The following is a 72,089-nucleotide window of genomic DNA, read 5'->3' as shown; positions in this document are numbered from 1 at the left end:
TTAGCAAAGGATATAAAGAGCTGGGCAAACTTTCTGAATCACTTTGAAACAACCAAGAAAAATATCAACTGCCTATGTACATATACAGAGTATGAGCCTCTTCCATCTTGATCTGTTAATCTAAATAAAAGTGATTTAAACAAGCTATCTGCGTGCTACAACAAAACAGAAAAAATCACCACAAACTCCTCCTAGAACTGCCAAACACTTTAGCCCTAAACTAACTTATTCTAGCTCACCAAATACTGTACCATCCCAACAGAACTCCAGGCTTACAGGAATGATCACCCACTACTCCAATTATTGAGAACTAAGATCCACTAACAAGGCTCTAACTGCAACTTCCAAAAGTCATCACAGCTTTGGGGACTCCCTTTATTCTAGTACCATTGCCAATCCATGGGTAAAACCTATTAAGGTGAAAGCGCTAACCAGTTTTATACCATTAAAGTACTTTTGTTTAATTGGATTATATCGCAGTGGAATTTTTTTCTCTTGTGGATTATTTCTGTTGAGGTGAATACCGACCTGGAGAACGGAACGCATTGTCGTACATTCAATGGGCAGTGACTTTATAACCCAGCATTTGGTCTACTGATTTCGAAGAGGTGAATTAACTTTAAAGTCTGTTATACTATTTGGGCGGCCTCCGAATAGTTTTTGCCAACTGCTCTCTTGCAGTTAATTGGAGACTTTCAGCCGTATGTTTTATGAAGTGTGGTTTCTTAAACCTGCATCTAACTAACTCATAGTGATAAAGTGAAAGTGACTCAGAGTTTGTTGCACTGCCAGGGCGTTCTCCGACATATTGTTGCCATTTATTTTTTATCATTACCGGAGATGTCACACATAGCAGCTATTTTCTTTTTAATTTTACACTTGAATAAGGTTGAGGAGACTTGCATTGTGAAGAGTAGTGGAAAGGAAAGGAACAATTATAGAAACAGACCTGCAAAGTGTATCAAAAAGACATTTGTTGCCCAAGGTTTTCTTGTTGTCATCCTGATTCAATATTTTCTCAGTTATCTGTCATAAAATAGTATATTTCTAGCACACCCCACTTGTGAACAGGACCCAAGAACACTTTGCTTTTTAGCATTCATCAATCCATTGGGGTCCAGTGTTGATCTGCTTAAGCTGCCTGCCAGACTGCGGCTCACTGAGAGGATGTCTTGAGTCCTAGGTGTCAGCTCTACCTCCTGTGCTAATTCCCGTACCTGCATGGCTTGTCTGCTCAAGAGACAGAAGTGAGTCTCTCTTTGTTTATTGACCACATCACTCTGATAGTGCCTGTTTGACAAGCAGAGGTTCCTGTTGTTTAATGTGCTTGAATGATTTGATGGCTAGAATGACTGCCATCATCTCCTTTATGTTTGTGTCTTTTCCCTGAAACTCTTGCCCCAAGTCATTTGCACTCTCAGATTTCCCACATAGGCTCCCCAAGCAAAATCCAAGAAGCCTTTGTGAGAGTCTGGGATTCTGGTTCCATAATGAAGGGTACCCCCTGGTTCAGAGAAATTTGCCAAGTCCACAAAGCCAGTTTTTTCTTGACAAAAGACAGAAGGGGATGTTGTTCTGTAGGGAGTGCACAGGCTGTTACCATCTCTTTTTGAGATATCACTGCAGTTTTCTTACGTTACCCTAAACTAGCTCATTCTCACAGCTACAACTATTAACTGCTGAAGGCTTTCTTGATTCTATACTCAGTTTCAGTTAGCAATGTATACACATATACTGCTTTGTCTTTAACTGTTATGTAGACTGCATTTCTCTATCTTGCAATTACTGTATCACACTGTTCTCACTGTTAACACATGCAGACAGTTTTTATCACTAACTGTGCCATTTTTTTAACTTTGTTAATTTATTTGTTAATTATTTGCTAATTATTATTATATAACTAACTTCTTTATTGACTTGCTTTGTACATTGTTGATTAATACGTGTTCAATTTGATTGTTTAATACTGTCTATTTCTATGTATGGAGCTTTTCTCCCCAGGCCTCTGCTCAAAATGGGCCTTATGCCCAGTCGGACATTACCCGATAAACAAACAAAATAAATAAATGTATAACCTTACTCCCAGGAAGGTGACGTGTCTGGATTGCTTTAACTGAAACCTTTGGAGTTTCAGAGAAAATCGTATGTTCTAGAGGCAGGTCATGGTAGTCTTTAAAACTCTTTCTGTCTCCTACATGGAAGTTGCCTGGATGAGACAATTATCCAGGTACAGATAATTTCCTTTGTCCTGAAAAAGGTGATGACTGGAGCCAGGCACTTGTCCAGAAAGCAAGCAAATTGGTAATGTGAGCCTCCTGCCTTAAACCTTAGGACCTGCCTGTCTGTCATTGCTATAATGGTGTGTAAATAGGTATTCTTCAGATCTAATATCACCATAAGGGGTTGTGGGTGGATCATGGACAGGAGATTTTGTAGGCACATCATCTTAATTTTCAGACTAACAGGAGCATGTTTAATCATAAAAGGTGCAGTTTAGGTCTCCAGACCCTTCTTTTCCTGAGATTTGGAAATGTCTTGAGTAGAATTCTATTTATTTTTCCTGACACCTTCTCTGTGACACCCTGTGCCACTATTAGATGCTGTTAGTCTTTTGGAAGAGGTGAAATGCCCATTACATTTGATTTTCTTTGCAATTATAGGCTGCACTCTTTCTTAATAATCTGGAATATGCATTTACCCTGGGTAATGGTTTTCTCTTTGGTCTGTAAAGAAGGCCAGTCTTCTTTTGCAGATGATGAGGAGTTTAGGGAGGGGTTTGGATATTTTGAGAGGAGGAAAGGGAGATGCTTGAGAGTCACTGATGCTCCCTTTGGTTATCATGGTTTTAAAAGCCTCTGAGTCTGCATATGTTACCAGTTTACATCTTTTTTTTAAATGTTCCTTTCTTCCCTTGTTGTCTCCTATCTTGTCCTGCTTGGGAGGAAAGGTCTGCTTTTGTACTACTTAGAAGGAAAGGGCTATGTTTTACTTTGGGTAATTTCTAATATGCTTACGGGTGGGGTGGTTGAAATAGATCTTTGATGGACGGCATAGTTTTCCCCTTCTCCTCCAGTGTTTTGAACATTCTATCTGCAAGGGTTTAAAGAGGAGCTCCTTATACAAAGAAATACCCAGGAACTCTGACTTTACATTCCCCGGAAGGGGTTAAGACCTCAAACCAGCACACCTCTTAACCACTAACCCTACAAGCAGCTATGACATTATGATGTATCCATTGTACTGTAGCCACAATGCATGGAGTGTCTGGCAACCTGAGAGATAAAGTTATATAGGTCAATCATATTTCTAATACCTTTAGCCTCTGTTCCCTGTCTTCTATCTTTACTGATCATGGATGAGTTCCTTGAACTTTAACAAATGAGAGTGGCAGTTAAGGGCCGTAACGGCTGGGGTAACTGAAGTGTAGATTGTCTTTCCAAACCTGCCAAGTATCCTACTCTTCTTGACATTTGTAATTGGGTTCCTGACTGCAGTCACAGCAAATTTCTTCCTGAAATCTATGGATGCCACTTCTAGATTTGTATAAAGGTGTTTGTGGAGTTATCAATAAGGTTTCTTAGGAACAGGGGGCTGGCAAGGATGCGAAGGCAAGGTTATCACTAAGGACTGCTAATATTCAAGGTATGGTCAACATCTTCTTTCTGGCAAGCCAAGAAACTGCATGTACCTCATCTAGGCTTAGGAGACCTCCTTAACCTTCCATTTAGAGATTTACCTTACTCTGTGAAGGACATCTCCAAAAAATTATTAGGTAGTGAGGATGAGAAAATGATGTCTTCACTGTCAGATTCCCTGAAAGAGGCTGGGGAGATCTAGATCACACAGACCAGCTTCTCAACCACATAATCTGATGTATCTAAATCCCTATGACCAGTAGGCCACTTTTTCCTTTTCACAGAAGCTTGGTCAGAGATTGGCTACATAGATTTTCATGAGTTCTATGAAAGCCTGTGTCAACCTGAAAAAAATAAACATGCAAAGAAACTCCAAATAAGGAATCACCAGACTGAAAAATAGTTCAGACCTTCTGTCTCTGTTTAATGAAAAGACTTCTTCAGATAGTCTTATTAAAAATGGTTTGAAAAAGCATACACGCAAATCAAAAGTTCTAAAACTAAACAATTACATTCAAACTTTCATAGTTTTGCTGCCTTAATTATCAAAATACATTTAATATTTATATTGTCACTGAGGCCAAGAAACAGAATTCTAAATTGCCAACATACTTTGATTTTCAGCAAGTTATTTACATCTCCTTGCAAAGTTATATCATCCATTTGATCTACTACAAAAAGTATATACTTTTTAGAATGCTAGCATAGTGCATTTTTAGATAATTCTTTCTTATGGCTATCACATGTTCAAATATTCTCGGTGATATTTTTTTATTGTTTACAAGACAGGCAAGATATACAACTCTATTGCTATTGTTAAGCATAGTGATATTTATCCCCAGTTGATTTGTCATAGCTTTTTATAGCAGAGTGAAAAGTTGGAGGCTATGTTTTTGGGGTCTATATTATAACGTCAAACTTACAGGAGTTCAAACGTTGTAATATCGAACTCAAAAGTCCGAAATATGAAAATAGTAAAGCCACAGTACACCAATTTTTTTCCCCAGGGAAAAAAATCTGTGGACTGTTTTTGGGGCTTTGCTATTTCCTCCAGTGTGGTGCGATCTTGGAGTTGGTATATTTAAGTAGGGGGCGTGTGGGGGTGAAGCCCCCCACTTTAGTTTAAGTTTAAAGTGTAAGTTGTTTTGTTTTTTTTTGTCACGGAACAGCAATTTTTTTTCTCTGAGAAAAAAATCGCTGTTCTGTGTTTTTGTTATTATTGGGTTTCGAACTGTACTGTTCAATATTACAAAGTTCGAACTCCTGTGAGTTCGACATTGTAATATAGACCCATGTTTTTGAATAGGGTTATACCAAGAAGTTGATTAGTAAAATCAGTAGGAAGATTTTTGAAAGTATGAAAACCAACCTTAAGGCCCTTTTGGGATTAGGATTAAAACAAGTTATGATAGAGGTGACTGATGGAAACACAAGTATGTGTATAACAGCAAAAAGTTTGAAAGAGCATTGGTGGTGCAATATAATTCTAATAGTAACAAGTTGAAAGATATCATCAAGAGTAACTGGACTATTTTCAAGGCAAACAATATGATTTTAAAACAGGAAGTGAAAATCCTTGTTTGGTACATAAAACAGCTTGTGTGTGTGTAACAAGTGAAACATGTTAGAAAAGAGAAAATTGCACAAGACAGTTAATGAAGGAAAATGAATGACACATGCAAGTGTGGTGTCTGCAACCAATGACCTAACATCTTTTTTTCAGAGAGAAAATGGTTTTAGACAATCTAGTTGGTAGTATTACTACACCACAGACTGGTAACTGTGGTAGTATATAGCAATAATTCATAAATTGCCCAAGTTTCTAAACTGATAAGACAGAGAGAACACAACATAAACAGATTTACAAGCACTGTTATGACATTTTGAAAAAGAAAACAAAATAATTCTTTATACAGTCAGTGGTTTGTAACAATTTAAAACAATTTTTGCCCCAGATCACAGGGGCGGGATGTGAGATAATAAATCTAAATACAATAATTATTATGGCACAGAGATTGAATGCCACCAGCCCTCCAGGATTAAATGAGCATGTTTTCATTATCCTTATTCTTATGGAACATGCAGCTAAATTATAATATGATGTGTTAAAGCATTTTTTTTATTTTTAAACATGTAGTCTCTCTCTCTCTCTCTCTCTCTATATATATATATATATGTATGTAAGATAATTTTAGTTTAATGTGGGAACAGGTATACTGTATAAGGTTCTTAATGGTATGTCATATTTGAACATTGATTTAAATCATTTTTGCAATATTTTTAGTATTTTAGTAGATATTACAAATAAGGTTGTATATATTTTTTTATTTTTAGAATGCGCTTTCCAACATATTTATTGGTTTTAATTGGAGTATAAATGTATGATATATAGATTTTTAAGGGCAGCATACTAGTTGAGTAGAAGTTATTTAAGAAAGTTATGAAAGAGCTTTATTAGTTCTGATGAAATCCTTATTATTGTACACAGTATGAAAGTGCTTAGCTAACTATTTTTATTGCTTTTTAATAAACTTAAGTTTTAAGATTGGACATGCTACCTTTCTCTTTGTAAAGTCTCACCTTTACATGCAGTTTCTTTTTGTTATTCTATGTTGTTGTGCATGTCTGCCACAGTTTTTGGTTCATGGAAATAAGAACATAAGGAAAGCTGGTGGCAGAAGTTATCAAACAAAAGGAGTAGTGCAAGAAAAAGTGGGACATAGAAAAGACGGACCAGGAAAAGATGGAATACTGGTTGTATAACAAAGATGATAACAGAGCAGTTGCAATAACAAAAAACAAGGCATCAGAGGCACTCTACCAGTTTCTGGAAAGTGACTCGGTAGATGAAACAATGAAACTATCAGGTAGACGGAAAGATAAAGAAGTCATCTATTTACAAAAGACACATTTCATAAGGTGTGCCAAAATAACTTGCTCACCACTTCACAGGACATCAAAAGCAAAAGGAAGGAGTACTCCCAGCAGCTTCAGAATGAAGAAAACCCGACAGAAACCGCATTGTCCTAGACCCAGCCTATGATGAAAGAAGAAGAGAAGCCAACCACAGAATAAGTAAGAATAGTATTAAGGAAAATGAAGTAAGGGAAAGCAGCAGCCTCAGGTGAGGTCAAGGCAGACATGATGAAGATATTGGGTGAGTTAGGAGAGAAATGGCTTCTGATGGTACTCATAGCAGTATGGTAACAGAGAGGTATCCCAGGTGACTGGAGAATAAGCATGCTATTGCCAGTGTACAAAAACAAAGGGGACATAGACAATTGTGGACAGTGCAGAGATATCAAACTCCTGTCACACTGCATGAAAGTTCTGGAGATGGTGATTGATAAATGAAAATGCAGAGTAGTAAAAATTAAGATGGGAGATGAGCACTTTGGATCCAGATCAGGCTGTAACACAACCAACCAGATGTTTGCAATAAGACAGATAGTTGAGAAGAAGCTAGATATGAGAAAATAATCCAACTGGGCACTCCTAGACTTGGAGAAAGCTTATGACAAGGTCCCAAGAATTTGGTTACTCCTGTGTTGGTTCAAAGTCCCAGAAACATTGATAGAATTAGTGTGGGCTATGTACATGAATTGAATGACAAATGTATGAATGGTGTTCAGACTCACAGATGGGCTCCCAGTGTGAGTGGGTGTGCATCAAGGTTCATCTCTGAGCCCATTGCTGCTCATACTGGTGATGGACTACGTTAGCAAACAGGTAAGAGGGGACAGCTCAACAAAGTTGTTGTATGCACACAATTTGGCATTACAGTCAGACTCTGATCAAGAACTTCAGCAAAGACTAGGGGATTGGAATGCAAAAATGAAGGCAAATGGGATGAAGCTGAGTACAGATAAGCCACACTGTAATGACAACAAATGACTGAAATTAGAAGAAGCTGAGAAATGAAACTGAAGGGGAATTAGTGGAGCAGGTTAACAGCTTCAGGTACTTGGGAGGGGTGGTTGAGGAGATGGGAAGTTTGAATGAAGAAATCAAAGTTAGAATCAGAAGGGCTGCAGTCAACTGGCTCAGAGGGTCAGGGTAGTATATGAAAAAGAATGTCAAAGAAGCTGAAAAGTAAGATATACAAAAAAGTGGTACAATCAGTACTACAGTACTAAATAGAAACCTGGGCAGTGTAGGCAGAGCAGCTGAGGAAGCTACATGTGATGGAGATGAAGTGCCTGAGACAGGTGGTAGGATGGACACTGTGGTACAAATGAAGAAATGAGGGCATCAGAACAGATGCCCGAGTAGCTCCCATTACAGAGAATGTCAAAGAGAAAAGATTAATGTGATCTGGGCACATGTGTACAAAAGCAGAAGACAATTTGATGAAGAAGATTTTTAGTTTATTGTTTTAATTTTTATTTTGTCCTTTGTTGACCACGTTTGTCCCATAAGGCTAGTAGCCTCTTTTCAGGGGAGACCCGAGGTGGTATTTATACTAGTAGGGGAAATTTGGACAGGGCATAGGGGAACTTCACCTACTCTTTTTGATAGGTGCTGTTGTGTCTTTTATATTCAGTTGAGCTACCACCACCTCAAGCAGTTGAGGCCTCGGTTTAACATTTCATCCAAAGAATGATACAGTCAGGAGTTCACTCCCTTATGCTTTAATGCAGTGTCAGCAACTAATCTACCTGGTGCCAAGAAAAGAACCCACAGCTTTCTGCTCCAAAGGCAGGTGTGCTACCTGTTGCTCCAGTGACACTACCTTTAGGACAGATAGGGAGAAGGCAAGAGGAAACAAAGGCATCCAGCAAAGAGATGGATTAATTGTGTGAGAGATGAACTGAGACAGTCAGGCATAACTGTTGAAGAAGGTATGAGAGTGGTACTGAATCAAGAGAAAGAGATGGCAACAACTGATGCAACACCCCGACCATATGTAAAAAAACAGGAAAAAATGGGGTTGATGATGATGATGATGATTAACAAATATCTGACAAATTTGATCCATTCCTTAGGGACCTCCAGCTAGACTACTGCAAATGTAATCTAGCTTGGGCTGCCTGAGAATGATCTGCTCTGTTTGTATATAGTATAGAATAACATAATTTTAATGGGAGGCCCACAAAATATCAGCTCACTGTTGATCTTAACAGTTTATATTAGATTGCTAGTAGATCGTACATTATCTTCAAAGTATGTTCCCATATGGCCATGGTCCAGATCATTTACAAGATCTGTTGTATCCCTGCGTACCCACAAAATGGTTCAGCTCCTCCCATGGGAGGCTATTATATACTACTACAGTTAGATTAGAAACAATTTGCCACATTTTTACAATACTGGTATTCACTTATGGAATTTTTGGATCTCAGCAGCTTTGTAACACACAATTATGTTTAAAGTCCAATTTCAGTAATTTAAACAACTTTTAACAAACAATTTCCTGTCATGATCAAGTATTTATTGACGTATACATATTTTGAGGGTTTTATTATTGTAATAACTCTACTTATATTTTCATGTTACAGAGCACAAAGATGGCATCTTAGGAAAGGCATACACAAATAAAAACCTGATTGATTTTTTGATATGATATGGATGGATTTCTACCTCCAAGTTTAGCTTGATACAGGTATAAATCACCATATTGTACCATTTGATGAAACAATCAATACAGTCCTGAGACAAATCAAGTTCACTGCTAAAAGATACTGTAATTGCAATAACAATAAATACAACCACAAAGTGAAGCATAATCAAGGCTTTTATTAACTGATGCTTAGTGCATTGATCTCCAATGAAAAAGACTTCTTCAGGCAACATAATCTAGGGAAAATCTCTTTAAAATACTAAAACTGCTATCAGTGCACACTGCACAGACAAATAAAACATTTGGAGCCCTTAATATTTTAAAATACACCTCTTTAAAACAGTCTTAAAATTTACATATCGATTCAAGTGTTGAACAGGACAAGAATCTAAGAAAACCTGACAAGTACATTCTTTATAATTTAATTCAATACAACAGTCAGCACCTCTGCTGTCTTCTTTCAGATGATCTGGCACAAAATTACAGAACTTTTAAAACTGACACGATTTAAAGTATGTTTATGTAAAGCATTTGTCTTGTTTTCTTGAGATATAGCATAATTGTCCTCCCAGATTATGATGTTGAGGGGGTATAGAAGAATGACCTGTTTAAAAAGCATTGCATCTGGTGCAACCAGCAGCATAAGCCACATTATTGAAATAAGAATCATATCTTCCCATATTCTTTTGCTGTCCATATCTACATATGGTACAGTATAAGATAACTTTAAAACAGATTTGTTATAAATTTTCTTGTTAATAAAAAACTGGTTTCTATCTCCTCAATCTTTATGTTAGCAATAACCATTATGATTATCTAATTATGACTATTAATATTCTTGGTAGTAGAAGACTCTAAGTTGAAAGCTAACATAAATCTCTTGACAATATCATAGAGTTAGGTACTGATTATTTCATTTAAATTACTATTTTTGAGAAGGCAAGATTTGTAACCTGAGTCACAACCTGTCTTTTACTTTATCTTTCATCTTATTTACTAACTGCAGTGGACAGCCTCAATCAAAAGTGTTCAATTTTTCTATTAAAGTGTATGATTCTGTATGCAACACTTCATCAGCAGTGAATTTGCCATTCCTAATCATTTGTCCTTTAAAAAAAGGTTTTCTTAACATGAAAGAGATGCATGTTTTTAAAACATAATCAAGCACTGAAGATGTTTTAGAGTCTTCCTGACCCTCAACCTAACTGATCTGATATCAACATCTAAAAACATTATGCTGTCCATTCAGAATCCAGTGTTAAAAATGTAGTCTGTTTTCAACAAATCCATACAATTTCTGAGATCAGAGACTCTTTGTAACAACACCATACACACACACACACACACACACACACACACACACACACACACACACACACACACACACATTATATTGAATGTTTTTTAGCCATCAGAAGTGATTGAAACTCATTTGATCACTTTTGCTGGCATTAAGTTTGTACAAGATTGTGAACAGTGGGAATCATGCGATTTACCCATTCACCACTCTAGAGTGATCTCACAGTCGGTATATATAATTAGCAGGGGGGATGGGGGTTTATGGCTTCCACATCAGGGTGTAAGGGGCTTGTCCGCCTAATACATAAGTTTTGTTTTTTGCATTTTGTCTTTTGATCTTTATGGAGCAATATATATTTTTTTATTTGATGTCTTTGTTCATAGGTTCACAGGTAAGTACTAGGAAATTAGTCTCAGACCATTTCAAGCCTAGCCCCAAAAAAATATTAAAAGTTTCCTTCTAGCCTCAAGAAAGGAAAAACAATACAGACTGTGAAAGAATTTGAGGCTGCCCATCCAGTTTTCTAGGTTTACCTTGAAGGTGGCAATAGTGCTACTCTGCTTGACATGTAGTGGAAGTTTGCTCCATAGGTTAGGGATATGTTGGAGTATGAATCTATTACACCATGTCTTATTAATCTGCTGATGAAGGTTTAGTTCCTTTAACCAAGTATTTAATGCATCATTAGTTCTGTGAAGGAATAGGAGACAAAACAGGGCTGGATCTTTCATAGCATGAAAGGCTAGACAAAGATCTCAATAACAGACTGAGTACAGAGAAAGGGCTGCCAGTCTTTTCTCATAACTATGATTTCTGAGTTCTCTGTCCTTTTTAGTTATGAATCTCTGAGGTCTCTCAAGTTGTATGATATATTTAGATAAGTACATGCCAAAAAGTGCATTATATTCAATAATGGGTCTGATAAGATATGAGTAAAGGGGAATTAAGACTTCTTTGGAGCTAGTGGAGATGCCTTTAGAAATTAGATGGGGCAGATGAAAGACTTTCTGAACTACTGTGGAGATATGATGGTCAAATGTACTTATTTAATGACATTTTATTGGCATGTTATTACTGGGAAAGTCTGACTGGGTTGGAACCCATTTTCATCTAAGGCCTGTGGAGAAAAGTTCCAAGGTATTAACAAAACATTTTAAGAATGATTTTAGTCTTTAAAAATAGTACAAAAAACAAGTACAGTTAAATAAGTATACCAAATTAGACATAATATAAAAACGTTGGTTAAGAATGGATACAAGTTATATGACAATGATGTAATAGAGAAATTTTAGCCAGTTTATAAAGAAATGAAAGGTATGTTAGTATAATACAAATTGGAATTACAAATACAAAGTGAGAGATAATGATAAGGAATTATCAACAAGGGTACCCAGATCTCTTATAATAGTGTCTAACTAAAGGGGGTGCATCTCCTGTAAGGCAAGTGAAAATGTTCTGTTTACCAAACTGAACTGTACTATTTTTTTTTTTACATTTGATTTGAGACCATTATCCTTGTACCAATTGTTAACATGGTCTAACCTGTGTTGGAGCAATTGTGAGTCAGTTGAACACTGAATAATAACACCCCATTTACAGTCATCTGCAATCTTAGTTAACTATAGGCCAGAAGTGCTGGCCTGAAAGTCTGAGAAATATATGCCAAATAGAAGAGGGCTCAGAAGTGAGCCTTGTGTTACACTACTTGTAACTGTTTTGCTTTCAGAAGTGGCACCTGCTATTCTAACCACATGGGTTTAGTAAGACAACCATTAGCTATCTTTCACACCACATAAGGATTTATATTTAGATTTACAAGTCTATCAATAATGTTTGCATGGGGAATAGTCTCAAAGGCCTTGACCAGGTCTAGATGGTACTGGGTTGAGAGATTTTTAATGTCCAGATTAATGAAGTCTGAGATAATGCACTCCATAACTTTACATAAGAGGCTAGAGAGACCAATGGGTCTATAATTACCAGAGTCTGCTGCTGGGCCACCCTTGTGTAATGGCAATACAATAGCTTTTTTTTTTCCAGGTTTCAGGAATGTAACCAGTGGAGAGGCTTAGATTAAAGAGTTTAAGTAGAGGTTCAGAAAGGCCATATTTGCACTGATAATCACTGAATATGGTATGTTGTCAGGGCTCATGGATGAAGTATTCTTAGTTTCTCAAAGGGCTGACAGAACTTGTTCTATAGTAATTAAAGGAGGATGGATGGGATTGTGGAACCTGCAGGATAGCTATAACTGTGGGGGGAGTATAAGTTGCACTAAATTTGTTAGCTAGGATTTTAGCTATTTCCTTTGGGTCAGAGAGTGTAGTATTATTGTAGCCTAGCAGCGAACACTGTTAGGTATTAGTTCTTAAATTCATGAAATAAAGAATGATTTGCAGTTATTTTTGGTTTTAGTGTCTATTTTAAGTTCATACTCAACTTTGAGGTTCCTAATGGTACCCTTAAGCTCTTCGTTACTTTACTTAAGTGTGCTGTTAAGATAGGTAGAATGAGACCTCTTATAACAATTAAACAGTTCATTTCCCTTGTTATATAATTTAATTATATGTATATTCCACCACAGGGGTTGATTTTACACTTATCATTATATTTGCTGTGGATAGGAATTGCTTTATCAATACAACTATTTAAATGGGCGTGGAAGTCAGAGGTATAGGTAGCAGCTTTAGCGATATGATCCTTCAGAGTAAGATTACAGCAGAATTTATTTAAGTCATCAAGTAACTGAAGAAGGTTTGCTTCAGAGAAGTCTCTAAACACAGAGCTATTTACATGGGAAGTGCCACCAGTTTTAAAGGGAAGGGTCACTAAATTATGGTCTGATTTAACAAGACATGATGATATATGGAGCTGTACAAGAAATGGCCATATTTTATTAAAACCTATTATCTTGTTTTTGACTCTCTGCATCAATCTGGGTGATGGCAAAATACCACTCAAGACCAGTGTCTTTCCTGCCTTAGACACATTCACAGCAAGCTCAATCACATCCTTCTGCATGTCCAGCTAGGCAGAGTGTCTAAGCCCCCCCCATGTGGATCACTATTAGGTCACAATCATATTTGTCAGGATGGAGGGCTCTAAGAGCCCTTGTTACATCCCAGATCCTGAATCCAGAAAGACAGCTATCACCCAATTCTCATACAGCCTGGTGAGCATGGTATCCGTGTGCCTTACAACAGAGTCACCTATTACTAAAACATTACCATGGTTTGATGTTGTCTCAATGGGCCATGTGGGCTTGGAGTCTACACCTTTGTGACTCTTATATGTATATGTCTTAGGTGTGGGTGTGAAGGCTGAAAGTAGGTATGTTGCTGTGTATAATGTCTGTGAGGTTTCTTAGTCTTTAGCCTGGGAGGCTTAGGCAGTGTTCTCTTAACAACATCACCATAAGCTGGTTTACTGTTAGTGCTCTGTGCAGTATGTGTGTTTGCGCCGGGCTTACTGAACATGTTCTGAGGTGAGAAGGCAGCCTCCAAGTTAAGTAAATACTTATACCTCTCATGTACTGAATCATTGTGATGTAACAATAACTACATTGCCACAAAATACCTAATGCTATCAGGCTGGCTACAGAAGGGGAAACAGCTGACTCAGATTCCACAGTGTTCAGTACAGATGAAGGGGTATAGGATAGGATAACTGACTGGGCTAGAAAAAGGGGATAAACTAGGATAATGCTAAAAGATAAAAGAATGAGCACTACTGTAGTAGTTGCAATGTTCAAAAAAGGACTGTAAAAGTGACAAAACTATGTAGGGTCAATAAGGAAATCAGTAACAGTGGCAAATTCAACTAAATAGCTTCACCCAATAGGGTAATGTGATTTCAACCTAGCCAGTAAAAGCAATGAACAATGGGTAGTCGAACTCAATGGATCTGGATGCAGTAACTGTAATAGCTACATATAACATAAATGAGTAAATTGAAGGGGAGGAATAGTATAGCAGTCAGCCAAGTAATAAAGGTAACGGTAACCTTGTACTGTGCACCGTGGTGCGCTACAGCAGTAGCTTTAAATACTGTAACACTACAGCAGTTAGAACACTCAGAACCTCAACACTACCAGTGATCAAAAAGTTCAGTCAGCTACTGAGAGACAAGTACATTTATTTTATATACCATGTATGAACAAAAGACAATACTGCCATAGTACCTTAAATAATGCTATTAATAGCAATACCGAAGCAACAAGGAACAAGTGTACAGTATTATTTAAGCATAATAACACTACAGTCAACAAATCAAAAGTGAACAATGGCACAATACCAACAAAGAGTAAAAGTGTAATGTTATTAAACTCAACAACACAACTGCAGAACAAAAGTGCTAATTTCAGCAATGTGTTCACAAGAAGTGCAGTTAGTAAGAGCAAATGATTTCCCAGTATAAAAATCAGATTGTTGTGAAAAATAAGGCAATGAACTTTTAATCATATAGAACAAAGATGAGATGTTCCCTTACATGTTATAGACTAGACTCTGTTGTCTGATACCTAATAAGATGAAGGCTGGAAGTGTAGGAGCTCATTGAAGTGAGCAAGACTGCTGGTATTGAAAGCCTGTAAGGTTTCACCCCTGCAAAAGCTGGCCAATCAAACTGCTGCACTGCCAGTGCCCCTACAGGAACTGGCCAATCAAAATCAAGTACTCCAATCCATCATTAGAACTCAAGCTCAGGTAGCTGACATGTGGAAGCCTCTGGTCTTACCAAAGGCTGCACTTTGATATTTCAAAGTACATATAGATAGATAGATAGATAGATAGATAGATAGATAGATAGATAGATAGATAGATAGTTATATCCATTGATATAGATATACACCATAAATAACACAATATAAACTTTTCATATACATATATTTTGATGTAAACATAAATCTCTTTCCCTTATGCTATGAGTAAATCTTCAGCAGGGCTATGATAGCCCCATTGCCACCACTTCTATTTAATGATAAAAGTTTTTCCTAAAAAGGAGAAAAACTGTTATGCAAAATATACTTCAAACACTTAAACATTTGAAAATTTAAATTAAACTGCAGTAATTTATTCACCGATTAATTCTAGAGCTTCCACTGAGTGATCTCCCAAATCTCTTGTATCAGAGGTACATGGGATATATATAAATGATCCTTATGAACATAAGGTGTTTTAGCTAATTGGCGAGTCTGAATGCCCATGACTTGTTTCATCATTTTAATGGACAATTTCAGGCTAATAAAGCCAAACCCCACTAGCTGTGGATATGCATATTTTGGCCTTGTTATTACATCATCAGCACATCACAATAAGAGTGTACTTAACTTCAAAAACATGCTGGAGGGACAGATTCATAACCAAGAGGCTCCTTTCAATCTGGAATAAAATCCCAGTCCAGGTTAGGGAGAGTCCCTCATTGACTCTCTTCAAGAGGAATCTTGATGAGTGGATGGGAGATCGTAGGTTTACCCTGGGTATCACTTCTGTGTCACTGTTAGACAGAGGCACAGTATACTAACCTCGAAAAAGGGCATAGCAAAATTAATTTAAAATGGGTGGCTAAAGCCAAACACACTCTGGCTAGGCTTATAAATGCCCTAGGGCAGATAGCCTAGTATGAACCTAAAACAAAGTTCTTCCCTGTCAGTATTCAAGTGTAACCCCCAAATGGGGTAGGTTATTTCGGGCACAAAAAGAGAAATTGGCTAGGCTTAAAATGGCCCACAAGAACAGCTAGCATAGTAATTATTTATGAACTTATAAAAATTGTAACAATTTGGCTATTTTTTTCTTGTTTTCTACATTTCAACACCTAGTATAAGTGAATAAATGCTATATGCACAAAAGGATGCATTAATCCTAACCCTCTTTTTTTTCTTCCAGGTACAGAACCCCCTTTTTACTGGGTTCATTCTTGATCCCCATATGATGCTAAACATCAACTGCATTATTTCTGTTTCTTTTTCACTTGGGCATATCAGTACACTTCCTGTATAAGCTAGCCTACCTAAAATGATGGAATTAATCAAATGCAATTTCTTTTTTTTTTTAACAATAACGTAAATGTTTTCCAGAAAGCACTTATTCATTATATTTTTTTCTATGACTGCCTCCCACTATTTTTTTTCTTCCACTTTACTAACATGATTCCAAGTAATTCAAAATTTTAATCAGAAAGTTACATGATCCAAACCCTTACTTTTCTCTTTATACAACTGTAATCCCACTTTCTTTAAAGTATCATTCACCTTTTTTATCCAACTCTCATTTCCCGCAGTGACTATGTCAACATCAATGTATGATAAAAATATTAAGAATATCAACACAGTTATTTACTCTATATGCCTCACTACCCAATATACCACCACTCATTTTTTTATTTTTATTTATCCTTTGTTGACTAGATTAGTGTCACTAGGCTATTAGCCTCTTATCATGGGAGAGCCAAGGTGGTATTTATACTACCAGGGGAAATTTGGCCAGGGCATCAGGGAACTTCCCCTACTCTTCAGCATAGGGAGAGTGTTAGTGTGTGGTGTGTCTCTCTTCCTGTTTCCAGTCCAGGCATGAAGGTGTCCATGAGAAACAGGGGGAAACATGGAACCCAGTGAGAAAATACTAACTGGAAAGAAAAATAAGTGTTTGATGGTGATATAGTTAAAACGAGAGTAAGTGACATGATAATGGAGAATTCAGCAGTACCGGAGGAGAAGGAGGAAGTGAGGTGACAAAATGAAATGGAAAATAGTCAGAAGGAAGATATGGAGGTGAATTTTCAAAGCAGATTGTTTGCTGGAGATTGAGAGAGTCAACAGGAGTATACTATTACACCCCTCCAGTCCGGAGGGTTGTGGGATGATTATCTTAAAGACTTGATCAATCAGAGTGAACCTAAGAGTGAGACAGCGGCATCTTGGGGAGAAATAATGGAAAAGATACAAGAAGAGGAGACGATGGAAGGAACAGCAGGGAAAGAATCTTATGCACAGAAGGTGAAGGAAGGAGGGAAGAAAACCAAAGAACAGAAGAAAAAGTATACAGTGAGAATAAGTATCAAGAAAGAGAAAGAAATGGAAAGGTATGAAATGTGAGACTCTGTGATTGCTCCCTTGGATGTTTCACCTACAGAGGTAAGAGCATTTATTCTTATAAATAAAGAAACATTCTGTTGACATAACTTTTGAAACTGGACAATTTGGAAAATTATTTAGCTAAATATGAAAACAGAAAGGATAGTCCCTGGTCAAATTATGTAATACAGATATTTCACAGAGAAATGAAAAAGAGAATATTAATACAATTCAGAACTGAAGTTGAATCAAAAGACTTGGAAGAACAGTTACTGACAATATGTAAAAATTTTATATACAACAAAAATATATGATAAAACAGGTTTGTGGACTGGTGGACGGGAATGTGGGGTTATATTAAATATGAAGAAAGATAATATTATACACATTCTCAGTATAATGAATGTATGTGGCAATAGAGGTTATATAACATATAGAGATCAGCCCAAAACTTATTTCTGTGGCAAAGGCAATCATTTAATAAGTTAATGTGAAAAAAGAAAATGTTTCATATGTGGTAAATCAGGACATGATGCAAAGAACTGTGACAGGAAGTGCAAAAAATGTGGCAAAACAGGGCATGTTTGGTTAAAATGTGATGAAGACATATGGTTTGTAGAAACAGAAGAAACACATGAGTCAGTACAACTTGCAGATAATAATGATAATGATATTTTTTGATATACAAGGAAACAAAGATATTACAATACATACAAAAGAGAAAGAAAAAAGTTGAATCAAATGATACAAGGGAGGAGGATGATACGAATTTGAAGATAGCAAGAGGAAAAAATGTGTTAGCAAAAAGGGTGAGAGAAAGGAAAAGAAAGTTTGAGTCTATTAATGAAAGAGAAAAAAGGCAATTGATGAAAATGTTAATACTAATCCATTCAAAAGCTGAAAATCTTAGCTTTGAATGTAAACAGCATGGAAAATATTAAACGAACGTTGGGTATTTTAGAATGGTGTGCAACATTAGATGTACATATTATTACATTAGAGGACATACTACTACTGACCAAAGAAGAAAGGCTACAAAGAGAAAAAATTATAGGATGGACCAATTGTATGGACCACGGGGAAAGATGTATGTTCAGGTATATGTATATTATGTCAAGAAAATATTAAAATAGCAGATGTTACTATAGTGGAATTAGGATGGATAACAATATTAGATATAAGATGGAATGCAAATATATATAGGGTGATCACTATATATGCTTATGTGACAAAAAAGCAGAGAGAGAGAGAGACAATGTTTAAAAAAAATCCTAGATTATGTCAGTGTGAATATGGATATTATAATGGTAGCAGACTTTAACAGTAATTTAAGAACAAGCAAAAAGAGTAATAGTGACATTAAAATTATATATGAAATAATGAGATAATGTGAAGAGGTAAGATATATATATATATATATATATATATATATATATATATATATATATATATATATATGGGACAACACGCATTGGACTTATAAAAATAAATGAGATTAAGACTGAAATTGATTACTTTCCTATATCTGAAAACTTAAAAATTATATGGAAAGAGACAAAGAAATCAGGATTTTCTGACCATATAGCTATACAGTTGAAAATATATGAGAAAAAAGAATACATAAAAATAGGTAAAGGAATTTAAAGATTAAATGAAAGAGATGTAAAACAAGATGATAGGAAATAAATAAATAAATTACGGAAAGACCATATAGATGTGAGAGGCTTCTATGAAAATTGGGCAAGTTGGTGGATAGACTTTAAAGAAAGGTATAAGAAATATTTCTTGGAAGATTTAATGATTAAAAGGAATAAAGAAATAAATTGATTATAATGTATTAATTCAAACTATATTTAGAGAACTATTATGAGATAAAGTAAGTTTGTATGAAAAAGAAAAAGAACTATATGACATAAATAAAGAAAAGATACATGATTTGTTATACAAACAAATATATTGTTTACAAGGAAAAGAGAAGTAGCACCATATTTCAATAAACTAATGAAAGAAGACAAGAAAATAAAAAGGGACTTGAGAAATGAAGAAGGAAACAAAGTAACAACACAAGAAGGAATATTTAAGATAATGAAAGATTATATATTACAATCTTTTGTTAAAAAAGAAATAGGAAAAAAATCAAAAATATGAACTTAAATTGAATGAAACTGACAAGGAAGCACCAGAACAAATTATAATGATGAAAGAGTTAAATGAAATACTAAAAGAAATTGATGTGAATACAGCTACAGGGTTAGATGGTATTGGATATCATGTGTATAAAAATATGGAGAAATTTCAGAAACATATATTTATAGGGATTTTAAATGAATGGTGAGAATTAGGAATGACAGAGAAGGAAATATGCATGGGTACTATAATATTCATATGGAAAAAGGGAGAAAAAGATGCTATAAAGAATTGGAGACCAATAATACTAAACAATGTGGATTATAAGATATTTCTTAGTATTATAACAAAGAGATTAACAAATACAACAGATAAACTACTTGAACAAACAGTATTTGGCAGAAAGGGAAAGGGAAGTCAAGACCTATTATGGTTAATAAAAGAGATAGATGATATTACAAATAAGAAAACAGAGGCAAAGATTATGACAGGAGAGTTAAGCAAGGCTTTTGACAAAATACAATATGAACCATCATGGGACATTCTAGAGGTGTATAATATAAGTACAAAATAGTACAAGTAATCAAGTCAGTGTATGAAAGAAATAATGTTAAATTAAACATGAATGGATGGATAAGTGAAGAAATCAAAATAGAATGTGAAATAAGAGAGTGATGTCCAATTAGTAGCATTATATTTGTGTTAATTGTAAATATGGTACTGACAAAGATCAATCATATGACTCGTAAGGCAGGTTATATGATAGTAAATGAAACACAACTACCTACAATGCATATGTATGCAGACAGATGACACTGTGATGATAACAAGAAACAAAAAATGGCTGGAGAACATAAGTAAAAAATAAATTGTTGAAATAGTTGGGTTTATGTATAAATGATGAGAAAAGTAAGGGTTTTGGATACAAAGAAAACATAAGAAACAAAATTTAATGAGGAGTCTATAGATATACAAGGAACTGTCTTTGGATCAAGTGTTGATAAAAGAAAACAATGGGAAAAATTAATACAAGATTTTTTTTTGTGGAAAAGAAGGATATTTGATAAGCAACTATGACAAAAATAAATATTATATTTGTGGGGAAATGGGACATGATGCAAAAAAAGTGAATTGAAATGTTGTAAATAAAAGTAGTAAAAAAACACAAAGGAAGCAATCCCAGTAAAAAAATCCAAAAAATGTAACAAAACAGGTGCTTCAAGGGACCAAAAGTCTTATTCACAAAACATTTATTGGTGTGCAACTTAAAAACAAACTTCCAATATTATAAAAATGTTAAACTCAATTAGGTTTAGTGCTTTCATCTTATTTATACCAAGACCACACTCCTCATTTGTACAAATCATGAAACTACAGCCTAAATTTAAAGAGACATATCAACTTTAAAAACTTCAAAAAAATGTATGCAGAATTTGTACATAAAATACATACTTGCAAAAATACAAAAATACCAAGATAGACAAGATATCTTAGGTCTGTTGTAGCAACTTATATTTTTATTGATCTTTCCTTTAAGTCACTGGCAATTGAGACAGTTTCGTTCAAGCCTGGCAGAACTGTTGCATTAACTCTCATTTACCAAAACATCTCTTTACATAATAACCTGTTTTTCCAGTCCCCACAATATGCTGCCAAACCAACTTGTTCCACAGCAAAAAACTTACATTTATCAAACCCCACAATGGTTACTGAGTGTCTGGCTAATGCACTCTTCTTGTCATTTTGCTGGATGCTGTAAATACGCTGGTAAATATGCTTATTAAAAGTATTATTGGTTTTGCAAATATAAAATGCTTGGCATTGTGTGCACACAGCTATATAAATCACTCTCTTCATGAGACAATTGAACCTACCTCCCTTAGCATAATCCCTAATTTTATCATGCAACCACCCTTTATAATGGCATTCAATGTATCCACATTGGTTGCATCTTCCACACCTACAATTTTTGGGGAAATTATCTACACTACATATGGGTTTCATTTTCAAAATAATGTTAAAATTACTCCTTTAAAGGTGAAGGTAGGTCTAACGTCATTAAATGTCTTTGTAGCTTCATTACTGCTTACAATAAACCACATTTTTAAATAATCTTTTGTATTTCTTTTCCATCCAATGAATAATGAAAAAACATATTAGTGTTTAAATTAAGGGACTGGTTATTACTGGGAGCAGCATTGCATAAATTATTGTAACTATTTTTAACGATGGAGCCATAAATGCCATGTCGTTCACTCCACACCTGCCCTGCCACCTCATCCACCAGTGAGCAAGGGTAATTACATTCCAAAAACATCCTTTTCAGGACATTGAGTTCTTCTTGACACATTATTATCTGATGTCAACCTAGCTATCCTAATAAATTGACATTTTACTATACCCTTTTTATGGTGGTATGGGTGGCAACTGGAATAAAATAAAAAGAATTACAATAAGTGAGCTTTCTAAATTCTCTGTTTCCAGAGTACCATTTGGTGAACGTACAATTTTAATATGCAAGTAACTAGTTTCGTTGGCATTTGTGTGGTGTGTAAACTCCAAAAATTTGGTGCTGCCATGCACCTGCCCCAGTAGCTCATTCAACTGGTCCAAACTGCCTTGCCACAAAATTAACACATCATCTAAATATGAAGCTTGAACAGTGGAAACTGAAAAAATGACCTTAATTCCTACTTTAACAAAACACTGTTTGAAAATACAGGACCACAAATGGCCCCCATTGCTACACCAGAGCACTGCTTATAATATTCAATGCCAAAAGCTAAAAAATTTTTAGACAAAATCATTTCCATGAAGCCATGTATCAAAATTTCATCATTCTCATTTAATCCCCATATAGTTTAACTATCTCATCAAACCATAACAACCCTTGTTCCTGTGGAATAACAGAGAACAAACTTTTAATGTCATAGGTTTTAAAATAGTAAAAGTCATGGTCCACCTGTCTAATTTTATCTAATAAGTCCCACCAATCATGAATAATATGCTTAAATGATTTAAACAGATTTTTAAGTTTAATGTCTACATATTTGGCCAATGGCTCTGCAACTGATCCTGCTGAGGCCACAATTGGCCATAAGGGTAGGTCACAGATGTTTGAGTGTAACTTTGGGATACCAAAGATTCTTGGAACAGGATCCCATACCATTAAAAACTTGTATAAATCTTGTGACAACTGCTCAAACAGAAAAAGTGCATCCAATGTTATTCTAACAGTTCTGTATGCAATATTTATCTCATTTATAGAAACAACATTGTAAACTGCACTGTCACATAGCAAACTAAGCATTCTCCACTGATTTCTGATGATGTCATTATCTGTAAAATGAAAACGCTAAACCTAATTGATTTTAACATATTTATAATATTGGAAGCTTGTTTTTAAGTTGTACACCAATAAATGTTTTGTGAATAAGAGTTCTGGTCCCTTGGAGCAGCTGGTTTGTTACACTTTATGAACTGAAATGTTATAAATGTAACATAATTTGGATATTTATGGATGGATTGTAAAAATGAAAATAAGAGTAAGGAAAAAGAAAAAATAAAGAAAAGAAAATTAAAAAAAGAAATTTTAGAAGTAGTAGAAATATAAGAAGGTTCTGAAATAAGTGATGAAGAAGACATAAATTTGAAGATAGTAAATGAAAAAATAATTATATTAGTAAAACGGTAAAGGACAGAAAAAGAAAATTTAAAGAGATAAGTAAAAAAGAAAAAAGAAAGAAAACAGATAAAAAAGAATATATACAGCTAATGATTGGGGCTTCTTATAATGGTTAAGGTGTTTGGCTCACAGACACGAAATACTGTGTCTGATTCTCACCTTTCGGAGGGAAATTGGCTAGGCTTAAAATGCCCTATTAATAAAACTAGCCTCATAATTAGCAATGAACTTATGAAACCATGAATCTAAGGTAAAGGGAAAATGAAAATTTTAGAGCCCTTTCTGTAAATGTAAACAGTATTAAGAATATAGTCAAAAGAATAGGGATTTGTGGAGCGGTGTAATATATGTGATATAAATGTCATTATACTAAAAGACACAAGGTTTTTAACAATTGAAGAAAAATTGCATAAAAACTAGGGGGAGGAAAGATAATCTGGAATTTGGGAAATGAGAGATGTTCTGCAATAGTCATATTCTTTAAAAATACAGTAAATATATTGCATGTAACTTTAGCAAAAATAGGAAGATTAACCATTGTAGATTTAAAATGGAAAGAACAAATATATAGAATTACAACATTATACATTATATGCTTATACTAACTGTAAAGAAGGGACATCTTATTTCATCAGATTTTGGACTATGTGGTGATAACTATGAATATTATAATAACACAAAACTTTAATTGTGATTTAAGAGGCAAGGACAAAAAGAAAGGAAATGATATAAGAAAAATGTTAGAAGTTATATAAGATGTGGCAAGTTAAAACTCTGCGACAAAAATTCATGGACTTACAAAAGGGGCATGTATAGAACTGAAATAGATTATTTTATAGTATTAGAAGGTTAACTTATAGGAGAGGGGGTGGTAGATGAAACAGAATTTTCTGATCATTTTGCAAAATGGCTAGAGATAAAGGCAAACAAGGAATATATAAAAATAGGCAAATGAAAAAAGGATAAATGAGAAACTATGGAATGAAGAAGGAAAGAGATTAGTAATACAGTTATGGAAGGATCATATTGCTATGAGAACATTTTATAACAATTGGTAAGAATGGTGGAGGAGATTTAAGGAACCTAAAATGTTTTTACAGTGGCAAAATGATGTGAGAAAAGTAGAGAAAGAAAATATAAAAGAACATAAAATGAGGCATTGGAAGATTTAGAACATAATGATAGAAAGTAATTTGACAAAGAAAAAGAATTATATGAAAGAAATCAAGAAATGTACAATACTTGTTATATAAGCAAAGATGTTTTAGTACAAAAAAGTATTATCAAGTTACTTAAGCAGATTAATAAAGATGGTAGTATAATGAGAGCAATAAAAAATGTAAAAGGAAAATAGGAAGATCTCAGAAAAATATTAAGAATACTGTAGTACAATATATACAAGAAATGTTTAAAAAAAAAGGTAATGAAAAAAAAACATGGAAAGCAAAAAGCCAACAGAAAAAGAAAATAAAGAATTGGAAAAGGAGATTTCTTTAAACTAGCTAGATAAAGTATTAGGACAAGTAAAAATATATTCAGCTGTATGACCAGATGGAATAGGGTATGAAATGTATAAAAATTTAAGAGACTGGCAAAAAATATATTTTAAAGATTTTGAATAAATGTTTAAATGAATATTTTATGTATAAAGAATTATGTAATGAAATACTCAATTTCATATGGAAAAAGGAAGATAGAAGGCAATAAAAAATGGATAGCGATAGTATTGAATAGTATTGATTACAAGAGTTATTTATTTATTTATTTATTTACCAGAGAAAGTCCAACTAGGACAGAGCCTATTTTCAGCAGCAGCCCGAGGAGAAATGCTCCAGACGTATGTCTTTGGAACCTTTGAAAGATATTTATGAAAATAATATGACAGATTTAAAACTAAAATGAAAAATATTATGGAGGATAATGTATATACAGTGTAAAAGGGAAGGGTTTTCAAGAATTATTAATGATGGTTAGCAAAATTGTGAATGATATTATGGACAGAAAAGAAGTGAAAATCATGACAGGAGACGTTAATAAGGCATTTCATACAAATGGACACAAAATCTTATGGGTAATATTGAAAGAATATAATATAAAGTGAGACAGTTACAAAATTATGTATGCCAGCATATAATATTAATAAAGTAAAATATTTGCAAATGGCTGGTTAAGCCAAGAGGTACATATGAAGGGTGGTGTAAGACAAGGATGTCCAGTGAGTTGCATATGCTTTGCATTAGCTAAGAATATGATAGTATGTGAAATAAAGTACAAAATGAAGGAGGCAGGTATATAACACCTGAAGGGTTAAGAATTCTAGTTCTGTTAACACAAACGGATGATGTTGCAATAATTACAGGAAACAAATTTGGATTAAAGAAGTAATGCTTTCCACAAATGGGTGTCTAAAGGTTCCTCACAAGGAGACTTCAAGGTCTTCAGCATCTGTCCTATGAGGATCATCTGAAATCACTGTCACTATATTCTGTTTCATACAGACTGCTCAGAGGTGATATCTACCTTGCAGATAAGGCAGTCTTTCACCCTGCTTTATTGGAAATGCTGCACATCCATAAGTCAAATGGTACACAAGTTACTTGCTCCAATGAACTTAACCTAGTATGTGACATTAATAAAACCTGCTGGAGGGACATATTTACCTCTCAGAGGTTACCACACCTTTGAAACAGACTCCCACTTCATGTCAAGCAGAGCACCTCTTTGGCCATCTTCAAAAGCAATCTGGACAATTGAATGGGTTACTGTAAGTTCACTCCAGGGGGGTTCCACCTATGTCCCTCTTGGACAGGAGTGATAGGTGCTGATTGTGGAAATAAGGGTAAAACTTGGCTAGGCTTGTAAAGGCCCTAGGGTTATTAGCCAAGTAACCTCCTATGGTCCTATAGTTGATATGGATCACTTTAAATGAAGTGAAAAGTACAGGTTTAGGTGATGGAGTAAAGATATGTGGTATACAGTTTACAATGAATGAATGAAATGTCTGTGCTGGGTATAAAATTTGGGAATAAAGATGTAAGTAGAATTCAATGAGGAAAAAAAACAGAATAAATAAAACAAACCTATCTTTTTTTGTAGAACATATAAATTATAATTCAGAAAAAAAGATTATTTGACAAATTCAGTACTGATGTGAAAAAAGCATACTTAGCAAGTGCACTTTTGTTGCCAACAGTATTTGAAAAGGAATTATTGCAGATTATTTTTGCATTTATATGAGGTTCAACATTAAACCTAGTAAAAAGAAGAGTTTTGTATGCAAGTAAAGAGGAAGGAGGTTTAGGATTAATTAACTCAGTGGTATATGCTGCTTCATTAAATTTGTACAAAGTGTTGAAGTGGAAAAATGAAAAAGATGAGAGATTGGTAGTAAAACTATATATAAAACTATATAAATATAAATTTGGTGTCTATATTATATTATCGTACGATGAAAATAGTGAACGCTATTTCATTGTACTGATAATATCTAAGCAACAAAATATCGAACAAACGGAACAGCAAATTTTTTCCCAGGGAAAAAATTTGCTGCTCTGTAAAAAAAAAAAAACACAAATTTAAGTGGGGGGCTATGCCCCCTACACCCCCCTACTTAAATATACCAACTCTGAGATCGCACCATAGTGGACGAAATGGCAAAGTCCTCAAGATGGCCCACCAAATTTTTTCCCTGGGAAAAAATTTGATGTTCCGTGACTTCGCTATTTTGCCATTTTGACAGTATCGGATCGACTAAATAGCATTTGCTATTTAGTCCATTCGATATTGTCATATAGACCCTAAATTTGGAGGCACGGTGTAAAAGAGAAAAACTGCTTAAATGAAGAAATAAAATGTTAGCAAGGAAAAAAAATTGTTTTTGTGGGAAATAAAAATTGGTGATATAAAAAAAGAATGCAGTACCACCCCCCCCAATGCTGCAATACAGTGTCAGGAATCCATCTGCCTGGGGTGGGAATGGAACCCACAGCCATCTGCACCAAAGACAGTATCCTCTCACCATTAACTTAATGCCACTCTCTCTGTACAGTATGCCATCTGCTACCTCCTTTACCACAATAAATCAGGACTTATTTTACCTTTCAGTCCTTTAATATTAGGTAACATTACTTCATACATAACCTTCTTAATCATTATTTGGAATATTTTTATTAATATTTTATAGTCTACATTATTCTATGTAATTGGCCTCCAGTTTTTATATCATTCTGGTTTTTTTTTTTTTCATATAAACCTTATAATGCCTTCATATATACTACTTTCCTGCACAGCATACCAAGCCATTTATTCAATATTTCAACAAAAACACTTTTCCTATTTCTCATTAAATTTTTATATATAACATAGCCAGTACCATTCTTGACTGATATTCAGCCCTCTTTTAATACTTTAAACACACTAATTCATCCAAGGTAATATTACTTTGCAGACTTTCAATTGCGTCTTAGAGAAAAAAAAATTCACACCCCATATGTTATCACCTTCAGCAGTGTTTTCTCTATAAACCTCTTTGACAGTTTTCTGATATCCACAATATCTTTTTTTTGATTATATTTTATTTTCCCTTTCTCACCTTTCAATTCTCTTATCGTACTTGTCATATTTTACCTTTTTTTGCCAGGTATGGAAATACCTCTTCCCTCTTTCCCGTACAAAATATTTTTATACAATAATTCCTCAGCTTTCTTTTTATTCTTCCTATAAATCTATTATCTTCTAAACTGTTCAACATACTTTCTCTCCTCTTACCCTCTTTTTCTCTTCTTTGACTCTTTTTCTCTTCTTTTCTTAGCTGCAATTCCACCGATAGATATATATTTCTGTACCTTTCTTTAAATGTACCTCACCACTATGTCCAGAACTTACAAAAAGCTCTGATAGTATACTGCTCCTTCAAAAACTATCCAGCTTCCAGATTCATTTCAACTGCCTGCAATACCTATTCTAATAGTCTTTTTTATACCTTTTACTTCTTTTATGGTAGCATCATTTTTCTCCCACTTAAATTCAAATATATAAATGACTCAAAAACCCTGCGACCATAATACCATGTTTTTTTCTGTAAGATGCTCACACATCAAAAATAGTCTAACTCTGTTTTCAGTAATCCTGTTGTATATGTAAAATGTCTTGTATTCCATAATCTTAAGCCACACACTTTATTACTTCCCACAATTGTTTTTCACATCATGATTCACATTTTTCTTATTCTTCTTCAAATCACAGTTAATATTTTTCATTATAGCAATGCTCATCCACCTGAGCTACCACCAACTGAGGCAAACAGGGCCTCACTTCAACATGTCATCTGAAGGAAGACACACTCAGGAGTGCAGTATATTCTACTATAAACAATGTGAAAGTCTAACATTATTACTCCATCATTAAATAAAAAATGTCACTTCTAAACATCATTCATTTCCTAATTTAATACAACTGGTGTCCCTGTAATTTTTCAGTTTGCTTTCTATCTTCAACAAATATAAGCCTTGCGTCTTGTAAACAGATAATATCAACATATAAACCTACACACCATTTCAATACTGATAACCTTCAGAACTTATTTACAAGACTGCTGATATAGAATAGTTGTGTAAAATCTTACCATAACTATAGATGTCCTTCTCTTCCATGTTCCACTCAAGTGAAAGGGTGCTCCACTCCTTGGATGTACATAAACAACTCAGATTTTACCTGGATAAGACCAAATCTATTAGAAAGTCTGAGCAATTGTTTGTTTCTTTTCAACCCAGGGTGCTGGGTAAACCTGTCTCTAAATAGACTATTCCCAGCTGGATCTCTAAGGCCATTTCTTTCTGCTAACTGTCTAGAGGAAAACATTCTCTTCCTCAGTTGGGCCCATTCCACTAGGGCTATAGCCTCCTCTGGGGCCTTCTTCAAGGATCAGGATACTGCCTCTATCCTGGAAGCAGCTACTTGGTCTTCTGTCCATACCTTCACAAAACACTACAAGTTGGACTCTATATCCAGATCCAGAGCAGGTTTTACTAGGGAAATTCTGCATAGTTTTATGGAGACTTCCTGTGCTCCAACCCCTCTTTCCCACTCATCAGCTTTGGTACTCTCTCTCATGTTATTAATACTGCAACATGGGAATAGAAGGACATAGAATAGTTGTGTAAAATCTTACCATAAGCATAGATGTCTTTCTCTTCCATGTTGCAGTATTCTGTTCCACCCACCTTCCCCCTTGGTTCATGTTTTTCTTTGGATGATATTTGGTTTTCATCTTATACTTGGACTGGTGTTCTGACAGGGCCATTCAGTTCTGAGGATGTTGCATGCAGACATCACTTTTATGGCTACATCTTACATGCAATATCACATATACCTAGCAGTAGCTTAAATCTTTGGTATACTGGCTGGACATTCAGGTAGCCTAGGAAAGGAATCCCTCATTTTTTGAATACTGCAACATGGGAACAGAAGGACATTAATTGAGACCACTCTAACATCATTCCTTTTCTTTTTTTAACTTCTGAAGGTGTACTTCTAAATGTTTGTTTCTTTACTCTTACCCTTTGTATACATAGGTTCACAGGTAGGTACTAGGCTATTGGCTCTAGGGCCTATATAAGCCTAGCAAAAAGGTACCCTAGCTTTTGCCACCCAAGAAAATTATTTTCTTGTGCCCCTGTCGAGCAGAGCCACAGAAGTGATCCCCGGGGTGAATTTCCTATTTCCCATCCAATCATCAAGATTTTTCTTGAAGAGTGCTAATGAGGAGCTTTGTTTGATATAGATAGGTAGTTTGTTCCAGAGTATGGGAAGTCTCTGGGACAGGAATCTATCCCTCCAGCATGTTTTGTTTATTGTGGTGACAAGGTTTAGGTCCCTAAAGCGTGTAGCTCGGAAGGATTGGGATTTCTTTAAGTGGAGCATGTCCAACAGCTCTGGGTTTGACATAGCTTTGTAAGTTAGGCTATCTGAGTATGTGATATGCGATGGAGTAAAACTGAGGTTTGCCACTTCTGTCTTAAGAAGTGTGAAGTTGGCTTTGGAGAAGTGTTTTACGGTGGTTTCCCTAATGGGGGGTGGGAGCGGGATGTGGATGTCTAGGGTGATTAGCTTGTGGTCGGATCTGACCAATGAGGAATTGACTTCTGGTGTGGAACACTGGTCGCCCATGTTGGTAATGATCAGGTCTAGGATATTGCTGCCCCTGTTGGGGGTGTAAATAAGTTGATCCAAGGTGTTGGAATTTATGAATTCCAAAAAATGTTGAGCAAAAGTGTTGGTACATGAGTAGTTTTCCCAGTTAATGGTGGGGTAGTTGAAATCGCCCATTATTAGGGTGTTGGGTTGTACCATAATATTTTCCAGTGTGTCAAGAAATGAGGAGTGGGAATCCTGGGGCATGGTAGGGGGTCTGTAGCAAGGTACAATTTGGATTGCAGTCTTGCCCAGATTTAGTTGCACCTGGATAATCTCGGATGCATTATGCTGTGCAACTAGCCTGGAGGTGTGGATATCCTTAATGAATATGGACACGCCTCCACCTTTAGTGCTTCAGTCCGGGTTAGGTGGCCGAAAGGTGTGGTATGAATTATAGCCTGGTAATGCAGGGGTGCTCTCTGGAACTTTGAACCAGGTTTCTGTCACTGCACAGATGTCAATGTTCTCCATTTTAAAGAGTGCCTCGAGTAAGTGCATTTTGAGGTTTAGACTTCTAGCATTGAGTAGCATTACCCTCAGATTTTGCTTGCTTCTACCTGTTACGGTGGTGAATTTGTCATTTGAACCTTGCCTAAAAAAGGCACTATAGGGGTGGCAAGAGCCTTACTCAGTATCTGGAATCCCAAGGGCAACAGGTGCAAGCCATCTCTGGCAAAGCATCATGGTCTGTCGATCATGTCATCCCAGGCAGACAAATACTGGATCCCCTTAGAATGACACCATAAGTTTAGCCAATTGTTGAAGTCAATCATTTTGTCCTTGTACTGTGGTATCATTCTGAGTGATGGCAGGATGCTACTCAGGGCTAGGGTCATACCTGCCTGGACAAGATCAGAGAGCTCCTTCATGTCTCTTTTCATGTAGTCCAGGGAGGTACATCTCAGGTCATTCACACCAACATGGACAATGACAAAGTCATATTTGTACTTGTTGTGGAGTGACCTGAGTGCATGCGTTATGTGGCGGATCCTGGCACCCGACAGGCAGCTGACAGTAATTTTCTCCATGTTTAGCCTGGTGAGTGGGTCATCAGTGTGCCTGACTATAGAGTCACCTATGACTAGAGTGTTGGTGCACATTGTTATGCCATATGGTCTGTGGTTGAGTGGCACACTGAGTTTGTCGGCTATGTGTCATTTGGGTTGTGTTGGGCGGGGTGGAGTTTGATTGCGTTTCTGCTTTAGAGGTCCCTGTTGCTTGGGCAGGTTTTTATTGAGAGCCTCCCGAATCGAGGTGTGTGTTTTGTGTTTCTATGGGTGTGTTTTGGTGATGTAGGTTTTGAGGGACCATGTGATGAGTGTGGTGTAGTGCAAATGTTTACCTCCTCCTCTTGACTGTCTAGTCTTAGGTGAAGAGATCTTTGCTTCCAGTTTGGCTATATAAGTTCATCTATCACAGGTTGTAGTGTTGGGTGGTAGGAGGAGAGGGTTGTCTGTGTACATGAGGCAATTGCTGCCTTGCCCCAAGATGCCCAGATTCATCAGGTAGACAGGAGAAAACACCGGGAGCTGACCCTTAGACATGCTTGGATAGGTGCTTATTTATAAAGTACTAAAAACTGCTTTCCTCTAGACAAGTGAGGAAAGTTGAGTGCTGTAGTAATTTGTAGCTTATTTAGTGCTTACAACGATTTCTGAGCAAACTTTGAGAGAAAAATCGCTAAGGACACTAATAAGATAACCACAAAGCCTTCTTCAGCTATGTTAGAAACCTGGGCTGAAACCCTCAGATATGCTCAGAGTTGGTTCACAACAACAAAAAATACACTGAACCCACAGATATTGCCAACATTCTGGCTGACAGGTTGAGTGCAAATTTCTCCCCTCCTTCACTCCCAAAAGAAGAAATACTTATCCCAGCTGAATGTAATCTCCCTGTCATCTCAGATGTCCAAGTGAGAACCGCCCTAAACAAAGCAAAAAACACAGCATCAATGGGACCTGACGGTATCCCGGGGTGCGTGTTACGTGAACTCCAAGAGGAGCTAAACCCACACATAAAAATTCTATTTAACCTTAGCCTTACTTCGGGATATGTACCTGAACACTGGCATACAGCAACAGTGGTCCCACTCCACAAGGGGGGTGCCACTACAGACCCTGGAAACTACCGCCCCATAAGCTTAACTAGCCTGGTCTGCAAAGCTATGGAAAGAATCATTATGGAACTCATAAACAGAGACATAGGGGACCTACAGACACTTGACCCCACCCAGTTCGGCTTTGTAAAGGGCAGATCCTGCCTTTTAAACCTGGTTGACTTTTTCAAAACAGTCACTAGAGCCATTGATGAGGGCAAAGCAGTCCATACAGCATACCTGGACTTGGCTAAGGCCTTCGACACAATACCCCACTCAGGCATCATAGATAAGCTAAACAGCTTAAAAGTAAACCCTTATGTCACTAGATGGGTTGCAAACTGGCTAAAGGACAGAACCCATAAAGTTAAAATCGCTGGAGCAATGTCAGACTCAAAGCCAGTCACAAGTGGTGTCCCACAGGGATCTGTCCTGGGACCCCTCTTGTTCGGCATTTATTTCTCAGATGTTAAAGCAAACATGGGAGGGCTGTGGCTGACAAAGTTCGCAGATGACTGCAAACTAGGCGCCATAGTCAATACACCAGCAGACACACACATCCTACAAAAAGGCCTCACTGAAATGGACAACTGGTGCCGTAGTCACGGCCTTAAACTAAATGCCAAAAATGTATAGTCATCCCTTTTGGAAAAAACAAAGTACCCACAAATTATCACATAGACAGCAACCCACTGAGTATGGAAAAAGTAATCAGAGACCTAGGGACCCAAGTAGACAGCGACCTCTCATTTGACATCCACGTTGCCAAAGTGGTTAGAAAAACATTCTACCTTGCACACCTCATCATGAAGAGATTCACATCCAGATCCAAGGATGTCATTGTACCCCTATATTCCTCCCTCATCAGACCCATGATTGAGTACAATGCCCCATTTGGTATGTACCTCACCCGGCATTTGCAACAGCTGGAGAGACCACAAAAGTACCTCACCAAAAGGATCAAGGGTCTCCAACATATGTCTTATTCTGCCAGACTAAAGAAACTTCATCTCTATTCAGTAGCATACCACCTGCTCAGAGGTGATCTCTGCCTGACGTACAAGGCCATGTCCAATCAGGATCTGATGGACATGCTCCACCTCAAAAAATCCAAATCCATCAGGACCACGAGAGCTAAAGACTTAAACCTCAGCACAAGTATGAAAAGGACATGCTGGAGGGATAAATTCATAACCCAGAGGCTTCCCATGCTTTGGAACAGGATCCCAGTTCGTATTAGGCAGAGCCCCTCACTGACTCTCTTCAAGAGAAATCTTGAGGAGTGGATGGGAGATCGTAAGTTTACCCCAGGGGTCACATCTGTGTCACTGCTAGACAGGGGCACAGTAAACTAATTCTATTATATAAGGGGACCTTCATTGTGTCACTACTAGACAGAGGCACAGTATTCTAGATTTATTCTGTACATTTTTGTACCATTTCATGGGGTGGCAAAAGCCACATCACTATGGCTAGGCTTACAAATGCCCCAGGGCAGATAGCCTAGTACTATACTATGAAACTATGAGCTCAAAGAAACAGATTTGAGTACTGAAACTAAAAAACTGGCTAGTTCTAAGAAACAAAATTAAGCTAGAAGGCTTCCTTCCAACACACAAAGGCTTGGGGGCTCAGACGCTTACAAATAGTTCTGGATGCAGCAAATCTGTATGTAGACTAGACCACTTATAGAAAAGGCAGGAAACAAGCTTAGAAAAGCTTTGTTTCCTTCCCAGATGTTCTCTTTGTACACAGTAAGATTGCCTGAAATTAGAATATGATCTCACTGCACTCAGTTGAGTGAGCAAATGAGATGGGCCCAGAAGGAGTATCCAAATACAAATTTACAAGAGGGGCATGCAATTTCAAAGCCACCAAGATTATCACCAAAACAAGAACAGGGAGGGTGGGTGGGAACTAACTGTAGAGACACAGAGCCACAATTTTCAGTTCAATTAATATTCAGTGAGAAACAAAAATAAATAAAATGCAGTATTATATGAAAAAGTGCAGATAAAAGTGTACTTAAATTCACTTAAATGTCCAGTTGATTGCAAGCAGATCTTACCTGACCAAAGCTCAAGTATTTAGCAGAAAAAAAACTAAATGCACCACTTATATAAGGCAGGACAGCCCCTAGGCTAAAACACAGAATATCAAAGTGAAACTACCCCCCACTGCTATCAATGGCTACACTTCTAACAAGATCTCTGTAGAGGCACAAGCTCTCTGTAGAGACACAGAGCCACAACTTTCAGTTCAATTAACATTCAGTGAGGAAACAAAAATAAATAAAATGCAGTACTATAGGAAAAAGTGCAGATAAAAGCGTAATTAAATTCACTTATATGTCCAGTTGATTGCAGGCAGATCTTAGCTGGCCAAAGCTCAAGTTTTTAGCAGGAAAAAAAAAATAATGTACCACTTATATAAGGCAGGACAGCCCCTAGGCTAAAACACAGAATATCAAAGTGAAACTACCCCCCACTGCAATCAGTGGCTACACTTTTAACAAGATCTCTGTAGAGACACAAACTCTTTGTAGAGACACAGAGCCACAATTTTCAGTTCAATTAATATTCAGTGAGAAACAAAAATAAATAAAATGTAGTACTATAGATAAAAGTGTACTTAAATTCGCTTATACATCCAGCTGATTGCAGGCAGATCTTAGCCGGCCAACGCTCAAGTATTTACTATAGGATAGTATAGTATTTAGTATAGGATTTTCCCCCTCTGATATAAACAATTCCTCCACTTCCCCTTTTTCTTGATGTGATAGTTCACTTAGTTGTTCAAATATGTTAAATGTTTTAAAGCCAAACCAAAAATGGCTTTCCTCCCCACACACCCTGCATTCCTTTTTATATTTATTCATTGTATGATCAGTATCTGAACCTTGGTTGCACTTAACTTTTTTACAGTCTTGAATTAAATTAATCTTGCTACCACAAAAATAACATGTTTTTGGTTGGTCTTGGTATTTTAGAGCATGGCCCAAACCCTTCACAAATACTCTAGGCCAATGATGCAAACCATCCTGTTTCACATTTAACACATCTATTTCCCAACCATCATTCCATCATGTCTCTCATCTGTTATTTTCTTAATATTTTCTGTTTTGTCACAATATATAAGTAAACATTTTTTAACTTCTTCCTGTTCTATAACATCAGTTCTGGGATGCACAAACACTTTTTTTTTAAGTCAGTCCTTGACTAATAAATATAATTGCTCCATGGATAAATGCATTTTTTTTCATTTCACATTCATTTAGGAATTTATGCAAAGATTCAGTTTCAAATGCAATGCCATAGAAAGCTTTTTTTTATCTAAATGAATAAACAGTCTTACATCTCTTACAGAAAATCCTAATGGTATGACAAAATTGTACCAATGTGTCATTTTACAGCAGTACTGTTTCTAGTTCTTATTCTCACACTGTTTCATTTTTTAATGAAAAGCATTCACTGTATATTTTCTTGCCTCTTATTAACCCTAACCACATCTGAAAAAGTTCTGTTTACACTCCTAAATAATTATTTTCTGCCAGTATCTTTATTAAAACCATGTTCTTACTGTTCCTCATTCTCAGTAAACACAAGATCCATCATTTCACCCCATGAAAAATCAGACTCATCTCCTGGTTCCTCCTCATCAAGCAATTCCAACGAGTTTTTATTCTGCAGTCCCCCATCCTCCAGCTCTGTTATCATCATGCCTTTCTGCACAATATCAGTCTGTGAAACAGCTAAATGCTACTTATTTGCATCACCCTCTAGAATAACAGAATTAGTTCCCAATGTCTTCACAACTGCATCTGCTACCTTATCCATCACTATTTTCTTCGGCTGAGCACCCTTCTCCATATTTTGAAGTGATTTTATACTGCTTTCCTCCACACTGTTACTTCGACTAGCCTCCATCCTGGAGTTCTTCAGGGATTAGTGACAGCCCTCTGCTACCATCTAGTGCTTGAAAGTAGGGGGAGTTTACAGGTGTTTTGGTCAAATTTCCCCAAGTCAGTACGACTATTACCTCGGGTCTCCCAAGAAAACTGGCGATTAGCCTAGTGGGACTAAGCCAATCAAAAAAAGTAAAGACAATAAATATTTTCCATAGTCCAGGGTTTGATCCCCTTATCTACCATTTGCCAAATGTGCGTCTATGAACAAGTTACTTAGTGAGACAGTGGTCCCAAGTTGCTACTAAAAATGGAATTTATGTCCACTGGGCTCATCCAGTTAACAAAATAAACAATAAATACATACATTTTAGACTGTGACACATCAGCACTAGTATTTAAATATTTCTTGAATCAAAGAATGCCTTTCTGGCTGTAAAAAGAGCTATGAAGCCCTAGATTATTTTAATGGTTGATTTTTGCTGCAGGTTACTTGACATGCATTGCTTTCAATGTAGGTCATACTTCTAGAACCCTCAAAATCAGAATCTAAAAGTATAATTATATTATATCTAAAAAGTGCAAAAAAATAAATAAAATTTTGCCACTTCTGTTTTCTGTTTTAGATAATGTGATGGAAGGCAGTAGAGGTGCTGACTATGACAATGAATTAACCTACAATGAATATAACTGGCACATGTGTTGTTTCAGGCCTAAATGAACATGTAAATTTTAAGTCTGTTTGAAGAGGTGCTTTTAAAACCATTAAGGGCTCCAAATTTGACTAAGCAGTGTGTTCTGACTTGTAGTGCTTTTAGTATCTAAAGGGGATTTTCCATGGAATATGTCATTTATTTTATTTATTTACTGCATTTAACTGAGACAGTCCACTGGGCAGAAGTTTACCACTTTTTGGTGGACTCCCAGGGAGAAAAGCTCCAATACATTCAAGTTAAGATTACAATTAAATATTTTTTTAGACATAAAGACAATGTACAGTTGTGTACTGCTTCTGGAACACTTGAGATTACATAGTGTAGTACAGAAATTACAATGCAGATATACTTATCTTGAACAGAGATTACAATGCATATATAGTTGTGTATATGCATTTGATTGAAGACAGTGCAGCAGTGGCGGCTGGTGACTTCAAATCAAAGGAGGGCTGTAGGAGACAGCTGAATGGGTGGAGTCAATGGGAAGGGGTGTGGCCAACTAGAAAGGGGAGAGGCTACACTCAAAACCACAAAAACTAACTAAATACACTGTCCTGGGTGCCAAACCGTCATTATGAGAGTCCAATCAAGACAAAATGAAGTGTAGAAGAATAAAAATATTTCAATGCATTGACTGCATGGCAGCTTACTTAATATCTAGATGGAAACAAAAAGGTTGTGAGGCATGAAAAAATAAATTACTTTTTAAATACATTAATGGAATGCCAGTCAAAATCAAGTATAAAAAAAACAAGCAGCACTCAACTCAAACCACTTCTTGCACTGTACTTCTAATTATAATTTATATTCAGCTTTATTAAAGTACCAAGTAAGATGCTGAAAGTAGAAATCTCTGATGCCCCCACTTGTAAAAATGTTTCTTATTCAAAAAAAGACCTGCTGCCTGACAACTATCTACTTGTTTCATGGGGAAAACATGATCAAAGTAAAAAATGAAAAGCAAACAAGAAATAAGCTCAAGATACATTGCTTAAAAGGATTACTGTACAGGTTATGGACCATATGATTGGCATTCTGTTTAGTTTATGGGTAAAGCCTGCAGAGATAACTGGAAGTCTCCAAGTGTAATGAGCTTCTTAAAATAATGTAATCCTGTCCTTTATTACAAATACTGTCATATGCATTTCAATACACAAGGCTTATACATTATCTAGTTAAGTATTCTCTACATGGCAACAACAGAAAGGCTTTCAATGTTGGCAATTCTTTAACAGTATGCTTATTAAAGCTTACCTGCATCTTACTATCTCAGCCAAGCTTACCTGATGGTCATTAAAGTATTGCTACTTAAACACAAAGCAACAGGCACTTTGAGTAATAAGCATAAATCAACAGTACAAAAAATATGACAGAAACCAGACCATTATGCAAAAATCAAGGACAGATGAAAAGCCACTCTAGTACTTGTGTCTACCTTGGATGGGGGGATACTCTGCACATTTACACTGCATAACTACTCCTTGCCTTGCTTCAACACATCCAGAGTCACTACATGGGGGAGTGGGGTGCAACAAGTATGTCACAATTTGAAATGTCTCTGGCTGACTGTGATGGCCCTGACACATTTGTCATACCTCTCAACCTCAGAGCAAGAAATCTGGACAAAGTCATACAAAGAAGTGGGACAAAGGCCCAAAAATAAGGACAATTTTTAAATATTGCTCTTATAAACTTAGAAAGATAATAGAATAGGTCTTGCATTAGTATGCATTTTCTGAATGGTATGAAATCTGAAACTCAAATGTCTGTCATTATTTTCTAACTTTAGTCTTTAATGATTTGTCACTAATTTGCCAAAAAAACCCACAATTTTATGAAAAATGGACCAAAAATGTGATGTAAAAATATAAAATAGCCACACAATACAGCTGGGAACCTGTCAAAGAAGGGACACTTTAATATTAGTACTGCTAACTTGAGCAGCTGACAAAATAAAATAATCTACATGCATTGCTGAAATAAAAGTAATATATAACTGATTATTACAGTTATTTCTTAATTGTAAACCCTCCATGTTTTCTTCCAAAATTGCTATTTTGCAGAGGGATTATTAGGGGGAAGAGCAACATTTGAGCCAAAATCAGGGACAGTTGAGAGGTTTGGCTATGCCTAATTCTGTAAAGCAATTTATTTGCATGTACCTCTGAACCTGTTAATGCAATAAATCTGGACAAGGCCAAATATATTGGGGGAACATATAAACAGTACTAAAAATTGCTCTTGTATAAACTGAGACAGTTGATAGAACAACAAGTCTTACTTTAGCATGCATTTTTCTGAAGGTTATGAAGTCTGAAACTCAGTGTGTCATTATTTAGTGACTTAATTCCTAAATGATTTGCCAGAAAACCACAAATTTTATGAGGAACAAACCAAAAATAAGAAGCAAAAATCTATTCATTCTTTGAAAATCTGGACAGTTGGGAGGTATAGTTCAGCTGGGGCTGTCTTTAAGTTTGCAGCCCTTCCCCCTCACAAAATCATGGTCGAATGGAGCCTCCCCCTGCAGCCATTCCAATGATCCATTACTTGGCTATTTCACTCCATTTACCATAAACACTAATGTGCATACTGGTTTACTTCTATGATGATTTGGACTTTATTTGAAAGTTTTAGTTTGCATTTTACAGCACAAACACTAAGACATCTGCTAAACAAACTTAGCATTAAAACTTCTCTGCCCTTGAAACTCACATTCATTGAAACAGCATTGAAACCCACATTCAAAGAAAATACATTTTGCCAGTGGCAGATAAAGATTAATTCTGGGCTGTTTTCAAATCATAGGCCCCTTGCATATGAAACATACATGTGCTCTTTGATACACTTTCCTATTGTTTTGAAAATTTTTCCAGAAAACTATGAAATAAAACGCATGCACCAATAATGACAAAACTGCCCAATTCAGAACATCTTTCCAGTAAACAATGAAACAAAATGCATGCACCCATAATGACAAAACTGCCCAGTTCAGAACATTTCCATCATAAAAGTCTACCCAAACTTCTACAGTCCACCATTATCAGTAAATATGCATAATTCTACAGTCCACCATTATCAGTAAATATGCACAATTCTACAGTCCACCATTATCAGTAAATATGCACAATCTCTGAAGAAGTAAAAAAGTCATCTAAATAATTCCACATTAAATAAATCTGTAACTAATGAAGAGGTTGCTGCTAGCAAACACCTTTATATTTCATGGTTTCATCGAAAAATAAAGTGTCTGATGCCCCTGAGAAATAAATTGCCTATATTACATTAAAAATGATAAGCTAGTAATATTGCAATAGGAAAAGGATGGCAAACTGATAACAGGCTCATAGTTAGTATCTTAACTTTTTCAGTACGGCAGCATTCACCCCTTGTGGGAGTAGAACCAACAACCTTCTGCATCAAAAGCAAGTACACAACCTGTTGTGCTATTAACAATGCAAGCTGACTTAGCATAAGCAGCACTAAACTTCTCTTCCCCTGCAGCTCTCAGCTCCTTATAAAATCTACTCAATACTCAACTGCATCTCAACTTCGCAGCACAAGAAATCTGGAAAAAGCCAAATTTATTGGGGGGGGGGGTCAAAAGTCCAAAAACCAGGAACACATTAAACATTGCTTGTATAATCTTGGAAAGTTGCTACAATAAAATGCTGTGTTACCACCATAAATTTTACTGCCAAGGTCCCTGTGCAAAAGAGTCAGAGCAACATACCACTATGCCAAATCAGCTGCTTTGTGAAAGAAAAATGCTGTTACCACCATACATTTTACTACCAATGTCCCTGTGCAAAACAGTCAGAGCAACATACCACTATGCCAAATCACCTGCTTTGTGAAAGAAAAATGCTGTGTTACCACCATACATTTTACTGCCAAGGTCCCTGTGCAAAACAGTCAAAGCAACATACCACTACGCCAAATCAGCTGCTTTGTGAAAGAGCGGAAGACTGAAACTTAAATGGCTGTCATTTAATGAATTCAGTTCTCACCATAGCTGTCAACCTCTTAGCACAAAACACCTGGACAAACCCAGTAATGAGGGAATACTGCCCTCAAACATATTCATTGAATTCAGTTCTTGCCATAGCTGTCAACATTAGCACAAAAAACCTGGACAAAGCCAATAATGGGGTAATACAGTCCCAAAAAATAAGGACAAATTTCAAATATTCATCTTATAAACTTAGAAAATTGCTAGAATAAAAGGTTGTGTTAGAATAAAAGGTTGTGTTACTATGTATTTTCTGAAGAATATGAAGTCTGAAATTCAAATGCCTGTCAATTTTACTTCTGACGGAACAAAAACAATTTCCAGCAGATGCCCAGGGAGAAATACTGCAGACACATGTCTTTGTAAAATGGCAGGACACCAGAGCAAATCCACACAAACACAGGGATGAGATGCAGACTACACACAGAAGGCACCCCAGCCAAGAATCAAACCAGAAAACCTATAGCTGTGAGGCAACAATGCTACCAATGCACCATCAAATATGTAAGGAATTAAACATTCAGAAACCTGAAGTCTGAAATTCAAATGCATGTCAAGTTTATTTAACATTTGTTAATCAGGACAGTCTGACTTGGAACAAAAAAACAATTTTCAGCAGAGGCCCAGGAAGAAATAATGCAGACATGTCTTTGTAACGTGGGAGGACACAAAAGCAAACCCACACAAACACAGGGAGAAGAATCAGACCCCACACAGAATGCACCCCAGCCAAGAATCAAACCTGAAAACCTGCAGCTGTGAGGCAACAATGCTATCACTGCACCATCAAATATCAAGCATTGTAACATTTAGAAGCCACAGATATTATGAGGAACAGATCAGATCAAATATGAGGCAAAAATATGCAATTGTTTTACAAATGGTGGTGGGTAGGGAATTCAGGTCCTTAACACCTGCATACAGGGTTCAAGCCTGAGGTATTCCCTACCACACCACCATGAGTTTGTTCTAGCCACCAGTATATAGCAACTGGGGCATATACACACACACACACACACACACACACACACACACACACACACACACACACACACACACACACTAACTCTGACTCTCCAACACTTTCTCCTACAGAGATGGACAAACATGGCCTTTTGGCAGTGTTCATTACCATGGGCAACCAGGAGTGGCCATGTTAATCTATGCAGGCAAGTGATTTTCTGAATCACTTGGCTGCAAGAATGCCTTACTGGAGGCCGATCTGAGAGGAGAGCACATGGCTTGTTAGCATGAGTCTCTCCTCTAGACTACCTCATTAGTAAGCATCATTGCTCCAGAGACAGTGTTGGACATATTCATGTTGCAGGACCATGGTAGGACTTTCTCTGAATCAGAAATGGTTGCCACGAGATATACACTCTGTATACACTGTGGTAAACTTCATGAATTCTGCAAATAGTCTATATATGAATGATATCACAAATGCTGTTAACTATCTGATAGCAAAATTTATGACAGCTAAACTAACACTCTCCCACAGTGTGGACAACCATAGCCAATAGTATATTTGACATAAACTGGAATATCGATTCCCTCTTCATATATTTAAATCTGCTCATAGTCCATGAAAATCTACAGACTACAGTAAATAAAGTGTGTAGATCTGCATTACTAGTTGACACATACAGCAATCAGTGTAGCATTCTACAAAAATGAGGATGGCTACCTACAAATGGAAGAGTAACCCTGATATTCAAAATATCAAAACAAGACAATTGTTCCTCTTTGGAAAGAAAACTGCTACACAGAGAATTAGGATATACCCTAACAAACACACAAGACAGCACCAACGTGCTAAACAGACCTCCTTTTAAGACTGTAATGGAGGAAAGACCGTTCTTCAAAATAGGTGCAGCATCATGGAACAAGCTCCCACTTGAAATTAAGTCAAACAATTATTTTCAGGAATTTAAAAAGACATTATGTGAGTACTTCAAAGATCAAGTCAGGTGCAAATGCTTCAGAGACAATGGCTGATGCATTACTATCTGGAATGCCAACATAAGCCTGATTTGAATTTGCTTTCTAAATATATTAATGACTACTTCTATGCCAACTGAAACTGTAAATATGTTATTACACTGTGTATATTTGAAATATGTGTGTGATTGTGTAGTTTATCAGTTATGAAACACTTGTATTTTTTTTTTAATGTACTGTCTCTTCTAGGTCATGGCAGAAAAGCATGTTTGGACTAGCCCAGTTATCCGGTTAACAAGTAAACAAACAACCAAACAATCATTTCAGTTATACATGATCTAACTGACAATATACATACCACCAAGAAAGAAACGAATGAAATAGGCCGCCAACGCCAAGCAATAAAAAAATCCACCACAACTTAGTCAAGTCCTCAAGTCCACAACCAAAACTGTCTGCAACTGTTTGCTTCTTGCTCTTTTCCCAGCACATAGAGCCCGGGAAGAGAGTGACAACCAATCAGCAGCCATTTAGTCCATAAACATCATGTACGCACCTGCAGACGTGGCAGTCCGAACCCCTTCCAATTCTATGCGGTTCCAAACCACATAGACTGCTGGGCATCACCCTGATGTCTTAACTGGCTCTCCAGACTACAGCTCCAACTAGAAAGAGAAAAAAAAACCCTTCTTTTTTTAAAACCGCCACAACCCGGAATTCGACAGTGCACATGCTCATCTGTCAGCGTAAAGCAGCCGGCTGATAGAGATGAAAGACAGCAAAAATAAAAAAGTACTTTTTTCTTTTTTCCTTTTCTTGCTGAGGGGGCTGTAGTCTGGCAGTCCGATGGCATGAGCCACCCCTGCAGTACAGTTGTGTAAGAATGTATCATAATGGTAAAAGTCCTACTGATCACTGTTGCAGTATTCCTGACATATGGGTCGTCACTTTTGACATCTGGCCTAGGTACAAAAGTTTTACCTTTCCTGGATTGTACATCTGATGCATGGCCTCAGCTTGTATACATTGAGGTATATTGATGGATGTACGAGCATTGATCCTCAGACTACCTCCAAGCCAGTGCTTGAAGACTACTAACACAGGAGGTCAGCTAGGAGGGGCATAATTCAAATAGGTAAGAAACCTTCCCCATTCCCATGGAAAATAGCAAAGGTTACAGCTAAGAGGAGAGGAATGGGAAAGTTGAAGAGGTAGACAAGAGGGGATGAAGGGTTGGATGAAATACTGCAACAGTGTTCAGTAGGAAATCCACTGTTATGTGAAGTTCTTACAAAACTGTGCTATGCCCTGACTGAAACCACTGTTGCAATATTCCTGGCTTATGAGTGATTCCCAGAACTGAAGGAGGAAGGAAGGGTGGTTGGCTACAGAGTAGAAGAGACAGGACTGAACTAGCAAAGACTGCCCTGGACCTGGAGAAAGCATCAGTTTTGTAGTGTTTGGTAAAGGCATGTATGGAGGACCATGAGGCATCGTCCAAGATAGATATGGAGCCTATTTCCTTGAGAAAAGCCCCTGAGGAAGGCACTGTCCTAGTGGAATGTGCTTTAGGGCTGGAAGGCAAGGTCCTTCCATAGTGTGAGTAGCAGAAAGAAACAACTTTAGAAATCCAAGCTGCAACAGTTTGTTTGGAGACTGGTTGGCCTAGCTTAGGTGTGAAATTGATACAAACAGCTGGTCAATCTTTCTGAAGGATTTAGTTGTGTCCAGGTAAAATCTGAGTTGCCTGTGAAAGTCCAGAGAATGCAAGATGCTGGTTCAAAAGGAGGCAGTGCTTGCTTTTCAAATACAAAATTAAGATCTCACAGGGGGAGATAGATTTCCTTGAATGGTTATGATGAAGCACTGCTCTGAGGAAAATCTTGATCTCTGCCCTATCAGTAAGCAGACGGATAAGGGGGGAAGCACGCATTGACAGTTGACAGGTAATCTTTTATGGAATAGTAGGCCAAACCTGATTAAAGCAGTTCACAGAGATACTGAAGTACAGTAAGAACCGTGTGATAATGGTGGGTCCTGACTATGTTTGTGGCATCAATAAAGGAATCTTTTGTATTCAGCTCTGTAAGATTTTCTAGTAGTGGGTCTCCTGGCTTCTTGTAGGACTTGAACAACTTCCTCAGATAAGAGGTATCTTTGAGGAATTAAAATTATATCTTCCATAGGGTCAAGTTGAGGGATGGAAGATTTGAATTGAGCAACAAACTTTTTGCTGAGTTATCAGGTCCAGTAGAAGAGAAATTACCTATAATTTCCCTTTGTGAGGTGAAAAAGCAATGGAAATTAATTCTACCTCAGCCAAAAGGGTGACACAGAGTAGTTTGGGTGATTCCTTTTATGCTTTGAGTAGAGTTTTTGGAAGAACAGATAGATTAGGAAAAGCATAAAAGAATTTCCCTGTCCACTGGAATGAAAAGGGGTCTGTCCTCCAGGTTGTGGGACATGGATCCATGGTGCAATACTGGGGGAGCTGTTGACGGGTTGGTGGCACAAAACGTCTATCTGAGGAGTGCTCCACTGAGAGTTATCACCTAGAAAATCTGTCTGTTCAATGCCCATTCATGTGGGTCTTTCCAAACAGAGGCTTAGGGAGTCTGCTAGCACACTGTCCTGAAAAGGAATTTATCTGGCCTTGAGCATGATGTCCATCTGTATGGCCAAGTTCCATGCCACCTATGCTAACCAACATGTTTGTTAAAACCTGGTACCTCCTGTTTATTTATGTACCACATGAATGTAGCATTGTCTGTCTACACAAGGTATGGAAAATGGACATGAATAAGTTACTGATGCATCTATTTTAAGTGAATGGTTAAATGCACCAACTTCCCTACAAACAGGAAATAGATTCAATACAAGTAATTTAGGCAGCTCTTCTTCAAAGGATATGATAGCCAACAATTTAGATATCCTTGACTACAAATCTTTGAAATTGAAAAAACTTCAATAGAAATTTCATATTTTCAAGAGTGTTTAAGAAGACAACATGTACCTAAAGGACTTAGAATATGGCGTTACCCAACTGGGTTAGTGAGAAATTCCCCCTTTCATTTGGACTTAATAAAATTGTTTGATAAGCAAGGACTTGAACTGTTGCAAATGTTAATAAAGCACTATCAGCTTATGGTTGAATCACTTGTAAGGGAACTAAACATTATTGATACACAAATTAAAAACAACCAAGACTTTGGAAATACAAATACGAGTATTCACGTATTTTTTCTAGCATTGACAGTCAAATTCTGAAATGTAAAGCAACTAAAAATAAAAAAATTAGAACATAGTAATGGTTTGGCGTATCCACCCCCACCATTGTCTCAACAGTGGAATAACCAAGGTAACATAGATATAAACAACTTAAATCCTAGTAACGGGTTTTCTGAAGATGATGAAAACAGTGATGATGTAGCAGGCGACGTAACATACACTACAGTGGTTCAACAACCCTCAATTGGACCTGGAGTGTTAAGGCAAAGCGAACTTATCCAGAACCGAAGGAACGGCCCTCAATGGAAGCAACAGAATAATGGTAATTCTAACACTTAAAATTACCAGCATCCTGCAAATTCAAGTAACCAGAACAGGAATCAACAGGATTTTCACCAAGGGGGTTACAACAAGAGATACAACAATCAGAACCAACGACAGCATCAGAAATAGCCTAAACACTAGGTATTCCACCTACTATAGTTGAGACTGAATTGGAAGGTGGGGAACATGTTAAAATAATAAATGCTGAGCATGACTTTAACATATATAATTATTCAGACTTTGAAATTGACTGCCAGCTAGCTGATTTATTATCAAAGGGCTTGTAATTTGTTCCAACTTGCTGAGGAGACATTGCAAATGCATTAATTGACTTAAAGCTTTTTACACGGAAGGTTAATTTTAAATTACTCTTCCATCAAAATGAAAATGTAAGTAAATTTGTGGTTCCAAGCACTTATAATCCACCTTTAGCGCCTATTATTTCCACATTCGAAAAAATATGTGAATTAGACATTAAAATGTATTCACTCGTGATGGAATGGGACATAACAGGTATAAAAATATGTCTACCTTGGAATATGATTTAATAAACTACTTGAAATTCAGTGGGGTAAGGGTTATGAAACCTGACAAGGGAGGTGGTTTGGTATTCATGGAAAAAAGCGATTATGTAAGACGAATGGCATTAATGTTAAGTGATGAAAGTAATTATGAATTGATTTCACTGAATCAGTTAAATATTGCCTATAATAGAATGAAAATGCATACTAGTGATTTATTAATTGAAGGTAGAATTGATTTGAAAGTACATAACTATTTTTCTCTGCCTGCACCAAAAATACCAGTGATCTTTGGGATTCCGAAGATCCATAAAGATTTACAGAACCCCTCCCTTTAAGACCCATAGTGAATAGCAGACAATCTTTGACATATCCAATAGCAAAATATAGTATCAGGGGTGGCTCGTGCTATAGGACTGCAGGACTGCAGCCTTCCCACCTAGAAACAAAATAAATAAAAATGTGAAACATAAAATAAAAAAAACGAAAAAAAATATTTTTTATGAGTATTGGAACTTCCGTGCATGCGTGGACACACTCAGACTGCCCTACAGATGCCCAGGAATCTGTGCAAACTCTGACTGCCTGATTGAGCAGTCCAGATACAGGGAAGGTATTTTCTGCCCCGCAGATGCCCAGGAATCTGTGCAGTGGATGACCGCACAGAACAGAGGAGCTCTGGACTGCTTGATCCGTAGACAGGACCAATCAGGAGGGAGGTGAGGTTAAGCTCCACAGGGTTTCAGTGCAGGACCAATCAGGAGAGAGGTAAGTTGAGTTTTAAGCTCTTACAGGGAAGCATTGAAGTTGAGCGTGGTTTGGAGGTTTGCTGCTTCATGGATTTGAGTTTAAGTAGTGGATTCCAGCACATTTACAGATAGTGGAGTGTGTGTGTGTGTGTGTGTGTGTGTGTGTGTGTGTGTGTGTGTGTGTAATACCCCTGTTAACACACAGTGGTGGGTAGAGATACTCAGCCTTGAACCCTGTACCTTGGATGCAGGTGGCAAGGACCTGAATTCCCTACCCACCACTATTTGTAAAAAATTGCAGATTTTTGCCTCATATTTGTTCTGTTCCTCATAAAATCTGTGGTTTCTGTATCTTCATTTTTCCTTGCAAAGGTTTGTAGTGCAGCGGTGCACTGGTAGCATTGTTGCCTGACAGCTACAGGTTCTCTGGCTTGATTCTTGGATGGGGTGCCTTCTGTGTGGAGTCTGCATGTCCTCCCATCCCTTACAAAGATGTGTCTGGAGTGTTTCTCCCTGCTCTGCTGAAAATTGGCTTTGTTTTGTTCCAAGTCAGACTAGTTTCCTGGTTAACAAATGTTTAAAAATAACAGGCATTTGAATTTCAGACTTCATATTCTTCAGAAATTACATGGTAACACAAAACCTTTTATTCTAGCAATTGTCTACATTTATAACATGGATATTTGAAATTTGCCCATATTTTTGGGACTGTATTCCCCCATTATTGGCCTCGTCCAGGTATTTTGTGCTAAGGTTGAGAGCTATGGTGAGAACTGAATTCACTGAATGTTTGGGGGCTGTAATGGCTTTGTCCACATGGTTTTTTGCTAAGAGGTTGAGAGCTATGGTGAGAACTGAATTCACTGAATATGTTTGGCAGCTGTATTCCCACATTATTGGCTTTTTTCAGGTGTTTTTTGCTAAGAGGTTGACAGCTATGGTGAGAACTGAATTCACTAAATGGTAGCCATTTAAGTTTGTTTTCCTCTGTTTCAGCTGATTTGGCATAGTGGTATGTTTCTCTGACTGTTTTGCACAGGGTCCCCTGGATTCAAGACGTGGCAGTGAAATGTATGGTGGTAACACAGCATTTTATTCTAGCAGCTTTCCAACATTATACAGGCAATGTTTAACATGTGTCCCTGGTTTTTGGGCTTTTGTCCCCCCACCAATAAATTTTGGCTTTTTCCAGATTTCTTGTGCTGGAAAGTTCAGAGATACAGCTGAGTGTCGAGTAGATTTTACAAGGAGCTGAGAGCTGCAGGGGAACAAAAGTTTAGTGCTGCTTATTCTAAGTCTGCTTGCATTGTTAATAGCACAACAGGTAATGTACTTGCTTTTGATGCAGAAGGCTGTGGGTTCTACTCCCACAGTAGGTAGATGCATTGCTGATACTGTACTATGTTGTAAAGGGGGTGGATGCTGCAGTACTTTTTGACAAAGATACCTAGTAACTATGAACCTGTTATCAGTTTGACATCCATTCCCTATTGCAGTATTACTAGCTTATCATTTTTTTAATGCATGCAACATAGGCAATTTATTCTTCAAGGGCAACAGGCACTTTATTTGTAGATGAAACAATGACATATAAAGTTGTTTGCTAGCAGCAACCTCTTTATTAGTTACAGATTTCTTTAATGTGGATTTTACTACTTCAGAGATTGTGCATATTTACTGATACTGGTGGACTAAAGAAGGTTGAGTAGACTTTTTATGATGGAAATGTTCTGAATTGGGCAGTTTTGTCATTGGTGCATGCATTTTGTTTCATTGTTTACTGGAAAAATGTTCAAAACAATAAATTTAAAAATGCCCTCTAACAATTGTACTGTGTTGTACAAGGAATATAATGTAATACAGTCAGGAAGGTGTATCAAAGAGCATGTGTATGTTTCATGTTCAAGGGGCCTATGATTTTGAAAACAGCCCAAAGTTAATCTTTATCTGCCACTGGCAAAATGTATTTTCTTTGAATGTGGGTTTCAATGCTGTTTCAATGCATGTGAGTTTCAAGGGCCGAGAAGTTTTAATGCTAAGTCTATTTTCATTGTGAGACTGCATTGCTTTGTTTAACAGATATATATTAGGGTTTGTGCTGTAAAATGCAAAATAAAACTTTCAAATGAAATTTAAATCATCACAGAAGTAAAGCAGTATGCATGTTACAGTGTTTATGGTAAATGGGGCAAAATAACCAAGGAATGGGACATTGGAATGGCTGCAGGGGGGAGGCTCCATTTGACCATGATTTTGTGAGGGGGGGGAAGGGTAGCAAACTCAGACAGCCCCGGTTGAACTATACCTCTCAGTTGTCCATATTTGTGCAGAATGAATAGATATTTGCTTCTTATTTTTGGTTTGTTCCTCATAACATTTGTGGTTTTCTAGCAAATCATTTAGGAATGAAGTCACTAAATGACAGACATTGAGTTTCAGACATCATAACCTTCAGAAAAATGCATGCTAAAGCAAGACCTGTTATTCTATCAACTGTCTTAAGTTTATACAAGCGCAATTTTTAGTAGTGTTTGTATGTTCCCCCAATAAATTTGTCCTTGTCCAGATTTCCTGCATTACAAGGTTGAGAGGTACGTGCAAATCACTTTGTAGAATTAGGAATATCCAAACCTCTCTATTGTCCCCAATTTTGGCTCAAAATGTTGCTCCTCCCTAATAATCCTTCCTCAAAATGGCAATTTTGTAAGAAAACGTGGAGGGTTTACAATTATATATAACTGTAACGATCAGAGTTATAGATTACTTTTATTTCAGAAATGCATGTAGATGCTCTTATTTTGTTAGCTGCTCAAGTTAACAGTGTTAATATTAAAAATGTATCCCTTTTTTGACAGGTTCCCAGCTGTATTGTGTGGCAACTTTATATTTTTGCATCACATTTTTGGTCTGTTTTTCATAAAATTGTGGTTTTCTGGTGAATTAGTGGCAAGTCATTAATGATTGAAGTTAGAAAATAATGGCAGACATTTGAGTTTCAGATTTCATACCCTTCAGAAAATTCATACTAATGCAAGACCTACTACTGTTCTATTCTCTAAGTTAATAAGAGCAATATTTAAAAATTGTCCTTATTTTTGGGCCTGTAACCCACTTCTAGTTCTATGTATGGCTTTGTCAAGATTTCTTGCTCTGAAGTTGAGAGGTATGAGTGTCAGAGCCATCACCGTCAGCCAGAGACATTTCATATTGTGACATACTTGTTGCACCTCACTCCCCATTGTAGTGGCTCTGGATGTGTCCAAGGAAGGCAAGGAGCAGTTATGCAGTGTAAGTGTGCAGAGTATCCCCCCCATCCAAGGTAGACCACAAGTACAACTGTGACTTTTCATCTGTCCTTGATTTTGCAGAATGTTCTGGTTTTCTGTCATATTTTTATACTGTTGATTTATGCTTCTTATTATTCAGGAAATGCATGCTGTTACAGTGCCCTGTTGCTCTGTTTAAGTAGCAATGATTTAATGACCATCAGGTAAGCTTGTCGGAGATTGTAAGATGCAAGTAAGCTTTAATAAGCATACTGTTAAAGAATTGCCAGCATTGAAAGCCTTTTCGTTGTTGCCATGCAGAGAATATTTACATAACTAGATAATGTATAAGCCTTGGGTATTGAAATGCATATGACAGTATTTGTAATAAAAGGACAGGATTACATTATTTTCAGAAGCTCATTATATTTGTTGGAGACTTGCAGTCATCTTTTGTTGGAGACTTGAAGCCATCTTTGCAGGCTTTACCCGTAAACTAAACAGAATGACAATCTATCATGTGTGGTCCATAACCTGTGCAGGAATCCTTTAAGCAATTTATCTTGAGCTTGTTTCTTGTTTGCTGTTCATTTTTTACTTTGATCATGTCTTCCACATGAAGCAAGTAGATAGTTGTGTCAGGCAGCAGGTCTTTTTTGGATAAGAAACATTTTTACAAGTGGGGGTATCACAGAGATTGCTACTTTCAGCATGTTACTTGGTAATTTTATAAAGCTGAATATAAATTATAATTAGAAATGCAGTGCAAGGAGTAGTGGTTTGAGTTGAGTGCTGCTTGTTTTTTTATACTTGATTTTGACTGGCATTCCAGTAATGTATTTAAAAAGTAATTTATTTTTTCATGCGTTACAACCTGTTTCCATCTGGATATTAAGTAAGTTGTCATGAAGCCAATGCACTGAAATATTTTTTTCTTCTACACTTCATTTTGTCTTGATTGGACTCTCGTAATGTCTGTTTGGCACCCAGGGCAGCGTATATAATTAAGGTTCCAGTTGTTGTGGTTTTGAGCATAGCTCCACCCCCTTTCTAGTTGGATATACCCCTTCCCATTGGCCCCACCCATTCAGCTGTCTCCTGCAGCCCTCCTTTAATTTGAAGTCACCAGCCGCCACTGAGGGCATCCCATCCAGGGACAATGAGGTCATAAGATCCATGTATGTTAACCTTATGAGGCCAATTATTTTGCTCAATGCCCCCCTTTGGCATGTACCTCACAAAGCACATGCAGCAGCTGGACAGACCACAGAGGTTCCTCACTGGAAGAATGCAGTACCACAAACATCTACCCTACACAGATAGGCTAACAGCACTGTCCCTCTACTCAGTTCCATACAGACTCCGCAGAGGTGACCCCTGTCTGGCATACAAAGCAATCCATACCCTGGCTTGATGGGACTGTTGCACATCTGGAATTCAAGACCCACTCAATCAACCTGTAGGTGCAGCATCAACCTGCTCTGTGATATCAGTATGGCTTGTTGGTGTGACAGATACATGTCAGACACACTCCCCATCTGTGGAATATACTACCTGTCCACATCAAGCTAAGTGCCTCAATACCCCTAGTGAAGTGCTCCTTGTATAAGTGCATGGAAAACAGAAAATACAGTCCTGTGATTCCACCTGTGCCCCTGCTGGACAGGGGCTCTGGGTGCTGACATGTCTTAACATGGGCTACACTCTCATTTGCAAGGGTTATAAGGGCTTCACGTCCAATAGCCTACTAACTCATGTCAACCTATCAACCTATACACAACTGTCTGTCAGTGGTTCACCACATTACTCTGTACTGCTCTGCCACTGGCATACTTGGAAATCACAGTGCTATGTGAAATATACCACAAATATAATAGACATTTCTGCTCAGTAGAATGAACTCTGTACCCACACCCATATCTCTCAACCTCTTACAGCAAGACATCTAGAGAAGGTCATAAACAAAAGTGGGACAAAGGCCCAATGATAGGCACATGTTTTAGATATTGTTCTTACAAACTGAGAAAGTTGGTAGACTAATGGATTTTGCATTAGCAGGAATTGTCTGAAGGTTATGAAGTCTGAAACACTAATGACTGTCATTATTTTCTAACTTCATTTAATTATTTGCCACTAACTTGCCAGAAAAACACAAGTTTATGTAAAATGGACAAGACCAAGACAAACATCTGGACAATCTACAAAAAATGTACAGTTGAGAGGTATGCACCAGGATATGACTTTTTAGGTAAGAAAAATACCACACAAGCAGGGGATCCCCAGCCAATATATCACCAAGGTGATGGACTGTTTACACAGCTTCATCAGTCAATTGGCTGTAGCTACACCTCTCAACTGGCCAGATTGGGCAAGAATGTCTATAGTTTGGCTCATAATATTGGTCTGCATATCATACATATTGTATTTCTCTGGTAAACCACTGTAATGATCAAAGGATTTCTGTCACTAGGTAATGACACAATACATTTCAGTGTCAGACATCAAATATGTTAGAAAATGCTAAAACAAATCCTGTAACTCTAGCAACTTCCTTTTTATTTTTGAGAGGTATGGCTGTAGCACACAAAACCCCAGACCAGAGTACAAATATCTCTGGAATGGAGTCTCACTCTTACTATAGATAGAAGGTCATACTGGGCATGCTCCTACACCAGCTGTAGATGTCCTATATGTGATATATCTGCATCTGTTGTCTGTGATACACAGACATATATATCAGCAACAGATGACAATATGTCAAGCATATACACACATAGACATGGGAAAGAGAGAGACAGACAGTGATACAGAGAGAGAGAGAGAGAGAGAGAGAGGGAGACATGCACAGAGAGTGAGTCATATACAGGGATACCCTGAATGGCATAGAGTGATGTCTTGCTGTGGACAGTGGCATTCCGGTCATAACCAATCACATGTACCAGCATGAAGGTGAGCTCCATTGTGTAATAGTACTAAGGTGGGGGTTGTAATAACACATCACCTGCCTTTGTGTGTGTGTGTGTGTGTGTGTGTGTGTGTGTGTGTGTGTGTGTGTGTGTGTGTGTGTGTGTGTGTGTGTGTGTGTGTGTCTGTCTGTAGGTTTAAGCATTAAGTGGCCGTTCCCACTCAGTACACTTCCAATTGCCCTACTTCACAAGATCTGTGATGTCATTCACCTAGAAGTACCTTTGGACACTTAGCCCTTTAAGCTCATGCAGCATGTGCGATAACTGCATAACACTGTAGTACAAATAACTAGATAGGTAGGGGTTATAATCTCAGTCCTGGCAAATGTAAGTGTGTTTGTAGCTGAAAGTTTTAGGCCATTCCCATCCAGTACACTTCACAGTGTCCTACTTTAGCAGTCTTACTGATGTCATTCTATTTAGAAGTACCTTTGGACAGCTGTCAGCCCTGTAAGCTCCATGGCACATGCAATAACTGAGTAACTGTATACTATAAATAACTAGAAAGGCAGGGTTTTTTTTCTCAGTTCTGGTATATGTGTATAAATGTGTGTATGTTTGTAGGTTAAAGTATTTTGAGGACTTTCCCACCCAATACACTTCCCAGTGCCCTACTTTAGCATTCCTGCTGATGTCATTCCCCTTAGAAATACCTTTGGGCAGCCCTCAGCCTTAAAAGCTCTGTGCCACATGCAATAACTATGTAACAGTGTGGTACAAATAACTAGTTAGGCAGGGGTTGTATTCTCAGTTCCAGCAAATGTGTGTGTGTGTAGAGTCTTTGCAAGTGTGTATGTTTGTAGAATAAGGTATTTTGAAGACTTCCCCACCCGCAACACTTCCCAGTGCCCTACTTTAGCATTCCTGCTCATATCATTCCCTTTAGAAGTACCTTTGGACAGCCATCATCCCTGTAATCTGTGTGGCATGTGCATACACCTGCATTCCTCATGACTTGGGGTTAGAGTGGGTTGGGAATTGCTAATCAACAGTGGAGAATATGAATTAGAAGAGTGCAGGTTCATGTTGGAATGTATGGATAATATTTTTTCATACAATTAGTTCATGTTTGACAGCGAACATTTTTTGCAAACGAAGGGGGTGGCGATGGGTGCCAGGATGGCTCCCAATTATGCCAACTTAGTTCTGGCTTACTGGGAAAACAACATTATGTCCAAGTTTACCAGCAGACAGAAAATTGTGAGTTATTATCATTTTATTGACGATTTGTTTTTTATTTGGAGAGGCACACAAACAGAGCTCTTAAGGTTCATTGTAGACATGAACAATAGCACCTCTTTTTTACATTTTACTGGTAACTGGAATAATTGCAAGATATGTTTCTTAGATTTAGAAGTTATTAAAGAGGAAGGTAAAGACTTTTTGGGGTCCTGCATCAGTTATAAGAATGTGGCAAGCAATGGTCTTTTGAGTTACTCTAGTATGCACCCTACTTATGTGAAATATAACATTATAAAAAGGCAGTTAGTAAGGCTTAAGAGACTTACAAGCGATGAAGCAGTTAGATTTGTTAGTGCAAGAATTGCATTCTAGATTTAAAAACAGAGGGTACCCTTCTAAAACAGTCCAAGACATTATTAGTACAAGTGAAAGGGAGGGGATTAGTGGAAACAGATGAAACAAGAAGGATTGGGTAACGTCCATGTTGTTAACTTTTACCTTAGACAGTAAAGAAATTAAAAACATAGTATCCAACAACTGGAGAATATTAGTTTCAAATAGTGATCTTCAGATGGTAGTAGGAGAAGCCCCCATGTTTCTTAACACAAGAGGAAGGAATTTCAAAGAAATGTTAGAAAGTTGACAAAGAAAAAAGCCTCAAGGCAACATAGGTACTTTTAAATGTAAAAGTTGCAATTTTTGTAAATACATTTCAGAGGGAGCAGATTTTAATGTTGCAACTCAGAGCAAGATGTGGCACGTTCCAGGCATTTTTAATTGTAAATCTACATTTGTGGTATACATGGCAAAATGCTCCACCTGTCCTTCATTCTATATTGGGAAAAACCAATAGGCAACTTAAAAACAGAATGTATGAACACTATTATGCCATCAAAAAGAAAATTTTAGATAATGCTCTTTACAAGCACACTTTAAACTGTGTGAGTAGCAATAACAGTGTTAAGTTTCTTTTTACAGTTATAGATCATGTTCCATTGGGCTTTAATGGAGACAGAGATGGGGAACTAGATTTTAGAGAGTTTAAATGGCAGGTTTTATTAAATGCATGCAGGGCACCAGGGCTTAACAATGGTGTCAGCTATAAAGCTGTGTTGAAAAGAAAAGCTTATTAGAACAAATGTAAAAAGTTTATATGTTTGTTAGAAATGTATGATTTATTTAAAATGAATTTTTATTTAAACACATTTTAAACAGTTTTTACAGTAAGTTTAAGTAAAATGAGATTTGATTGGTGTGATGTGTATTGATGATGGTATAAAAATGAGACAGTTTTTTAACACTTTGTTCTGATGAAGGCCTAATTCTTGGGCTGAAAGTACTAAACCAGTGGATTAAAGTTAATTTTGTGTGATATAGTGCTCCATTATCACTTGTGGTTTGCTTTTTATTATATAAGCAATGTTTAAAATGTGTCCCTGTTTTGGGGCTTTTGCCCCCCCCCCATAAATGTTGGCTTTTTCCAGATTTCTTGTGCTGCAAAGTTCAGAAGTACAGCTGAGTGAGTAGATTTTACAAGGAGCTGAGAGCTGCAGGGGAGCAAACGTTTAATGCTGCTTATGCTGAGTCTACTTGCATTGTTAATGGTACAACAGGTAATGCACTTGCTTTTGATGCAGCAGGCTGTGGGTTCTACTCCCACTATAGATAGATGCAGTGCTGATACTGTACTGTGTTGCAAAGGGGGTGGATGCTGCACTCCTTTTTGGCAAAGATACCTAGTAAATATGAACATGTTATCAGTTTGCCTTCCATTCCCTAATTCAATATTACTAGCTTATCATTTTTTTAGTGTAAGATAGGTAATTTATTCCTCAAGCGCAACATGCACTTTATTTGTAGCTGAAACAATGAAATATAAAGTTGTTTGCTAGCAGCAACCTCTTCATTAGTTACCAATCTCTTTAATGTGGTATTATTTAGATGAATTTTACTTCTTCAGAGATTGTGCATATATACTGATACTGGTGGACTGTAGATGTTTGAGTAGACTTTTATGATGGAAATGTTCTGAACTGGGCAGTTTTGTCATTATTGGTGCATGCATTTTGTTTCATTGTTTACTGGAAAAATGTTCAAAACAATAAATTTAAAACACCCTCTAAAACTGTACTGTATTGTACAAAGAATATAATTTAATACAATCAGGAAGGTGTATGAAAGAGCATGAGTATGTTACATGTGCAAGGGGCCTGTGATTTGAAAACAGCCCAAACCCAAAGTTAATCTTTATCTGCTACTGGCAAAATGTATTTTCTTTGATTGTGGGTTTCAATGCTGTTTCAATGAATGTGAGTTTCAAGGGCAGAGAAGTTTTAATGTTAAGTCTATTTTCATTGTGAGACTGCATTGCTTTGTTTAGCAGATATCTATTAGTGTTTGCACTGTAAAATGCAAAATAAAACTATCAAATGAATTCCAAATCATCGCAGAAGTAAACCAGTGTGCACATTAGTGTTTATGGTAAATGGGGTGAAATGGCCAAGTAATGGTTCATTGGAATGGCTGCAGGGGGGAGGCTCCATTCGACCATGATTTTGTGAGGGGGGGTTGGCAATCTCAAAGACAGCCCCGGCTGAACTATACCTCTCAACTGTCCAGATTTTTGCAGAATGAATAGATTTTTGCTTCTTATTTTTGGTTTGTTCCTCATAAAATTTGTGGTCTTCTGGCAAATCATTTAGGAATTAAGTCAATAAATAATGACAGACACTGAGTTTCAGACTTCATAACCTTCAGAAAAATGCATGCTAAAACAAGACCTGTTATTCTATCAACTGTCTCAGTTTATACAAGAGCAATTTTAGCACTGTTTATATGTTCCCCCAATATATTTGGCCTTGTCCAGATTTCCTGCATTAACAGGTTGAGAGGTATGTGCAAATAAATTGCTTTATAGAATTAGGCATATCCAAACCTCTCAACTGTCCCCACTTTTGGCTCAAAATGTTGCTCTTCCCCTAATAATCCCTCCACAAAATGGCAATTTTGGAAGAAAATATGGAGGGTTTACAATTAATAAATAACTGTAATAATCAGAGTTATAGATTACTTTTATTTCAGAAATTCATGTAGATTATTTTATTTTGTCAGCTGCTCAAGTTAGCAGTACTAATATTAAAAAAAAGTTTCCCTTCTTTGACAGGTTCCCAGCTGTATTGTGTGGCTATTTTATATTTTTGCATCACATCTTTGGTCCATTTTTCATAAAATTTTGTTTTTTGGCAAATTAATGGCAAATCATTAAAGACTGAAGTTAGAAAATAATGACAGACATTTTAGTTTCAGATTTCATACCTTTCAGAAAATTCATACTAATGAAATACCTGCTATTCTATTATCTTTATAAGTTTATAAGAGCAATATTTAAAATGTGTCCTTATTTTTGGGCCTTTGTCCACTTCTTTGCATGGCTTTGTCCAGATTTTTTTCTCTGAGGTTGAGAGGTATGACAAATGTTGAAATAAGACAAATTGAAGGATGCCAAAAATATAAGCCAAAAGTAATGCAACCATTTATTGTGAACAAGAGGTTTTAGCGCTTTCATCTCCTGCTAGAGACTTCTTCAGAAACAATGAGTAGGTTTTAATTACACTTTTAAATAGTAATTAATGCATGATGTCACACTTTTAATTGAAATTTGTTTAAAGAAACATACACTTATTAATAACACCTTAAATCATAGAATTTGTGTTAGTACAAATATTGTTGTTAGCTCCAAAAATACACAATTAATAATATTTATAATATAAAGAAAAATTATTTAAAAAGAAAAATATTTAAAAAGTATTTAAAAAGTATTTGAAAAGTATTTAAAAATTGGTACAAAGGATGTATATAAACATTTTAAATAGATTTAAAAACCCATAGAAGAATTCATGTATATCATAGAATTAATTCCATTAAATGTTTTGTAAATTTTGTTGTAGAAATATGTTGATGTTGTGTACATATGTATGTATATATGGTATATTAAACTGTTGAATAACAATAATTTTTTTAAAAACTTTTATCAATGTTATAATTGTTGTCCCAAGTTGGCACTTTGCATATTTCAAATATTGTTTGCCCTTTCAATTAACAGGGGTATCAATGACACTGTTTCATTTAATCCTGGGGGAAACATGGAGGCCAATCTATATTGCCATTGACTCTCCTTCTTTTTTAACAAGTTTTTCCAGTCACCACCTCTGCTATTTATATTAACTGTATCCAAGATACCAAATGTGAATTGCCTAAAATCTGAGCAGGATATACTATGTTTGTATAAGGAATTGGTGTTCTTTTTATTCCTAATGTCATTCAGATGTTCGTATATCCTGCTTTTGAATGATCTTTCAGTCTTGCCTACGTAAAATTGTTGGCAAGTCTGGCATGTAGCAAGATATACCACTCCTTTAGTGTTACAGTTGCCATTCTGTAAATAGACTTTACTTTTCATGACATTGTTTAACATAATGGTAGGTTCAACACAAATAAAGGAGCAATAATTGCACATTCCACATTTTTGGTACCCCTTTTATTTAGGGGTGTATTAGGTTTCTTGTATTCTAGAAGTTGTTTCATGTTAGACCCTACTCTGTTGACAAAATTTGGTTGATTTCCCAACTTGTTTTGCACACCGTCATTAGATCTAATGATGTTCCAATTCCTTTGAAGAATGCTCTTAATAGCCGGGGTTCTTGTATATACATCATGCATTAATTACTATTTAAAAGTGTAATTAAAACCTACTCATTGTTTCTGAAGAAGTCTCTAGCAGGAGATGAAAGCGCTAAAACCTCTTGTTCACAATAAATGGTTGCATTACTTTTGGCTTATATTGGTGTTACTTTTTGGCATCCTGGATTCCTGGATTCCTGGTTCAATTTGTCTTATTTCAACAGTTTTGCTGCTCACTTTCGTATTAGGTATGACAAATGTGTCAGGGCCATCAAAGTCAGCCAGAGACATTTCAAATTGTGACATACTTGCTGCATCCCACTCCTCCATGTAGTGACTCTGGATGTGTCCAAGCAAGGCAAGGAGCAGCTATGCAGTGTAAATGTGCAGAGTGTCCCCTCATCCAAGATAGACACAAGTATTACAGTGGCTTTTCATCTCTTCTTGATTTTGCAGAATATTGGGGTTTCTGTCATATTTTATACTGTTGATTTATGCTTATTATTATTCAGAAAGTGTCTATTGCTCTGTGTTTAAGTAGCAATGCTTTAAAGACCATCAGGTAAGCTTGTCTGAGATTGTAATATGCAAGTAAGTTTTAGTAAGCATACTGTTAAAGAATTGTCAACATTGAAAGCCTTTCTGTTGTTGCCATGCATAGAATGCTTACATAACTAGATAACGTATAAGCTTTGGGTATTGAAATGCATATGTCAGTATTTATAATAAAGGACAGGATTACATTATTTTAAGAAGCTCATTACATTTGCTGGAGACTTGCAGTCATCTTTGCAGGCTTTACCTGCAAACTAAACAGAATGCCAATCTATCGTGTGTGGTCCATTACCTGTGCAGTAATCCTTTAAGCACTGTATGTTGAGCTTGTTTCTTGTTTGCTTTTCATTTTTTTACTTTGATCATGTTTTCCCCATGAAACAAGTAGATAGCTGTTGTCAGGCAGCAGGTCTTTTTTGGATAAGAAACATTTTTACAAGTGGGGGTATCACATAGATTGCTACTTTCAGAATGTTACTTGACATTTTAATAAAGCTGAATATAAATTATAATTAGAACTACAGTGCAAGAAGAAGTGGTTTGAGTTGAGTGCTGCTTGCTTTCTTATACTTGATTTTGACTGGCATTCCAGTAATGTGTTTAAAAAGTAATTTATTTTTACATGCCTCACAGCCTTTTTGTTGCCATCTAGATATTACATAAGCTGTCATGCAGCCAGTGCACTGAAATATTTTTTTTTCTTCTGCACTTTATTTTGTCTTGATTGGACTCTTATAATGATGGTTTGGCACCCAGGGCAGCGTATTTAATTAAAGTTACAGTTTTTACGGTTTTGAGCATAGCCCCTCCCCTTTCTAGTTGGTCACACCCATTCCCACTGACCCCACCCATTAAGCTGTCTCCTGCAGCCCCTCCCTTGATTTGAAGTTGCCAGCCACCACTGGATAGTATATTAAGGAAATACATATTCAAAGAATCACATATATGCAAAGACTCATAGGGCTTGGATTCACGATGGCTTGCACGGAGTCTATGAGTAGAGTAAGACTCCATGCAGCCATCATGTCCGACGAGCGATCCACGAACAGCCTGTAGGGGCGTGTAAGAGAGCTCCTAACACGTCTCCTACATGGAGAGGGCTGTCATATGCAAATTACGTCACTTGCAGCTGAAAGGCATACAAATGAGGTAAATTTGCGATCCAAGAAGCAGAAACATGTCCGAGTAGGAGATGTGTTAGCTGCAGAAATGTACTCAGTTGACAACTGAGTACCGTTCTGCAAATAGCACAATGGCGCCTTGTCAGCTCCAAATAAAGGTTGCATATGGTTGAGGAAGCATGCCAATGGCCAAATAAATGGCCATTGGAAAGTTTCCCTGATGCAAAATTAAAATAAAAATTTTTTTCGGCGATTTCCGATGTTTAAGCGTAGCGCAGCGCCACGCAATCGGGATTTGCTATAAAAATCATAAAATAAGGCAATAAAAGCCACAAACATGGAATTTATGAAAACTGTCAAATTTCAATGTAAGGGAATAGCAGGCTGAAGACAACATGGCCACAGAGTAGGGGTTGCTAAGGGGAGAAGCCCAGTCTAAGACATGTAACCAAGCATTAGTAGGCAATCCTATGTAAATGAGTGTTAGGATAGTGAATCACACTTTTACATAGCAAATGAGCACAGTCAGTGGAGTGTAGGAGTAGGATATGGAGAGGAATAGAGTAGGAGATAGGTGACATCACAAGGGGGTATATATGAAACTAGTGCAGCTCATTGGAGGACAGTGGCATCTGTTAGGTGTCAGTTAGACATCATGGAAAGAGGTGTGTCAACAGGTAGGCCAGGGAAAGCCAAGAAATGGAAGGTGTATACTGTGGATAACACCAAAGTTTCTTGCTGAGCAGGTATGCATGCGTGTGCGGGCCTGTAAACTTGAGTAAGACAGAGTGCACGTGTGGAAGCGTGAGTGCGCGCATTTAAGCCGGAATAAGCATGTATAAGGCTGTTGGAAGACCTGTAAACTTGTTTTGCGCTGGTGTGCGTGCATTTTAGCCTGAATAATCAAGTTTTAGTCCGTCTAAATATGTATGCGCATGTGTGAGCTGCTGTGAGCATGTTTGCACTTGTATGCTCGTCGCTCCCCCTGAGGAAACAGAAAGGAAAAAGGAAGCACAACAAATAGCAGGAAGCTACCAGGTGATACTAGTAGAGCTAGCAGGTGAGAACAATATAAATCAGGCAATAACACAGGCAGAGCACTAGCCTAGCCCAGCCCAGCACTTAAAACTCTACAAACAACAGTGCAGTTTGTTTCTCACAAGAGACACTGAAACACTGGAGTATGCTACTAGAAGTGAAAACTGAAAAAGCTTCACTCAGACAAAAAATGCTAGGGGCTGCCATTGCTGTTATAAGACGACATATGCAACATGCTGAGGGTGGTGACAATGCAAATGCTGCCGGACAACCCACAGTGAGGTAACGGAGAAGAGTGTACAGGCCCAGGGTCACCTACCAGGGGTTTCATGAGCTGGAGATAGTGGAGCGCTATAGAATGGACAGAGACCTCCTGCAGCAAATTGTGGAGCTGTGCAGGCCACGCCTCACACACAGAACCAATAGATGGGAACCCATCCCAGTGGAAACCAAGGTATGTGTTGGCCTAAGAATACTAGCAACAGGTACCTTTCAGAGACCAACTGGTGATATGATGGGGATATCACAGGCATCAGCATCCAGGGTACTGCACCAGTTCCTGGATGCCATGTCAGCACATGTCGGTGATCATGTATATTTCACCAATTCCCGTGAGGTATTGGCCAGCAATATGTCTCTTCCAGCAAATAGCAGAATACCCCGAGGTAGTGGGTGCACTAGACTGCACGCATATACGCATCAAAGCACCAGCCGGTGATCGGGTAGGGCCTACATTAACCACAAGGGCTTCCCCTCCATCAACTGCCAGGTCATGTGTGATGCCCAGGGCATAATAATGAATGTGTGTGCCGGCTGCCCTGGAAGCTACCATGATTCCCATATCTGGCATCTGACACTGCTGTACCAGACATTTGCAAATGGGGACATCCCACATGGTCACTTAGTGGGGGATGCTGGCTATGCACTGGAGCCGTGGCTGATGACACCCATCAGAAATGCACACACACATGAACAAGAATGCCATAATGAGGCACACGCACAAACACGAAATGTAATCGAGCATGTGTTTGGGTTGCTCAAGTCACGGTTCTGGTGCCTGGACACATCTGGTGGAGCCTTGCAATACTCACCAACTACATGTACCCAAATTGTCATGGTATGTGCTATGCTACATAATATGATCCTGCGAAAACAGCTGCAACAGGACCAGCATAGGTCTGGGCCAAACAGCCCCCCACCAGTGCCAAGGCCATCACAGGCAGAGCGTGACTCAGAGGAGGAACAACCTGAGCCTGCCCCAGTAGGCAGAAAGAGGAGTGCCCAGTATGCCTTGGCTTTGGCAAAGAGGCAACACATAGCACATACACTGGCTCAGTAGGAACCCTGGAAATTATACCTTTCTCTGACTAGCACATATAGTAAAAGGGATGCCTAACTTGACACTACCTGTTGCCAAACATGTATAGGGAGTGCAGTATGCGCATCCGACATAGGCAGCCCTGCAGCACCACCTGAGGCATGATTGCCATGTGTTAAGCAATGTAAGGTAGTGCTAAACAGCATTTACCACCATGTTGTATATGCAAACTTCATGACCTTCAGTAGCATCCTACCCTCACCAAACATGAGGCCACAATATGAAGACAAGATGATCAATTACAACAATTGGCTTAAGTATTGGTGTCAGTGAAAGGGGATTCAATGCCTGTCAGCCTGGGATGAGATGCTCGACAAGACATGATGCTTTGCTAGGGATGGATTTCACCTATCACCTGTGGCCTATTGGATATTGCCAAAGGCTCTTGTCACCCCCATAGTGCCTTTTCTAGGTAAGGATCAAAACACAAACCCACCTCCATAGGTATCACAAGGGATAAGAAAGTATAAGTAATGCTACTCAATGCAAGAAGTCTAAACTGCAAGATGCATGCACTCCAAACACTCCTCAGCATGGAGAATGTTGATATCTGTGCAGTAACAGAAACCTGGTTCAAGGCTCCCAAGAGCACCCTAGCATTCACAGGAACACCTCATACCATGCTTTACAGCTGCAAAACATGGAACAAACTACAAAAGGAGAGTCAGTACCAATATTTGTCAAAGATACCCACACCCCCAGGTTGGTGGCACAGCATGAAGCATCAGAGACTACCCATGTGTAACCAACAGTGGGTAAAACCGCCTTCCAGTTCATAGCCTGCTACAGACCACCCTCCTAAACCCAGGAACCACACTTGGCCAAATGGAGAACACATGAAAATATGAAGATCTCCCCAAACACCATTATATTGGGCGGCTTCAACTACCCAAACATACACTGGGAGCATTACCCTAGCTCCAACACCCTAGGCCAAAGGTTTCCAGAATTTATAAACCAAAATGCTATGGAGCAATTTGCTACCACTCCTACAAGAGGGGAAAACATACTGGACCTGATCATCACCAACATGGGAACTCTATGCCCAGGACCAAAAGTGTATCCCTCACTGGTACGATCACACCAGATAGTAATCTCACTGGATATTCACATCCCCACTCCAGCCCATGGCCAGAAAACCACAATGAAAAATGTTCACTAAAGCATATGTCACACACCTCAAAACTGAGGTGGAATCCTTCACAGCCCCTGTGTCTGTGAAAAATACGGTGCAGACCTCATAACCCTTTATAAATGCAGTCTATGAACACCGTCAGGAATGCATGGATCATGCAATCCCAAATAAAACCAAGACCCAATCCTCCAAAGGCAGGCATCCTGTTTGGTGGACCCCAGCCATAAACAAACCATACAATACAAGGAGGAAGCTACTATATGATAGATCCAAATCACAAAAAGGGAAGCCATCTCTGACCAGTATTATTGAAAAATGTCCACACATAAAATTGTCTAAGGCCATCTGTGAGATAAAAATCGTACAGGACACCAAGCATAATCACAAGGCATTCTTTACTTATTGTAGGAACCTGTGTGGGAATCCCCAGGTATGTTCAGAATTAGTCCAAAATGACAAACAATACAACAAACCCACAGACATTGCCAACATCCAAGCTGACAGGTTCAGTGCAAACTCCCCCCCCCCCTTCCCATCAAAAGGGCAAATATCTATCCCAGCAGAGTGCTGACCCACTGACACCGCAGATGCAGAGGTAACAGCCAGCCTCTCCAAAGCAAAACACACAATGGGACCAGACAGTGTCCTGTGCTGTGTCCAACATGAACCCCAAGAAGAATTGAACACACACATAAAACCACTGTTCAATGTCAGCCTTCACACACGATATGTACCCAAAGAGCAGTGTAGAGCAACAGTGGACCCTCTCCATAAAGGTGGTGCCTCAATGGATACTGCAAACAATCGCCCCAGAAGCCTGACTAGGTTGGTCTGCAAAGTTATGGAAAGGATCATCATGGACCTCAGAAATAAACATATTGGGGACACACAGAAACTGGATCCAACCCATTTTGGCTTTGTTAAGGGCAGATCCTGCCTCTTAAACCTGGTTGAGTCATTTGAAACAGTCACCAAGGCCATTGATGAGGGGATGGTGGTCCACAAAGCCTACCTGGACCTTGCAAAAGCCTTCCATACAGTACCCCACTTGGTCATCATAGATAAGATCACCCACTTCAATAGAAACCCCTATGTCACTAGATGGGTTGCAAACTGGCTCAAGGACAGAACCCACATGGTCTGAAATGCTGGAGCCATGTCAGACCACAAACTAGCTACAAGTGGCATCCCACAAGGCTCAGTCCTGGGACCTCCCTTGTTTGGTATATATTTCTCAGAGGTACAGACCAACACAGAAGGACAGTTGGTGAACAAGTTTGTAGATGACTGCAAACTGGGCACCATAATCGATCCTCCAGCTGACACAAGCATCCTACAAAAGGGCCGCATAAAAACAGACAACTGGTGCCAGAGCCATGTCCTCAAGCTAAACACAAAACAGTGTATAGTCCTCCCCTTTGTCAAAAACTAAGTGTCCACAAATTACTACATATGTGGTAACCCATTAAGTATGGAAGAAGTGATAAGGGACCTGGGGACCCAAGTCGATAGCAATCTCACATTCGACAACCATGTGGCCAAAGTGTTCAGAGAAACATTTCATTTAGCCCACTTAATCATGAAGGTAATTACATCTACATCAGTGGAGGTCATTGTGTCTCTTAACTCATCCCTCATCAGGCCCATAATTGAGTACAATGCCCCTTGTGGGATGTACCTTTTCAGACACCTGCAGCAGCTGGAAAGACCACAAAAGTACCTCACCAGGAGGATCAAAGAGCTCAAACACATGCCAGTCACTGACCGGTTAAAGAAACTGCAGCTCCACTCAGTGGCATACTGCCTGCCCAGAGGCGATCTGTGCCAGATGTATAAAGCCATGTCCAACCTGGAATCAATGGATATACTGCACCTTGGAAAATCAGAATCCCATCAAGCTATGTGCTCAAGAGACCTGAACCTCAGGACTGAAATAAATAGGACATGCTGGAGTGACAGATCCATAACCCAAAGGCTCCCCCCACTCTTGAGTAAACTCCCACTCCAGGTTAGCCAGAGTCCCTCATTGACTCTCTTCAAGAGGAATCCTGATGAGTGGATGGGAGATTGTAGGTTTACCCTGGGTATTACTTCTATGTCACTGTTAGCCAGAGGCACAGTATACTAACCATGAAAAATGTAATGGCAAACTCCACTTACAATGTATGTTGAAAGCCAAACACACTCTGGCTAGGATTATACATGCCCTAGGGCAGATAGCCTAGTATGAACCTATGAACAGAATCATACACAAACACACTCTGGCTAGGATTATAAATGCCCTAGGGCAGATAGCCTAGTATGAACCTATGAACAGAATCACACACACCAAGTAGTACAACTGTGGTTACTGGGGTGTAATTTTTGCCAATGTCCACCCAAGTTGGTGAATACACAGCAATGTTGGACAAGCCTGGTTTAAGTACGCCATAGCTGAACAAAATGCAACATGCTCATAGTTGCCCAACTGGCCATTAACTAGTCTGGTCTTCTCAGTATGAGCATTTACAGCAGTGATGGGACTCAAACCCATGATACTGTGCACCACAATGAAAGTACTGAACCACTACACCATGACAGTATTGCAGTGTTCAGCCAGTATGAGAGAATGTTGCCAAGTCTTTGCAAACTATCCAATGGAAACCCTGCAAGCACAGCATAATCCCTGTTGAGTTATGACACAAAGGAGTCTGGCAGTAAGAACACATGACTTCGAACACACACAGTATTAATGTCAATATTGGTCATGTTCACACATAACCACAAATGTACTGGACTTCAGATCACAACATATGGAAAGGTCACACTGGGCATGCTCACACACTTGGATAAATGAGACACATGTCAGGCAACAAACCATGGAAAGCCTGAACTGGGCATGCTCACACACTTAGGCCATGTCTGAGTATAGCAGTCATATCTGGCAGTTGTATGTGTTAAGCCAGGAACCTCCCACAATCCAGCAATCCACCCTGTGCACACAGTTAAATGACAACAGACACATATATTAATATACCGGAACCCTGTCATGATCAAACATGTTACCACACGTTGTTCACAGAAACTGTGAAAGCTATGGCAATAAAGACCTGCAAACAGTAGCAGCAACAAATATTGTGCATCCCAAACATAAACATAGATGCAGAGGTGAATACTAGGCTGTCTGCCCTGGGGAATTCATAAGCCTAGGCAGAGTGTATTTGGTGTCTGCCTCCCCAGTAGAGTAGCCTACTGTGCCTCTGTAAAGTAGGTCACAGAAGGCACCCTTTAAGGCTACTTTGCTGTGCCTCTGTCAAGCAGGGACACAGTGGAGATCCCAGGGGTGAATTTGCAATTTCCTATCCATGCAGCTGTATTTTGCTGGAAGAGGGTTGGTGAGGGGCTATGTCTAACTTTAATTGGCATTCAATTCCAGAGTGAAGGGAGCCTGTGAGTAATGAATCTGTCCCTGCAGCATGTCCTATTTATGTTTGTGCTGTGGTTTACGTCCCTGGAGTGTGTAGCTGTAAGGGTCTTGGATGTTATGAAGTGGAGCATGTCCATTACTTCTGAGTTTGAAATGGCTGTGTACATCAGGCATAGATTACCTCTGAGTAGGCATTAAGCAACTGAGTAGAGCTGGAGATCCTTTAGCTGAGCTGCATTGGACATCTGTGTGTAGCCCGTGATTCTCTTGGGGAGGTACTGTTGTGTTAACTGTAGTTGCCACAGGTGTTGGGTAAGAGACACCCCAAAAGGGGCATTGTAGTCAAACATGGTCCTGATGAGTGAGTAGTAGAGGGCCACAATGACCTCACATGATCTACATGCAAACACCCATGTGAGAAGGAGGGCTATACAAAGTTCTTAGCAATGACTCTCTGTCAATGTGATTAGCAAAGGAGAGGTTATGATCTATCTGGGTCTGTGAGATATTGCTCTGTTATGTAGTAGCTTCCTCCTTCTGTTGTACAGCTTATATATGGCTGGGGTCAACCAGACAGGTCTCCTGTTTTGGAGGAGTTATGGTTTTATGTGGGATAGCATGATCAATGCATACCTGCAGCTGCTCATACAATGCGTTTGTAAAGAATTCTGCAGATTGGTCTGTATTAACCTCCAGCACGGGGCCTCTGAAGTATTCCACCCCAATCTTCACAAGTGCAAAGTCTGCTTTTGAGAAATTCTTTAGAGTGATTTCCTTGGCTGGGTGTGGGGATGGGATATGGATGTCCAGGGAAAGTTGACCATGGTCTGATCTTAACAATGACAGTTCTACCTCTGGTGTGGAACATAGAGTCCCCATGTTGGTGATGATCAGGTCCAATATGTATTCTCCCTAGTGGATGTGGTGACTGGTTGTGCCATAGCACATGGATTCACAAATTGTAGTGGCTGTAGGGTGATGTTGAGGGCTTGAGTAGTATCCCCAGTCAATATTTGTGTACCTGAAGTCAACCACTATAATGGTGTGTGTGAAGACCTTCATATCTGACACTGTTCCCAGGAAAGCCAAGTGTGGTTACTGGGTATGGGTGGGTGGTCTGAACTACACACCAAACCAAAAGGCAGTTTTGCACAATGCTAGGTGTATATGTATGGCCTGTCATGCTTAGTGCAGTGGGACCAACCCAGAGGTGTGTGCATCTGTGATGTATATGGCTACACCCCCTACTTGTGTTCTGTGTCACAAGTCCTGTGGTCACGAAGCATGGTATAGAACATAACCTGGCAGTGCCAGTGTGCATATGTGACCCTGAACTAGGTTTCTGTGAATGCACAGATATTGTTATCCCCCATACTGAGGGATAGTTAAAGATGTACATTCTTCTTTGGAAAGACTGATGATGTCAGCACCCTATAAATACAATAGGAGAAGGGAAATCATCCAGTAATGCGAATAGCTCGCTGCGCTAATGCGTCTGTCTCAAGTATCATAACATAGTTAGGTAGGGGTTTGAATCCTGCAAACGCTGTGTGTGTGTGTGTGTGTGTGTGTGTGTGTGTGTGTGTGTGTGTGTGTGTGTGTGCGTGTGTGTGTGTGTGTGTATGTCTGCAGTGAAGGAATGGCCATTTTGAAGACTGGGATAACACACTAAAAGATGTACATTCTTCTTTGGAAAGACTGATGATGTCAGCACCCTATAAATACAGCAGGAGAAGGGAAATCATCCAGTAATGTGAACAGTGTGTTGTGCTAATGCGTCTGTCTTAAGTATCATAACATAGTTAGGGGTTTGAATCCTGCAAATGCTGTATATGTGTGTGTATGTCTGCAATTCTTTGTGAAAGGAATGGCCATTTTGAAGACTGGGATAACATACTAAAAGATGTACATTCTTCTTTGGAAACACTGATGATGTCAGCACACTATAAATACAGCAGGAGAAGGGAAACCATCCAGTAATGCAAACAGCATGCTGTGCTAATGCATCTTTCTCAAGTGCTATAACCTAGTTAGGTAGGGGTTTGAATCCTACAAATGCCATGTGTTGTGTGTTTTGCTTTCATTATTGTATGACATATTATTATAACAGTAATTTCCATGCACACATCAGGTATGTGTTTGCCACATACAGATATGTACCTGTTACCTATAATAGTTCCTATGTGTGAAGCCTGCCCCATATGAACACAGTTGTTACCTTTGCCACCATGTGCCGCAGCTTACCAGACCTTAGGCCATACATGTATGTTGGTGACAATGCAAGCTACTGCAGTGATCTGTGTCCTAGGCCAACTATGTGACACACACCCATGAAAGCTTTGATAGATTAATGTGGGTGACGGTTCACGTCTGCAGTATATGTTAGACATGTTAAAACACAGCAAAGTCTGTGAGTGATGGCCATCCAGTGTAGGTGTATGGCAACTGTTGCCAATATGCATACAGACACCTTCTTGCTTAGGCGATACACAGGGGGACTGCAGAATACCTTTGGAAATGTGAATATCACAGGATAGACAAGATAACACCTGTCCACATGTGCACACCATTACCCATTCTACATGATAGGTGCTACCACCTACATGGTACTGTTGGAATACTATGTTAACTACATGCCGATGACAATGCCACAGTAGCATTACAGCAATATACCATGGCTTGGACAACAGGTATCTGTCCGTATGATACCCTTGTGGTGGTTAGATGTGTCATGTGTAGAATGCATTGTAGGCCACTGTATGTATTTGCAGTCATGGATGGACATATCCATAGTGTGTTGGCATGTACATGAGACTGCTATATGCCAAAGGGTATTGTTCCCAGGGATGTGTGGGGCTCAGTAATAATGGCTACTGGTATAGTGTAGTACTGCAGGGATATCACTGACACCAGGTTCCTACGTCTGTGTATCAGTTGAGGAGACACCATGTAATGACCACTGAATGTCAGGCTATGTAAGCTGTGTATACTACCAGAATGCAGACCATTGACATGTGGAAACCGTATCACCCACAGCATACTGTCAAACCATGTCATGTTCCATGCTGACCATGTTCACAAATGTACACCTGCAAATCAGTGATGCAAACATCACACATGTACTGTCCACACCCCAACACATGCGGGCACAGGTACACACAACAGCCATGTGGCACATGTGCAGACAGTACACTTTGAGAATTAACACTTGTGTATACAAAACTGCAATGACAAACATAGTTAATGCATCATGCATTCTCAAATCTACCCACAACAATATCATTACACTCTACTGT

This window comes from Protopterus annectens, chromosome 1.part2 (genome assembly GCF_019279795.1).
Source record: "Protopterus annectens isolate FY-2018-M chromosome 1.part2, PAN1.0, whole genome shotgun sequence".
NCBI lineage: Eukaryota > Metazoa > Chordata > Ceratodontiformes > Protopteridae > Protopterus > Protopterus annectens.
This window is presented reverse-complemented; position numbering follows the sequence as displayed.